Genomic DNA, 71,310 nt, shown 5'->3' with positions numbered 1-71,310 from the left:
ACCTTCTAATTTGTTAAAGTTCTGCAAATGAACATTCTTTTACATCAGCAATGGATCAGATGACCTCTTGTAGTGTGAAAGTTATCACTCAGGAGTTAAACGGCAGAGAATTCAGAGAATTACCACCCTGCCATAAAGTTTCACTTTTTACTGTAAGCCACTTTCAGCTCTGATTAACAAACTTGCACTGCCTGTCCAGCATCAAAAAGCAGATTAATGTAATGTAACTCCCAACCCCCACACTATTTCATTTTGGGCTGGAAAATGAAGTCAAAGGAGACTTGGCCACAGCTAGAGACCCGGCTCTTATCACCAAGGTAATAATAGCTATAAGCTGAATTTCTGGAATTACTTCTAACTAAAAGTTTGAGTATCTTTAATTTTACAGCATGAAAAACCTAGTCGTCACAACAAATATTTATCTATTTCATAGTATAAAGTCAGATGTGAGCACACAGCTTTTTCTCACATCATAAATTCGTAATTGTGCATGCTATCGGTCTGTGAGAAGTTGCCGACAGAAGTTGCCCTAGGAAATCGACATAATCACAAACAAATGGTGCATAGCTGTGTCACGTTTCACACATATTGTTGCTGCTTACGGCTACACCGCCCCAACCTCTGACCCCTGAGAAACAAGACACTGGTTGTTATGGTATAATTCTACAACAAAAGTATTATAGGAAAATGAAAAGCAGATACTGTCTCTTAACAAATCTTGAGCAATGAAAGCCAAGTTTCCGAGGAACACGCGAGATTTTTACAAGGAAAACCAGCGTCTCAATTTACTAAATGAATGTACAATACTGGAATTGTCACAATCATACACTGTAATTTTTATCTTGTCATATTAATGGTTTGAAATCACAGGAAGGTTTAAGATATAATCTCAACTTCCAAATACAGGACAGATTTAATGAGAGTGGTTTGAGAAAGCAGATGATGGGGGAAGCCCAGAAACTTTTTGTTTTTTTTAATTCCATCCTTTTAGCTTTTCCCTTTTATAGCTGTGTTCATAACAGTGAACAAAATCATAACATATAAAGAGAAGAATGAGGGGTAAACAAACTGACTAGTACTGAAACTGCCACTTGTTCAGCGAGCGTAAGCTGGCAAATTAGTTTTGGGGTCAGACCCCGAGTCTGTTCTATTGTCTGCCACAACACCAACTCGTCATGCTTCTGTGGAAAAAATCAAATAAAATAATAGCAGTCCAACAGGAAAGATCAGTTGATGTTTTAGTAAATCCGTGTGACGGGCATTGTTGAGGTCACAGATGGGTAGCCATGAGAGTGTTTTGTAAAGGAAGTGACTCAGAGAAATCTCTAAACGAGTGCTGCTCAAACAAGGTCTTGGTTGTCACACAAAACAGGTTTTGACTTGAGGGAGAAAACAGACACGTTAATAGGATGTTTCAGTTAATACCACTACAGCAGTTTCCTTTCACTGCAAGACATGGATAAGTCCTGCCGTGTAATTTTTATGGCATCAGGTGATACAGTAATCTTGAATAGAATGGAAAATGACAGTCACAGCAACAGCAAATGCTGTGAGCATATTTATGCATTACACTTGGATTCAACAAAGAATGAATCACTTACTAACACTTCCTATTACATCATCGCTGTTTTTGTAAACTGAGGAGCTGCCAGTTCAAGTCTGAACTGTTTTTTCAAAGTTTGTAATAATTTATGCAGCTTTTAATTCGAGCTTCTCTTTCCAGTGTCCTCTCTCAGTCACACTGAAGCATGCATACACCTCTTTCAGTTACTCGTGCACCCTGTAACCTACCACACACACACACACACACACACACACACACACACACACACACACACACACACACACACACACACACACACACACACACACACACACACACACACACACACAACTGTTCCTCTTCCCTTGCAGTGTGCAGTGGCAGGCCCGAGTCTGTAATTGCTGCCTCTGTGGCGTGGACAGACAGGCGAACTGGGGATTGGAGATGACACGCACCCATTATTAGTGGACCAAGTGCTGTTTTTGCAATTACTGAGGATTTGGCTGAACACGCTGAATCAGACTCTGGGATTCTCTATTCAGAAGCCATTTCAACTCCAACTGGCTGCACAGCTTCTGTTGGCCCCGGCCTAAACAGCACTGGGCTGGGCCTCTGTGCGGGCCTGAAAATCTGTTCTGGGGAAACACATTTTGAAGAATATGAACTTGAATTTGTTTTACATTGTGTTTATTTGGTTATCCTATCGGATCTACCCTTTGACTGGAAAGCACTTATGGGTGAACTCCTGTAGTTGTTTTGTTTATTTGCTTTAGTGTGACTTGATCTGAGTTTTCTTACATTTTTATCTATGAGATAGCACCAAAAGGGCAGGCAGGCAGAACCACACAGAATTATGAAAAATACTTCAGAATAGGAGCACTGAACCTCTATTCTACCCATCTACCAACCTCTTATTTGCACTAAAGTGTTGTTTTATATGTTGGGCAATAACTGATGTAACAGAAGAAAAACTACACAATAATAAATAAATCTTCTTCTTTATTTATTTATTTATTTTTTGCTTTGCCTTTTATTTGTCAATTAAAAATACTTTTGGCTTTTGGAAAATGACTTGGAAAATGTAGTAAATAGATGCCCAGCACCTCTGAAGGTCACTTTAATCAGTCACTCCCTACAAGAAGTGGGAAGTAACTAAGTACAAAAATACTTTGTTACTGTACTTGAGTAGAATTTCCAGGTCTCTATAACATGTGACATCTATGTTTCATACATTTCATTATTTTTCATATTGTGAAATGTGCTGCAAAACAATCTGAGGTAGACTAACTGTGTTAAAGGTTGCATGAAGAATACTCTGCAGGTGAGTGCAGGACAAACAGGTTAGTTTGCTGCACTGTGATGGATTTCGATCAGCTGTTCACAGCCTGTACATTAAGAAAACCTGAAGCTTTCAATAGAAATTATTGTGCATTATGATTATTTTACCCACACTGAGACATTACAACTAATTTTAGGGTTCCCCACCTGCTGACTCTCACTTTGACCTCTTCCCTACACATTTTCCTGTTTAGAGGCAAAGTCACACTCTACAATGTAGGCAACAGAAAAGAGAGCTGTTATTTTATTTTCCTTATTTTTCTCTGCTCATGTTCTACTGATATAAGCCAAATACCTTTATTAAAATAAAAATGTAGGCTAAAATGAAGTTTGTATTTCTATCTACAAATAATATTTTAGTATTACATTAATATAGCACTAGGTTCAGTTGCCTTTGCATATAAATAAGTGGTAGGAATGTTCTTCAAGGAGCTTCTTTTGCTTTCTTACTTTGAATACATTTCAGAGCCGGTACTTTTTGACTTTTACTTAAGTAAAGAAGTCAAATCCGGACTTTAACACTAATATCTGTGCTTCTACTCAAGTACAGAATGTCTGTACTTTTGCCACCTCTGCTCCCTACGATACAGTATAATTCATCATTACTGATTTGGTAGAGACATCAAGCTACAAAACACCTGTCCCTTGATCCACTCATGAGCAGAAAGCACAAAATACAAGCGTAAACAATCACGATGATGGATGGTGAACCAGAACGATGTGTTCTGATGCATCTGCGACAAGTTCGTAACAGGTAATGTGTCCCGCATTGCAGCAAATAACCGTTTCCTGTCAATCTGAAAGGATAGTAAAACCGGGACATGTATTTTTGTTCTCAAAACCTTTAAGCAAATGTGGTACTTGACTGCTGACAGACAGATGTTATAACACTGCAGACTTAGTAGCACAAGTGAAAGTGTTAAACTAGAAACCCTAGAGATACTTGATATAAAACTAACTATACTAGAAGATTTTCTTCAAGGCACAAATCTGCACAAGCCACAATGCAGCACAAAAGTAAGCCTATCAGCAAAGCTAGCCAAAACAATTTGGTAGAGGGGTCCTAGACAAACATATTAGTTCTGCCCAGCAGATCAGTAAGTGAGGGGGAACGACTAGAAGCCAGCCAGCCATTCAGGCATAAGGACAGCTTGAACTTGGCTAAGTCTATATGGCCTGGTTCTAGGGCTGACGTTGTGGCGGTTGTGCCAGCAGCCAGTGGCTGCTGCGTACCTGCAATCTCCCTGATGATAATGCAACATGGCAGCCCCGAGGGCAAAGCCCATACAACTTTCTCAGCCCTCTCAGAGTAATTGGTGACCCCTGAACTTGCCCTTCATATAAAAGGAGGGTAAAGGAGAGACAAGAAGAGGAGGGGGGGACAGGACAAGCGATAGTCAACGGAGACACTAGAAAAGGGGAGACAAGGTCATATGAAAGAAAGGAAGACAGAAGGCAAAAGAAAAGAAAACCCAAGAAGACATGAGCTGGGAGGAAAAGGTTAATCTCTTTTACTGTGGATAGTTTGAAAGTTCATCAGACACACAAAAGTCTGCAGCCCAGTTGTGTGTGTCCTATATTGGGGGCATAAGAGGAGACCAAACATTTCCAGTGTATTCTATAACTACATACTGTCTAATAAATAGTTACAGAAATCATGTTTTCTCATTTGTTTATTAGAGCTTTAACAGTGCTAAAGCAAGACTGCCACCAATTTTATTGGCATTTATTCGTATTTTTGGCGTATTTCACCAAGCCAGCAAAATAAAACTCTTCTTTCTGTTGTTTATATATCGCTATGTTATCATTGTTCTGTATGAGCTAAACCTTTTTGGCTATTTAGTCTCATTAAGCAATACAGAACAACAGGCATGTGTTTTCAGACTAACCAAACTGGAAACAATTGCTGGCTACCTGACTTTACAAAGCTACTTCAAGCACGGACTGCTTGATTCTTCACTGAATGTTCAAACTTTACTGTTTACTTAACTGTTGATATTTTACTTTGGGAGAATTGTAGAGATGCTACAACAAAGCTTTGTTGACAATTTTTCTTATTTAACCATGGGTGACCATGGTTAAATAAGAAAATTTTCCCAGTGATGCCTACTGGGAAAATTATTAAGAAGAACTTAAACATCTCTTCCCCCCCATCCCCATTTTCTTAAGATAAGATAACCTTTATTAGTCCCACACGTGGGAAATTTGTTTTGTCACAGCAGGAAGTGGACAGTGCAAAAGTTATGAGGCAAAAATTAGAATTCTTAACTGCTTATCTAGTGAATGCTGGTATACCTCAAAACTTATTTTTTTAAAGTGCTTGTTTTTTCATATTTACATGTTCACAAAAATCAAAAATAAAGAAAAAACATAGATAACAAAATTGATAAAAGATTAAAAGTATTTGAACAGTCTTTGTTTTAGACTTTGGTTTGAAAATATTATATTTATCTTTTTAAAACTTAAATCATGTAATCGCTTGTGATAGAAATGTTTTGGGTTTTTTGTTTTTTTAAAAAACCATCAACATAGAACAGAGACTGTGAGAAAAGACAAAAGATCCTTAACAGTCTCAGTGTCAAATGTGACAGCACTACCATCTGCCTATAGCCTAAATTGGGGGGGGGTTTGGTAAATTTGGTAATGTTCCCTTGTTTCTACAACTGTTTGTTTAACACATTACTAAAAATCGCCTGAAAATTTTTGTCTGTTACCAATTGTATCACACCAAGCTTACCACTAACCAGTTCTTTCAACCAAGTAAGTAAAGAAATGCGCTACAGGGCCTTTTTGTGTCCAGTGACTTGCAGACTGAGTCTTGTGTGTGTAGCATGGTTACTTGTGTTTCAGCTTGGCTCACTACAGACATTAATCTTCATAAAGTTCAAACTTCATCTGTATCAAAAACAATAATTAGAATCAAATTCATTTGAAATATCACTTAATTCTATGGGGTTTTTTCAACATTTGTAAAAAGATCATCCAGGAGGCATTACTTTTCATTAAAAATTATTTTTAATTGCATATGAGCAGTGCAATAATATATTTTTAACAAAGTTACGTGTAGGTACAAAAGCCTACATTTAAATAAAAAGAGCTTCAATCCAAATTAGTACTGCTGGTAAACTTATATACACATTGCATTTTGGGGTTACAAACTATGATTTAGAATAGCACAGCAACCTGTCACTTTAAAACATTATAGTGCATTTACTTGTTGCGGCTCACAGTTATGCATTTCAACACACAGCACAGTCTTAAGGAAGTGAGATATTTTTGGTCCCTCAATATGTCTATAAAGTTTACCCAAGGATCCCTATACTCCTCATCTCACCTCTTTATCTTTGGGCTATACATATTAGTATGTTCCATGGTATTCGTCACTCCAGCCCCGTCTGCGTGCATTTGTCTATGCAGTATGAATCCATTTGTCTCCACTGACGGAAAATAATTGCAAAGCAAACAAATCATCTCTGCCACATTGAGCAGGCCTCTACTCCTGGGGCATAGCAGCTAGATAGCTAAAGGAATGAAAGACTGACTGACGCAGAGGGAAAGGAAGGCGAGGACGAGAGCAGGATAGAGGAAGCTCAGAGCAAAGTGGTTTGGCATTTGCATTATATATGCAGAGTGTTAAAAAGTGTTATGTTGAAGAAACTGATGCAGTCAGATTGAAAGTGACTACATGGTGCACTGGGAAAGCCAGAGAAAGAGAGAGGGCCAGAGACCTTAGTGGAAGACTGCCAGCTGGAAACTCACTCCAGGAACATAAGGAGGAGGCATCTGGGAACACACCGCCTTGGAAAAAGAGAAAAAAAAGATAATTATAGCATGATGCAAATATGGCCTTTTCAAAAAGAAAACCTACATCTAGTATAACCGTGTTCTTGCTTTAATATCAGCAGCACGGTTCAGTGAGGACTCAGAAGAAGAGTGTTTCTAAAATCTACACAGCCCAACTCAGGTTGCTTCACTGTATTAGTATCACTAGTACTTACTATTTCTACTTTATAGGCTATAGGCCCGAACAGAAGAGCAATGGAGGGGAAGTGCACGCTTAAACAACTCTTCCCACAAAACCCACAATACTTCAACCAAACTACCCAGAGGTGAAAAGCATTTAACCTGGAAAGGGGAGAATTAAATCTGTTTTGAATTAAATATGCCTACAAATTGTTAGGAATTGCGCAACTTACCTCTGTGTGAACATAGCCTATATCACCTTAAAGTTTGCACCTGAAGGAAAGTCATGTGTCAAACTGAAAAATAGCATTGTTGCGCTGGGCTTTTCTCGCAGATACAAGTCAATAACTTGCCAACTGTCAGTTCACATTCTCCTTTCAGAAACGCAAAGAGTAATAATGTACGGAGCAGCTGGCAGCATTAACTGTGGTACTACATATATGACTACGGAGTTTGTTAGCAAAACAACTGTCGTTCAATGCTAAAAATCACAACAGAGCACCTGGATAAGGCGCAAGGATACAGGACGCACTTGCACACCAGCGCTACATGTTCTTCCGCTGGATAGCTTAAAAACATAAGAATAAAAACAACTTCACTGTGACAGCTTATCCTCTCTTCTGGGTATTCCTGAGATTCGCATGGAGCTTTAACTCAACGCAGAAAAATCAGAAAAATCAAAGTGTGGAAATTTAATTGAACTGTGAAATGTTTTTCTAACATTTAACAAATTACTAAACACTAGGATAAATAAATGTATAAACTCTTTAATGAAGAATACAAATGGACTTTACGCTAATTAGAGAATTCATTGTTGAAGTCGACGAAAATGCCATTATATGTTCTCTTGCGCCCTCTAGTGACATAATGCGAAAACCACTCCCCGAAGTTGATTCATTGAAACAAATGAGTGCCAGAAATATTCACTGTTTATTTGTTATGCTTGTGGGGGAAAAGCAAGGCTTTCTACAGTTTTGAGATGGCACAGTGTTGCTGCTAATCCAAGCTCTATGTCACATGCTGTTACTGATCCAGTGGGCTTACATTTTTTGTGTATTGTATGAAATATGGATAAATGTTACAAGAAATTTACTTGTACATGCCCATAAAAAAATAAACATAACAAATCCCAACTCATTTTTTAATGTACACAAATGTGTGCAGATGCAGTGTTGTAAAACTGTAAGCAAAATATCAAGTCCCATTTCTTCTATTGTGTTCTCTATTGTGATGAGGTTTTAGGGGATGATTGTGGCATCCATATTTCATTCATTATTCAGTAAATGCTGCTTCAAAGCAATGCTGCCCCCAAATCTCACTCACAGCCCAAAATTAAATGTGTTGCCCCTTGGAAAAAATGCTAATTCACATCCTTACAGGAAGTACTGCAATGTGTTCAGTTACTGCTGGTTAGTGTCACAGCTCCTGCTACATAAACGCCTCTGAGAACACCAGTGGGACTGGATGTAAAATGGTCCTTCACCAGTCTCCTTATGTGGTGGAGGTGGTAATCAGGATCTTTATTGTCCCAAATGTGTCTACACATTTCTCAGCAGCCAGGTTGGAGGTGAGATACCAGACTGGGAGAAGTAGTTCCACCACCATGGTTTTTCCTCCCTCTCTCTCCCACTATCACCCACATCTGGATCCCTGTATTGCTCAAACTGGTTGTAGGGGTCAAATCGATCCCATGTGTCTGATGTGGGGAAGAGGTGGTCATCAATATCGGGCTCCACGGGAACCTGGATGCAGGACATGAGTGAAAATGTTAGAGCAGAGGTGAGGAAGGAGGTAATATTTAAAAGAAGGTGGTATAGAGGGTACAGCGGGACTTTGAAGACAAACCTTCTGCAGGACAAAGTCAACACGTCCAGCCTTGCTCATGGTGTGAGGCAAATAAACTCTCTTGCTGACCTTGGAGTATCCTTTGGCTGTGGCTGTCACGATGTGAGTTCCAGGGTTAAGCAACCTCCAATAGTCTCCATCTTCAGCTGGAAGAAAGGCAATAAGTAGACGCAGAACGGTGGGAGGGAAAGTGAAGAAAGTTAAAAGAAGAAAATCAGTAAAATGTGTATTGTCTAAGGTTAATTTACACATTTACAAAAGTAAGACTCCAACACATCAAATACTGACATAGTTATGTATACCTGTGGTGACATCTTTTCTAACACCCCTGATGGAAATTGTTGCATCTTTTATTCCATTACCATTACCATCCTTAACTATTCCCTTTATTCCTCTGTGGACCTGTTTAGAGAAAAGGAATACAATGGCAAGATTTGTCAAGCGTAGTTTTTTCCTGAACAGAGTAATTATCCATGCGTTCAACATTATAATTTAGCAATTCACTTACCATCGATGATTTATAGTATAGTATAGTATAGTATAGTATAGTATAGTATAGTATAGTGTATATATATATATATATATATATATATATATATATATATATATATATATATATATGACATATAGATTATGAACATGCTACTATATCTTGTTTAACTTTGAAATATTATTATTTGAACAGATATTTCTTTTTATTCACAGTTAAGAAAAAAAAAGTGGCACTTACAGATTCAAGAAAACTGAGGAGAGCTTCTTTATTCCTCTTCCATTCTGGGTAAAGCTCAGCCTCTGAGGGGAATTTGTCGCATCCAAGCTCCACGGTTATCTCAAGACAGTTAGTGTGTAAATAATTAAAGTCTGACATACCTGCAAAAAGTAGGAGAGGTGCACACATTGTGGGAAACTTGGGGGAAAAAAATTTACGCAAAGAAGTTTGATTTATGTCTTTTGCTGTGAGAATTAAGGAGTGGAGTTAAAAGTATCTCACCACCAGCAAAACTGTACCACAGTGCCCCATTGATAATCCCCCGAGTTCGATAAAAGGAGGCACCACACCTCTCTGTGTCATTGTTTGACATAGTGGCATGAGCATCGGCATATGTGCGAGCCAGCTGCTTGAAGACCTGAGCATTAGCAGATTATTGGCCAAGGTAGACATTGATTGTTATTAGAAATCTGCTATCTATAAAATTCCACTCCCCTACCTGTTCATCTGGAGTGGGGGAGAACATCCGCTCCTCAAGAGGATGTCTAGAGTAGTCAAATGGATAGGAGATCACCAGATCCCCTCCGTGGAGGCTGGCAGACTGAACGAAAGGCAGAGACCTGACCCACTTCATCACTGCGTAAGTCTCTGGTGCCACCTACAGTAAAAAGAAAAGATTGAATCATTTTTGGAAGCCAATATGAAATAACTGCTGGAGATTATTTCTGGTAATTGTTAGTAAATTAGTACTACCTTCTTAAGTCTTGATGCATGCTCAATCATCCATGTACAGAAATCCTAAAAAGTTGCTTCTGGTCATCTGGATGTAGCATTTTCAGTGTGAGAAACTAAAACTGCTAGTTTCAGTCATTATGCAAATGTTCTGGTAATAAGTTTGGGGAAACCTGCAGTCCGCTGGGACTGAAGAAGTCATTTGGATCACTGACAAAACGTTTCTGCCACTGAAAAATCTCTACGTCCAGAGGAACAGAGTCAACTTTCTGGTACTGCCTTCTTACCTTCCCAAACCAGTATGCGTCGGGAATCGGGATGTGGTCAGTACGGTAGTGCCTGCTGCGTCGATTCCGGTACAAGACAGACGTAAGGTCCGGAAAGTTCCGGTTCAGGTCAATATTCTGGGCATTGGTTCGACCATTGGTCCAACCATTCAACAAGTGACCCTGAAACATTTAGATTCACACTAAAAGCATTAAAATGTGTAAGGCTGCTGAGACTGATGACAACATTAACTGTAACGATGTCATGTCCAGACATTAGTAGGTGCCGTGACTATATTAAGAGCAAGATATTATGATTATTAGTCAGGAATCCAAGAAGGAACATGTTAGACTATGACTGTTAATTCTATTGTTAACATGAAGACAAAATCATATATCCGTCAAGAGAAAGAGTAGCGAATAGAAGCAGAAACCATTAAGTCTTAAACATAAGATGAGATGAGATAAGCATTATTGTCATTGTAAGCACAACCATGCAATAAAATTGGAATGAGCACAACAATTTCTTTATCTCATCCAAATAATCAACAAAGTTATTTTTTTGGATTATTTAAATTGTTACATGCTGTAAACATTTATGTATATGTGTCCATATACAGAACAAATATTTCAACATTCTGTTTTAACTCTCTCTCTCTCTCTTTTAAATAAATACAAATGGAAAGTTACCACACTACATGCAGTACATAACATTTAAAATATGGTCATATTGATATAAAATGTGTGATACACTCTAAACTGTCATTTGTATTTAAATCATGCTCTCTGGATAAATCACTCAGAGCAGTAAATGTGTTTGTGGGTGCTGCTGTATTTAAATTACTGCACAGTACATGCAATGACAATGGCAGTTCTAACAGTGGACTTCATAATCTTTTTATCAATCCTGTATCAAACAGATGATACACACATTAAAGCATGGAGACAGTCAGTGTATTCTTTTTATGCAGAGGCACAACATCAAGGCTGCATGCCTATGCAACATTTCAAATAAATGTTCCACCACCAGTGTTGTTATTCCGAGTATTCATTAAGAGATGCCAGCACAGAAGTCTCGCCATGTTTGAGAATCCAGCACAATGCATGCCAGAATAAACAGAGCTCAGAGACTTCTACAACTGCTCAACGGGCTAGATAAGTGAAGCAAGGTACATGCAGATTTCCCACTGCCAGCTATGATATGTATGCACACTTAATTTCAGAAATGTTGAAACCCTGGCAAATTCAAATCAAAGTTTATGCATTTGTCTGGGAGTAGGTGGACTTGCCCTGGGCAACAAGACTATGTAGACAGACAAGCAGACAGGCTGACAGAGAAAGAGGTAGGAGGTGGAAGCCTGGAGTCATTTCGTAGAGCTTCTGTGCTTACACAGTTATGTATTAAATAGTTAAAAGTTTCCTCTTAGGTTTCAAATTTCACAGTCCACAATCCACATTGAAAAGCTCTGTGCATTAGCTGTTCTTAGCAGATTGACCCACTCTTCCACCTTCACACCTGAAGCTGAGCAGACTAAATAGACCAAGATCAATTAATAAATTGAGATCGGATAATGACAGTTTGTCTTTTTTCTGTTAACAATATTTACTTCATGGTTGATGAGCTCCGGGTCATTGTTATCCTCTACCTCTGAGGCGGCTAGCTCATAGCCATCGGGGTTCATGGAGGCTAGAATATGGATGCGAGTGGTGTTGATGATGGTCTGAATTCTTTGGTTTCCCAGGATATATTCCGAACACAGGTACTGGGCCAAATAGATGAGCAGCTGGCGGCCCAGCACTTCGTTGCCATGCATGTTGCCCACCAACTTGATCTCTGGCTCTACTACAGTTCATGGACAGAAGTGCAAATCATTAAATCTGCATTCTCTTATTTATTTTTTTAAACTTTTGCCATTTTGAGCAGAACAAGCAATAAACACAAATCAAATTATGTATTTAGGTAGTTGTTCTGATGAATTTAATAAATGTGTGTGTATGTTTAAACAACCTAGGAGGGGAGGGGGTCAAAATAACCTTTCAGGTATGTTTGTGTCAATTATCTACTTTTAAAGAAAGCACCTGGCTTGTTAGCTGACACTATATTGAGAATATATATATTTAGTGTAGAAAATCTAAAGCTAGAAACAATTTTAAGAGGGCTAATATAAAGCCAAACGAATAAAGATGAGTAAGGGATCTTGCATTTAAGACATCAAGCTAAATAATGGTAAAACCCTGCAGAGCTGATAGGAGGTGCTATTCGCTGATAAGATCACAAATAGCAATGCTGTATGTAAAATATCTGACCATTTGTTTTCCCCAAGTCTTAGAGAGGTAAAACCTTTTTTTTTTAAATAACATCATACATTTGCATTAACCTTCCTTACTCACATAGCTCATGTTGTCCTGGGTTGTTGGTGAACTCAATCACCAGTAGATCCCTGCCCTCAGTGCTCCGTCCAATGCTGTAGACGTGGGAGATATGAGAGCACTTGGCTGCTGTTCTCTTCAGGATGCTGTACATTTGTGCATTGGAGGTGTAGGTGAACTGAATGATAGTACTGGGCTCCTGAGGAGAGAGACTGGACAGTGCTTGCTCCTGTCTGGCTGGAGGAGGGACACCAAGATTTAGGGGAAGCCAAGAAGAGTGCTTCAAAAGAGCGTCAGACTTACTCAGGCAGTATACAGTGCATTAACATGACCTTTACCTTTCAGCCCTGCCAGAGGATCAAAGCAGCCTTCTTGGTCACTGGCAAAGAAGCGGTCACAATCCAGGAAATAAGGCCAGGCCATCTCAATGGCCTCAAAGGCATGTGTGCAGTCCTTCCTCAGTGCCTCACATGTGCTCCGGCAGGGTTTGACCATCTTGTCATCTCTGCAGGGTGAGGCCAGTACTGAGCAACCTACAAGACGAATCTCAGGGGAGCACTCCCCAATCAAAAGGCCATGGATGACACTTAGGAGGAGGTACTCTGCCCCTGACTCTGCCTCCAAACGAGTCCGATGACCAAGGATGTTAGGGAATATGGTTCTGGATATAATGTATACATGATTTTTAACAGCATGATTTACATCAACATGTAAAACAATAAAAAAAAAACAAAAAAAAAAAAAACAGCACCTTATGAGACCGTTGTGTAGTTACAGTTTTTGTTGGCACAGATTTCTTGGCCAAGCCCTGTTACTTACCTAGAGTATTCCATATCATTACAATAGCCCAGGTTCAGCTCTGTGCATTTAGCTGTTGGAGCAGAATAGATGTAAAGAAAGATAAGGAGTCAAAAAGAGGACACACATGGTTTGACTAAATCATTATTTTTAAGTATTCTTTACATGTTTTTTTCCCCGCCAGTGCTCAAATATAAAGACTATACTGTAAATCACATATTTACAAGTAGTTTGAAGATAATGCCTTATCTCTTTGGATACAGTTCATATGGATTACATGGTTTGAGTTTTTCACCAGCCTTCAGAGCTCTGATGTTGTATGATTATGTGCCATTAGCCCTGACTTGTTATGACTTGTTCACTGTCTCTTGGATGAGAGTCAATGGGACTCACTTTTTTTTTTTTTTTGGGGGGGGGGGGGAAGCACCATTTGCTTTTATAAGATTTTGTGGGAAAACTGCTAATTTGTCTGATATAGTACCTCATCACAGAATAGACAAGCACAAATCCTCCCATATAGGCTGAGCCTTGGTACTGCATTTTTTTTTCTTTATGTCAGAGATTACAGATCTGTCTCATCTATCTGGAGCAGATGCATGCTGCATCTTCTAGGTACAGCTCTTCTGTTTTACCTCAAAGGTCAGGCCATGCTCCACGGCTAGGTTTACCCAATCGTTATTCAATCCATGCAGTTAAAAATTTGTCCAGTAAAAAAATAATTCACATACGTTTTTCTTCATATGCACTGTTGCTGCATCTTCCTGTGAAAAAAATAAATAATACAAACTCAAAAATATATAAACATCGCTCATTGAACGCTAGATGGAGACATCGTAACAACAATCCAAAGAAGAAACTCCATTTAAAATCACCGTTTATTCAGAAACAAACAGCAGCTGGCCATGAGTCTGTCACACACATTTATTCTTAAATCTCCCTTACACGTCTCTGCAGAGTCTAATTTGGCTATTATGTAATAAAACTGAGAAATATGCAGACTAAAAAAGCGCCTATTAGCTGTCTCGAAGCAGAGAATTAAAATGAATAGGTAGGCCTTAAAATTATTTGAATTAGTATCCGGGTAACTTAACATCGGAAGTCGAAAGCAGTCTATCAGCTAAACCGTGTGGACGTTAAGTTACATGGTTTAACTCCCACGGACTCTAAGCATGCATCACAGGTTTGGGTTTGCACGGTACGCGTATTTGTTTGGACCAGATGACCTTACCTAAATACTCGTCTCCTGGATGGCAATTCTGCTGCGGGACGCACAACGAAGTTTTCGCCCAGAAAAGAAACATTACCAAAAGTCCTAGCTGCATGTTGGAGTGCTTTGCGCTGCCAGAAAATTCGGTGTGTGATGTGGCAGTGTGTGTTTGAAGCTGCCACTTTTCGTTTTCTATGCTGGATGATAATTACCACCCACAGGACGGAAACCTCCTTCCTTTGGTTTATCGGTGCATCCCTGACCTGTAAAAACTGAGGCGAACCAGGAGCGCGGCTGTGCCGATCATATTTCACTGCACAGAGTGCTGTGCGCGTATGTGTGTGTATGTGGGGTGTGGGCACGAGGAAGAAACGTGGCTTGTGGGGGTGGGAGTAAGAAAAGTTTGTGTCTCTGCCTATTATTTGACATAATAGCGCTGCAGAGGCTGTTCACACACCAGTGTATGGATAGATTTGCACCATTAGGGTATCTGCAGTGTTGGGTAAGTTACTTTAAATTAGTAACTTAGTTACATTACTAGTTACTTCCATCAAAAGTAACTCAGTTACTTCAAGTTACTCGTTACTTTCAAAGTAACTAGTTACTAGGGAAAGTAACTTTTACTCAGACTTCTCTTGTTAATGTGTTGCTAACTGGATACCCAGCAAGAGTGCCAGTCTTCTAGCTTGCTTACTTGCCACAAGTACACTGTGCCACCTACCAACAGAAAGGAAAAGATAATGTGCATATTTCCACGAGAGAAATCCCACGCCTGGACCGTCATTGACTACTGCCATGATTCTAGCCTACGTCACAGAGTCATGTGCGCCTTTTACATCCAACACAAAAACTGCAGTCGTGGTGCTTTCGATTGTACTCAGAACTCAGAAATTCTGCCTTCTGAATAGGAAGATGTAGGTAACACCAGACTGCAGCTGAGCTGCATACAGGGCTGGACTGGGACAAAAAATCAGCCCGGGCATTTTGACTAGAGACCAGCCCACCATTATAGCAAAAATCATAAAGCCTTTGAATGAAAATAAACACTGTTGTGAGAGTGATGTACACTGTCTTGATGGTATATATGCATCAATCTATCAATCGTTTGTTGTAAGACTCAGATAATTATTTATTAAAAGCTAGACATTTGAAATGAGAATAAGAAAATATTTCTTTGTGCCCCCCTCTCCCTGTTAATGCCCTACCTGGCCCCCTGGCAACACTTTGCTAGACCCGCCCCTGCACAGTTACCAGCTGTCAGCTACCTAAAAAAGGATCCTGGAGTTATTTGTCTCTCAGAAACAGTTCATAACTTCCCTTCAACTCATTCATGTCACCTAAAAGGTAAACCTGTTTCTCCATCACCTGTTCAGCTCTGATGATCCAGTAAGGACATCTCCTGGTTTCATCTTCATGTTTCCAAACCGACATCATGACCAGCAGCTTTGCAGCTGTGGCTCCAGCAAACATCAGCTGATACTAGAAATTAATATTAAATAAATTCTGACAACAGCTGATCAAGCTTAAACGTGCTGCTGTTGTTTAGCGCTACATCCGCTGGTTTCCTCTTTCTGGCGCAAAGTGGACGATAAATAAACAAGAGAGAAAAGCCGATCAGCTGATCATTGATAAGTTTCATGATTGAAGTAGAAACAGGAGAGGGAGGGTGAGAGGATGAGAGAAGAAGAGGCAGCTGTGCAGTGTAACGACAGAATAACTCCAGCTTTGTGCCTTTTTCATTGTAGCTGAAGTCCGGGACAAACTGTTCCTTTTCACCTCAATACGAAACGCGTAATAATTTCTCTGAATACGAGACGATTCCGTTTTTTACGGGACGGTTGGCAACTCTAATAATTAACCCTAATAATTAACCGTATGAACAAAATAAAGTTCCACATCAGTAACATAGCACCACCCAGCTGTATAGAAACTCCGTCATGCTAGCTAGTACGCAGTACGAAAAAGTCAGCACAACGAAAATAAACTCCACCTAAACTTGGTTCATATCTGACCCAGATGGACTGCAGGTCATAACTTCTTACCTGAAGTTCAGTTCACACTTGGACCGGCGGCCGCTTCGGGTCTCTCCTCCTCCTGCATCCCCTTTCTTTCATCCACCTGCTGGCCTCCACCACTTGCTAATGTTACTGAATCTGTGGGAGCTCCGCGATAGCCACCACACGAAGTAACGAGTAACGAGCCTATCTAAATCCCAGTAACGACTAACGCGTTCCTGGTTTTGGCATAATAACTAGTTACCGTGCTCGTTACCACAATAATAACGTAGTTACTGTAACGCGTTACTTAATAACGCGTTAGTCCCAACACTGGGTATCTGAAAATCTTCACCGACCTTCGTATTCCCGGCTTTGGTAAGAATAATAAGCCATTACCAAGCTGTAACAGGGATTTAAAGTGCTTAGCAGCAGTTTCCATGGGCTTAAGAGGTAGCAGCAAAAGATTCAAAAATAAGTATGATAGCTTCACAAGATTCTAGATCACAGGTTTCTAATTTTTTCGTTTAACCGTTCAATATTGGATACTTCTTGATTTTTATGCATGAACAGAGACACGTGGAAATATAAGTTTAAAATATGTTCAGTTCATATCAGTTAATAAAAGATCACGATCATAATATTTGACTCACTAGTCTAGACTGATGCAGTATTGCAGTATACACTCACTTTAAGTACTCAAATAGAAGACTCGATTTTCATCTGTGGCAGTGGAGTTTATTTTTGAAAGTGCTCTGATATAACAATTTCACACATCTTCTTTGTATCTATTTTTGCACTCTATTTCAGTCATTAACACAAACAAAATGTAAGCATAAAACAATAATAAATGAGCAAATGGACAAATCCAGTGTTATCACACTTTATAGATACATTTCCACAGTACTAAACATGTTGCAGTTTTCATGTGGTTGTGCATCTCCAGGCAAACTAATGAGCCCTATGGAAACAGCAATCTGTAGAGGCTGAAAAGGCTTCGGCACACATCGGACGTGAGAGGTGCCGTTCACTATGAATTGTTATGTGTCCTTCACAGCTCTCCCAGTGGAAAATAATGTTCCTTTAACAGTCACATGACACAGTTCTTTGTTAAAAAGTCCTTGAGCAAGGCATTGACTTCTTTCAATCTGCTGACCTTTTTGACTTTAAAGACTGTGACCTTTTACAAAAAAGATCAAAGCATTAAATCATTTAAAAATGACCACATCAAGCTCAAGTAATCCTGGCAAGACAGCTGTCATCTGTGGTGTCAAATGTGCTGCTTGCACTGGTCACAGACAGTAAGTAGTGATCTTTTCCTACAACTCGGCTGATAATACTAACCAGGACCTTCCTGTACTGCTGCCGCAGAAGACAGTAGACGAATGGGTCACTGGAAGCCTTGGCATAGAACAAGCATTTGGTGGCAATGCCCCAGTAACGAGGGATGCGCACAGAGGGCAACAACTCCACCAACCTGTGGGAGTAAGACAGAAAAAGTAAATTCCACTTCCCCGGATGTGTATTTATAGCATGGAAAGTTATGGAAACAACAAAAGGCATCTGTTGCCTTCATGGGGGTTCTTCCCCTGTTATATTGGTTCAGAGGCAAGTTGTTTTATATTTTTACTGTTCAAATAAAGGGTCTAATGCAATCCACTGCAACATTCATACAATGAATGAAACCTTATTAGGGCTAATTATGATGCTGTGTTACAGAAGTAATGACTCAACTTTAAGGAAGATGTATACATTCTAGATATATTCGCGACTTAATATTATAAAATATAGAAGACATTCACATTTTAAAACAAAGTTCAGTCAAATGTCACAACGGACTTGGTGCCATGCTGCCATTCCACTTAACTACACTGGAAGGCTTACCTGGTGATAACATATGGTGAAAAGCAGAGGATGAAGGAGCCAATGAAGACGCAGATCTTTTTAGTGGCGCGCTGCTTTCTCTTCTTCCGTTGCGCTAGGCACCTCTCCTTCACACTGATAAAAAAAAACCACATTAATTTCTGACATTAATAATTAATAAACTCATTAACATGTTACCTAATATTACGCAACCGTTTTTTTCAGTATGGCGTAACTGGTAGAGATTTATTTTATCCAATTAAGCTGGTTTGAAATCAGAGGCATATCAAACTTTTTTTTTTCAAAGAAAACACTCTACCTGGGGTGGATATCAACCAACAGAAGCAAAGTCTGCACTGTAATTACATCTATCCTCTTGCAGTGTGACTTAGCCACTCTCAAAACTTTCAGGTAAGCGAAGCACAAGACGAGGAGGCAGAGCGCAAAGCTGCTACCGTGGAACAGCGCTGTGAAGGTGGCGTAGATTCCCAGCTGAGACACCTGGTCCAAGTCCAGGTGAACTGTGCATGAGGCGTAAGTGTAGCTGTAGCCTCCCCAGTTCATCATCAGCTGAGTGAGAGAAAAGATGAGAGAGTGAAGCCAGGAGTAGGCCACGATCAGAAAAGCGTCCCTGTAGCGCATCTTGCTGGAGTATCTCAGAGGAAATACTACCGCTATCCACCTGTCCATGCTCAGCGCCGCCATGCTCAGCATGGCATTACTGGTGATAAAAGTCTCGGCAAAGCTGACGACGTGGCAGAACAAGTCCCCCAAGGGGTTTGCGCCACTGACCACCCCCAGAAAAGTGGCAGGCATGTTGATAATACTGAGGAGGATGTTAGATAAAGAGAGATTTATCATAAAGATTCCTGGTACATGGGCTCTTAAATCGCTGCTCTGAACGAAACATAGCAGTACCGACAAGTTGGTCAGCAGAGAAACAACAGCTATTATCACAATGGACACTTCCAGAAGGAACTCCGGTATGCTCATATCTCGTGGTTCGTGTTAGCAGCAGCTGTGGGGAGGATGTTATGGAGAGTCCGCCATGCTCTCTCCTTTTGCCCCCCACCAGCTATGACGGATAGTCATTGCCACGTGCCAGACGCGCACTTGTGAGCCAAGCAGAGAGAAAGCGCTGTCCGGTGCTGAAATGCCTCAACAAACCTTCACGTCAGTGTTGAGATAAATAACTTAAAAGTTGTTTAAGATTTCTAGGAACTCAAATACTACTGATCGCGCCGATTTCTCCACTAATGACAGTAGTTTAGTCCAAATTGAAGAGCTGAGCAAAGGATAACACGAGATTGCCGGGTGGTCTCAGCGCTTACTCGCGATCATGCGCACTATCCGGCGCCTCCTCTCTCACTGGCAATGCCGTGCGCCCTGCACGTGCGGTCGGTGACTGGCTCATGTGACGCTTGAACAATATCCATGCGGGCAAGAGTTAATGTGAGAGATGAGGATGTTGTGTTTGCATCCAGCTCTAAGTTTTTATCCCAAAAGAAAAGCTCAGCTGTGCTGTCTGTAACTATGGAAGGAGAGCAGAGCTTTTCGTGTGTGTGTGCGCGTGTGTGTGTGTGAAAAGCTTGACTCATCCTAACCACAGCTGCTTCATGCCTTACTCTAACCTTTTATTCTAGATATGAAGCACATACTCACCTTATAATCGAATGACCTGCCTCAGCAAACAACCCTTTGTCACCATGATGTAACTGTGAAAGCAGATTTGGGTCCCCATAACATGAGTAATATCGGGACCACACACACATGCACACACACACACACACACATCTCCATAGCAACAGAAGATCTCTGGTGTCTTCATCACTCTTTGAACTTCATCTTACTTAGCACTGATTTGTTTTTGATTTGTCCTCAAATACCTTCAAGAAGTCATTTGCCACCGCATGTTCATTTAAGTACACTTCTTGAAAGCATCATATGCTGTGTTACGGATCATATGGATTACAAAGGCAGGTTGAAAGGACAGAAGAGCTGGCAAATTAAGAGAAGACGGATGGAACCTGAAAAGCTGAAGGGAAACTGGATTGAGGGGGAGGAGGAACACGTGTGGGAGAAATGAAGAAAAAAAGATGCTGGTTGTTGTTTTATATACACAGTGCAGTTTCAGATTGCCTTTACGGGCAGTGTATTTCCATTTGAACTCTTTGATAGATTTTAATCATCAGTAAAAACAGAAAAATATTACCCCTTTAACGAGTTGGTGGAAATAAGCTTGACGTTACATTACTGTGCCTGATGTTAACTTTTCAGTGTTACATATTCCTACTCAGAGGCTGTAACTGGGGCTTAGTTTGTTCTCATTTTGGCAATAATGACATGTCTCCATCTTGACATAGAAAAAAGCCCTTTTCACTTCAGTGAAAACCAATAACAGTGCTTTAAGTGCAGTATTGACAGGTCTGTTGCACTGAACTGCAGTATTCTGTTTTCTGTGCTAACATTGATTTAAGGTTACATGGATAATTCCTGTCACATGTAAAATCTAATGCCTGCACAGTTAGTTCAAACACAGTTCAAACACAATGTGTTTGAAGCCTAAAAACATGCGCGGGCTTGTGAGTGTGACTGATGGACATCTTTTTCCTCATTATGCACACATTATTCAGTTTATGTTATCTTAGGGCATGCAAGTGGGCTGTATTTTATTTCCTATTTTCTTCATGTGTTTCATCCTCTGTGTCCCCAAAGGCTACATTTATATTCAATTATTAACAGGTTTCTAGAAGATCATATTTACAGTATGTGCTGCAATAGCCCCAGTGATGTACTTTTTCTTCTTTTGGTGTTTTGTCATGCTGCTTTCAGTGGTATTATTGTTATTGAGTGTGTAATCGAATGGCTAAACTGCTGTGAAGAAAAACCAGCACCTCTCAGTTGCTAAGAAGAAGGAAGAAATATCGGGAGAAATAGCAGAAGAGAAAGAAGGAGAAATTACCTTCAGAAACAACCCTCTAAGTGATCTCATATTCTCACTGGGCTTCTGTGGATGGCGAAGCTGTTATGCCAGTATCAGAATAGTGATGGGGAAGCACTTAAGAAGTCCCACTGGCAGGCATCCCACTCAACCTTGAGCCACTGCCTCTGGCTGCTATGTATATATATATATATATATATATATATATATATATATATATATATATATATATATATATATATATATATATATATATATATATACATATATATATATATATATATATATATATATATATATATATATATATATATATATATATATATATATATATATATGTATATATATATATATATATATATATATATATATATATATATAGAGAGAGAGAGAGAGAGAGAGAGAGAGAGAGAGAGAGAGAGAGAGAGAGAGAGAGAGAGATGCTGTGAGTATCTGCGCCATTACGTAACATCACAGTTCCCACAGTCAACAACATAATACAGAGCTCTCTCTTCACCTTAACTTCATCTTTATTAATTCCCCATAAAATATGACAATATTTTTAGTTTCTGTCCATGCATCCATCTGTTAATGTAGCCTTCATTATTACTACTGCACACAAGTCTTTTGTATATATGAGGTATGTATTCCTTTTAATATTTTTTATTCAAGTGTTTGAGAGTTTGTATTTATATTATTTAAGAGTTTTCGCTTTTTTGTTTGAGTACGAGTAAATTTCATTGTGATGCCGTGACAGTGGTTTAAGGACAGTCTCTTATATCTTATGTTAGGTTCCATCATTCTGATATATGGATCCTTGTAGGTGTACTTGGCCTATTTTAAAATGAAACCCATTGGTTTTTATACATGCTTATTCCACTATGTTTGGTGTAGTACTATAGGCTGCTAGTGACAGAGAGAAGAAGATTGCTCCTTTTTGACAGCTATGACCCTGATCTGTCTGCTCTATTAAAATCAGTTCTACATTAGAAAGACTAAGAGGAAGGCGCTCTGTGGTGGTGTTGGTAGCATGCCCCTGCTTTGTGATAACTTTTCAGCAATGATGCTGATGGTCATGAGAGGAGAAAAAGAGATGGGCTGCCAAGAAGACAAAGACTGTAACCAAATGTCAGGGTGACTGTTTCTGGAGTGTGAGATTCTGGGTGAATGAACAGGTCGTGACCCTTTGAGCTACAGAACAATCACAAACACTAACTCACTCAGACACTCACATGTCCAGATACACACAGGCCATCAGTTTCTCCAAGGTTCTCTGTCAGTCTTCCTGTTCCTTCCTTCTTCTACCTTCCTATTTATTTCACTCTGAGTCACATGTTAACAGTGACTCTACGATACTGTTAAAGGTGTCACTCTTTTTACACTTGTTAATGAAAGGAGGGGACAGGAGTGAAACTACTTCTAATGATGTGTATCCAGGTCAGAGCATACAGACTCAGGTGAAATCTATGATCTATGTATTCATACATAAGTGTAAAAATGATGCAGATATTTATTTATTTGTTGTTTTTAGATTTCACCCAACAGATAGATGATAGACAGATTGATACTGTATTGATTCTACAAGGAAAACTGTTGTGTTGTAGCATCATAATTAAGAGCAAAAAAATAGTACAGTCTACAATAAACAACAAGTCAGTAGCACAGTTAAATAAATGTGCAATCTGGCAACACATCAGCTAATATAGTGATGCAGCCTCAGGGGGCCAAAGGCAATTTTAAAGGCTTCTGGTGCAGCAAGCACATATTCAAGCCAAGCATCCCCATTCAATCTGAAAGCCACTGTTTACAAATAGAGATAAATGAAATAAAACTAATAACAGGCTAAATTTTCATATGACTCTGTATATCATTACAGTAAATAATAAATAAAGTTGTGAGGTGATTGCAATGCAAGTTTTCAGCTTTAATTCAGAAGGTTTTAAAAAACTATTGAATTGCAGTCCTTCTATGTATGGTTCCCCATGTTCAGTGGCTCAAAAGTAATGACAAATGACCAACATGATCATTCGTCATTGTATTGTATTGTAAAAAAAATTAAAGAGATTAAAGATCAATCTGGAGTCGATTTTGAGTGTTGAATTAGCATTTTAGAGCAGTTCACTAGAAATATCGATATGAGGTGCAAAAAGATGTCAATGCAAGTGAAAGGGGCCATCATGTCACAGTACTGGGTCTGGGACTCAGTGTTTTTTGATCAATTTATATTCTTGGATTTGTTGTTTCTCATGGTTTTTATTCTCACTATTGTTTTCTGCTTATTTATAATTCAATTCAATTCGATTTGATTTATATAGCGCCAAATCACAACAACAGTCGCCTCAAGGCATTTTATATTGTAAGGTAGACCCTACAATAACACATACAGAGAAAAACCCAACAATCAAATAACCTCCTATGAGCAAGCACTTTGGCGACAGCGAGAAGGAAAAACTCCCTGGTTGGTTCTGAGAGGGGCGGACATCTGCTGCGACCAGTTGCGACTGGTCTTTAGGTTTCTGTCTCTGTGCCTCCCGTGTGTTCCTTGTGTCACGTCTAGTCAAGTTATGTTTTCATGTCTGTGCTTCTCCTTGTTTCAGCGTCAAGTCCGTGTTTCTGTGGCTGTCTACTGTTTCCTGTTTTGCTTTGACGGTCTCATGTCCCATGTTAGTGTTTTCAGTTTTGCTTCTTATCGGTGTCGTTGTGTGTGATTGCTCCCAGCTGTGCTCTCCTCCTGTGTCTCATTCCCTGATTATCCCTCTGTGTATTTAAGCCCTTTGTCTTCCTCTGTTTGTTGCTGAATCATCTGTGTGTCATTTGCGGCATTCCTCACATCTTAGGCGTCTGCTTTCTTTTTTTACTTGTTTCTAGTTTTTCTCCCAGTTTAGTCCTTGCCTTCCTCAATTTTTGTTCATGTTTTGCGCTATCATAATTAAGTTTAAGTCTGTTGTATATTCCTTACTGCAGGGGTGAAGGGAGTGCCAAGCATCGCAAAGACCAAAGTCGCTCATATACTGCTTGATTATATTTGTGGACTGCCAATTGCACTGAGTTCCTGCTGCATTGAGCCTATCAATTTTTCCATTTAGCCCCAGGTTGAAGTCACCCCCAAGAACGATTGTGCAATCTAAGTGTTCAGAGAGTGCACTAAAAAATCAGTGGAAGAATGAGGGGTCATCAACATTTGGACCATTTATACTCACAATACATAGCTTTTCGTTAAGTATAGATAGTTTAACGATTAGGAATCCGCCCTCTGGATCTATAACTGTGTCGAGTATTGTGAAATTAATATTTTTATGTATTAAAATTGCTACTCCCCTTTGTCAAGAATTATAACAGGCTGAAAACACATTAGGAAACATCATTCAAACCTGTTACAGGCCCATGAGTCTCTTGTAATAAAACAGTCTGCCTGTAGGTTTTTAAGTTGATTAAGTATTTTTAACCTTTTTTCTCTGGAGCATAGCTCGTTCAGAATAAAAAAGTCAATAGTTTATTTATACAGAAACACCAGGTGAAGACATATACAGTGCGACGGGTCAGGAAGTCCAGGGAAGGAAAGGAAAGGAGTCCACAAAACACACTCCACTCCCACACTCTCCACACTTTGTTCCAAACTCTTCTTCGGGCACTTACGCTCCAATAAACTCCACGCCACACTGCCAGACTCGGGGACAGGACAGGAAACAGGAACAGGTCTGGGAATCTATTCATAAATAGAGCACAATCAGAAACCACTGTAGGGTTGCAGAAACAACGATTACTAAGGTTACTCAATGATCCAGCTAAGAAGCGCACTGAGCCACTGTTTTAAATAGTGGCTCGGCAATCACACAGGTCAGCGGCAGGTTGATTATGCCAGGTGCGTGGGCCAAGGGCCGGAGCCCAACATGAGCTCTGCTCAGGCAGACAGAGGAGAGGAAGGAGAGAGAGAGAGAGAAAACAATAACAATGCAAACATATGGCCCAAAACTAGGTCAGCCAGGAAGACACGGGGACCAAGACAATAACAAAAACTTTAGGAGTGGTCAAATCAACAATATGTTACTTTCTTAAAAAGAAGGAATGCACTGATAAATTCAGTAATGCCAAAAGGTCTGAAAGACCACAGAAGACAACTACAGTAGCTGATAGTGAATTCTTTCCGGGATTAAGAAAAACAGCTTCACAACATCTTGACAAGTCAAAAACACCGTCAAGGAGAAAAGCATATCGCTGTCACAGTCAAGAACATGCGCTGCAAATTTACAACACGGTGGATACGTCTGGTTACACGCAAGAAAAGACCAGATTAGTCATTGCTAGAAAACATTTAAAAGAAGAATCTACTGTGGTGGTTTAGAGAGGCAAAACAAAAGTTGTGCCGTTTTTCAAAGCCCTAATTGTATATATTTTCTCTCTACTGGCACTTTGACTCACTGCCTTTATGTCATTAGATTATTTTTGGGGTATCTTGAGTCATCCCAAGTCATGTTAGAATTCTGTATAATTTTAATGTGTGTACAAAAACTGTTTGTATGCTTATATTTACAGACTTAGTTCCTCGAAAGTGTCATTGAGGAAAGATTTTAATTGCTTTCAATCATTGCCATCTGCACAGTGTTTGCATTTCTTGCCAGGCACCAAAAAACTCTGACAGGAAAACTGACAACTTGATGGGTCTTTCGACTTGGCATCACCCTGTAGGTTTAGGTTGTGATAAAGTCAAACAGTGCTGTTTTGGCTTCCAGAAAACTAAACGTGTCAGGCCCATGGCAGAGATAAAGTCAATTTGTGTCCTCTTGTTGAGTGTACACTGAGCACATTTTCTGATTTCTCTCTGCTAACACTCTGCCAAGGGTTAGCTATGAAAACTCTATTTGAATCCCAGACCATTAGAGAGCATATGTTTCTCTTCTTTGCAGTTATGCAAGATTATAGTTCCCGTTTTCCTTGGCTGACTAGTAGTTTATTTTCACAAAGATACACTCCAGATGTTTCTTATTTGGAAAGGGGATTTCTAGATGCTGCATCCAAAAATTTACTTCATTACTGTGCATCTTGTCAACAACATCAGTGATGCTTCACAGATGATAAACACCTATAACAGAATGACCATGCTAAAAGCTAAACATTCAGTTTAGAGGATTTTATTTTCAAACAGCAGTAAAATGTTGCCTTAGGTATGTACACCAACTTTACCCACTGAACTCTGTGCCCAAACACAGCAGGCATTACTCTCATTAAGCGATTTAACCAACTATCCAGCTACAGCATGACGCAGGAACACAACGACTGATTACACACATAAAGATACCACATGGCATTAACCACCACATACATTGCCAGTATGAAAGCGCACACTCACACCCACACAGAGGATGCAAGATGTGGAAATGTAGCTGAATTATTCAAAATCCAGAGAAATGCTTGTGCAAGAGGAGACAAGGGAAAAGTCCACCGACTAGATTTACAAAGAAACAAAGAAAGACAGATAAACACACAAAAAGAGAACGAGAGGGGGAGATGCATGAGTCAGCAGTCTGCCAGAAAACAGGAGTTGAGAGACATAAAAAGAGCTCAGAGGATTTAGCTCTCACTGGAGTGCTGACAAAACGCTCACTTTACTGTGGCTGTTTTGTTTATGCGTACTTGTATTGCTTATGTTGTGGGGACCTCAGTGTGCTACACAGTCACATTTTGGAGACCAGCCTTCATACTGGGACAATTTCTTTTGATTTTAGGATGAATTTTTGGTTTCAATTAGGGTACAATGAGACAAAGTCAAGTAATAGTATGGTTGGGTTACAAATGAGCGTAACTCAGTGTTTGTGTGTGCGGCAGTCTGTTTGTGAGCAAAGTCTATTAAACATAGGCAAATATTTCCTTCTATATTTCTTTTAAAATATTTTTTCTTACAAGCATGAAGTGAAATTGTAACTTGTAGTAGCCTTAAAGAGACAATTCAACATTGTAGAAAAAAACGCATCGTAGTCACAAATATTCAGCCACACCCAGAAAGCGGGTTAGCCTAGCATAGCATGAAAATGAAGCAGAAAAAGCACAATGTGTAGCTTTTAACACATTCATGTGTGGAAATATAGATATTATAAAAGAGGCAGCTTCACAGTAATGGCAACACTGAAGTGTCTATGTTATTTTTCTTTCTTTAAAAAAATAACAGTGAATTATAAAGTGAAAACACTGTAACAATGCTATAAGTGTTGGTTTTGATAATAATTATCACCTAAACCTGAACGCTACATGGAAAAAGGCACTGAGTCACACCTCTTTGTCAGGTGTTTTCAGTCCCATTGTTACATGTTTATAAAATCAAGCAACTACCGACACAGTCTGCATTTACTGTTGGGAATACATGTACCGGTGTTATGTATTTAAAATACAAAATATAAGTAACTGTATTCTGTTACAGCTACTGGTTAAATAGGTGATAATTAGAACAAAGTTACTTTGTTGAAATAAATAGATTACACGGTAGCGTTTTCCTGTTTCATATGTTAGGCTATCCCCTCTCTATCCCCTCTCTAATTTTGGAAATTCCACACTGGTGGAAACCCAAATAAAACATGCAATGAGAGGCTCTAATGTTAGTGTCCTGTTAATGTTGGTAGTGTCAGTTACACAATGGACCCGGAGCCAGGACATCAAAACCAGCAACGCACGGGCAGGAATGCATTTCCTACTTAGAAATTCCGACACCACTTTATACTTTAATTGAAAGGAAGGTTGTGTATAGGAAATGAATTACTGCTGTACCATGTGTGAAACTAAATAAATAAATAAATGAATGAATAAATATTTAAAGAAGAAAGGGTTGGGAGAAATCTGACAGTGCAACGCAAACTCTGTTTGCCAGCAACCAATCTGCTCTCAGCGTCAAAAGACTCCACCTCCAACATCTGGAAGTAAGTTCTTTTTTAAAAAAACAACAAAAAAACAAACAAACCTAATATTAGCCTGCTGCAACTATCTTGTTTTAGTTGTTGTAGCTACCTGGTTTATTGCCACTTCACACAGTATCTTCGATGTACGATTTGTGATTTATTACTATTACTGAAGGCCACTCGGCACCGAGCTAACATTGTTAGCTGGCGTTAGCTGAGGTTAGTTCATATATGTGCAAACTGTTAGACTTGATGGATAGCATTAACAACCTGCTAGCTGCAAATAATCACGTGCAGTCCTGAAAGCAGACAGAAAGAAACATATTACTGATACAGAAATAGTTTAAAAAGTGCAGCCTTACCTTATGTTCACCCTACTGTTACTCATTTTATATTAAGATTTAAAAATCTAGTAACCATGTAAACCTTTTGGAATACAAGCATGCTGATCCACACAGGTATGCACACAGGTGTACACACGGGTGTTCACAGACGTGGACTACACCTTTCTTGGCGGCTGCCTCAAAGCACATTGTGCGCTGTCTATCTTGCGTGCTGCACAATATCGTTTATTATTTAGTATCTACTGTTATCTACTGCTAGCTAATTTTTTGTGATGGTGCTGTTTTTTTGGGTTTTTTTTATTATGTTGCTCTTTGTTGTTTGCTTTCTCTTCTGTTTTTTTTCTCCATACAGGTGATCCAGGTGTTTGTTTGTTTTGTTTTTTCTTTCTTCCCCCCCTTCTCACCGTCTCTTCTCCCCTTTGGTTTTCTTTCTCTCCCTCTCTTTCTTTCATTCTTTCTCCCTGTCCTATCCCCCAGTCATGTCTGTCCCGTTTGTAGCAACTGAAAATAAAATAAATTCATAATTATAATAAAGGTCAATCAAATGGACCAATATGGCAAGACCATGATGATCCACTTGGTAAAATAAATCCGCTTGGCATCTTTCTTGGCCTTAAGACAACAATTCTGATGGCTAAAGATCCTAAAGGGACACAAAAAAAAAAAAAATCTAGTTGGTATTTGTAGCCTTCAGTAATAGTAATAAATCACACAATAGTACATTCATGTAGTTGTAAAAAGCTTGATAATATATTAAGTAATCCAAAGTATTCAGAATACATTACTCTCATTGAGTAACTCAACAGAATGCATCACGAATTACGTTTGGGGGCATGTATTCTGTAATCTGTAGTTGAATACATTTTAAAAGTAACCTTCCCAACACAGAACATGTGTGGGTAACTGATGACAGAGGATAAAGCAAACTAAAAATAGTGGCCGCAGTCTGAAAACCAGAACAATGAGCAGGAAAGACCATAAAATGTTATAGAGCAGATAAGATGCTGCATACTTGGTTCTTTTACTGTCCATATGTAACTCCTTACTACAAGCTAACCTTTCACATACCAGTTTTGGGAGCTGTTGATAACTTGAAATGTTGACAGTGGGAGTTCAAAATACAGACAATATCAGATCCGCTATCATGAGTGTCTGATATTAAAACAATTCTTGCATAAGTTTTAAGCTTAGTGAATATTTATAAATACTGCAATATCAAACAGTAGGAATGCCAAGCACATTCACAACCAGAAATATTAAATGAGAGGTCTTCCAGAAAAGGGCACCGTGTCTCCTACACAGTTTCCAAGTGTTTTATAAGCTCTGCAGTTAGTGCCTAAGGGCTATGCATCTGAAAAATAGACACTGGTGACTAATTTTCCTTCTGAAAAACAAACTAGAAGTCAAAGAAAGAAGAGTTACAGGGAGGGCATCAGAAGCTCTGGCATATGTGCATATGTTAAATGCATGAAATAATGAAAGTAAATGTGTATTCACTCTTTCCCCTTTAGTATAATCAAAAGCAGCACATCTGTCATTTACTAAACCCACGTGGAACCACTGTTAAAATGGGTTGATAGGACGTATGTGTAGCAAGACAAAGAGAAAAACAAGTGAGAACTCATCTCCTGTCACTCTGAAAAAGCCAACTCTGAAGTGACTGTGGACTATTTCCAAAAAAAATTTCAATAAAAACAGGCCATACTTTGAGAGGAATGCTTGGAATTTAAGCTCTCATTAAATTTTAGAAAACCGACCTCTGGGAAATATAATCTGAAGTGTCCTGAAGTGCACGTCATTCCAAGAATAGCTTTGCACTTCACTGTGTGATAAACCAACTTAATATGTTTGCAGAAGAGGAAACAAGAAGTCTATTTTCAGCAAAACGCTCAACACAACAGCACATGGGTGTATTTAACTTTTTTCTAACACTAATTGTCCAGTTGTGGAGCATCACTGTGTGAAAGATGTGGTGTATTGCTGTGTTATCATCCATGCTGAGGATGTTTGTGTGCCTGTGTGGGAGGTAGGTTGAAAGACTAACAGATTCACTCTGTAAAAGTCTGGTAGCTTTGTCTTTTTGTCTTTTTAGAGTAAATTGCCCACGTTAGTAGTGATCAGTAAGCCATGAGTCATAGAGAGTAGGATTTGAGACAGATGGGTGTAGTTAGGGCCTGTACTTCTGTAACACCACAATTTAACAGGGTTTCTTTTTTTTAAGCCAGTGCAAGCTGTCTATGCCAAATGCTCCAATCTGTGGTCTTGACCCTTAAACTTCCTCTAAATATAAAAGTTTACTATAAACGCAGTCTCTTGCTAGAGGTTGCCAGTAACACAGGTCAAACCTAATACTGTCAAGTGTTTAGTGTTACGGACGTCTCCAGTTCACTTCCTCGATTGGACGAAAACCCACAGATATGCACAAATCCAAAATCAGAAGGGTTTTCTTTTCTTTTTATTATTAGATCATTAATTAAACAGTTACATTCCCTACGAACAGATAAATTCATCCCTGGATATTCCGAGTGGCACATAAAGGTCCTGTGTGTGTTTTCAAGCATTGAGGAGATGATGTTGCTCAGCTTCCATTAAGTGCTGCTGATGGGACTCAAAATGCCATCAGGTTCTGAGGTCACTGATGACTCACAGTTTGACATTATAAGGGACGTTATGATTAAAGCCTAATATGAATATCTGTTAGCCCTTAACTCACAAAGCATCATAAGCATCATCACCATTTTTCTGTGAACATGTAATTGAGCTGACGGTCCATTTTTCCCCCTGGCTGCCTCTCCTGGACGTCTAAGGTCTCTGTCTCTGGGCCTTTACCCTGGACTCTTACCATAAACTGAACACTGACAGATGGGAGCTAAAGTGTGGGTGGCTTTGAATGAAACCCTGGTGTGGAATGAGCAGAAAGAGAGTAAAAGAGGCAAGGATGAAGATCCCTGAAAAAGTCCTTGAAAATTTAAGAATTTCTCCAAGATGTGAAATATCCCGTGTTAAATGTGCAGCAGTGAGATGGCTGGAAAAAAAAAAGAGAGGTTGTTATTTATTTCACTTCAACACCAAGATATCAGATTAGATTGACAGCACCTTGGTAACATTACAGCACACGTGTCATCAGACTGTGATTCAAATGCTGATGACGGCTGAGTCATAGAAAACAGAAGACCACAGACAAAAGCACAAATATGGAAATCCATCTATCCTTTGTAAATATCAACACTTCACCGAGTTCTTTTGATTCCTCAGAGGCATCCAATGGAAGACAAAACACTGCTCAGTAGACCATTTAACACTTTATTACTTCTAGAAGGGACATGCGTCCTTCATGACACGTTGCCGCGGATCTCAAAATGGTGGTGTGGCCCTAACAGTTTTATTACAGAAGCTCATTCTAGTCTAAACAACAGTGTCTCAGTAACTTTCCACTAGAGATGGTCCCCTCTTATCTACATTTTCCCAAGCAAGCGTGAGCGAGAGTCTACAGCTTTCTACTCCCTAAGGACACATGGTCTCATGCCTTTATTTTTCAGGGCCGTGTCCACTTAATACTACACTATATAACTTTATAACACTTATTAATAAAAAAGCATAGCATTACTGAGGCACTGTAAATTATTTAATCCCAACACCTTCCATTTTCTTAAAGTGTCACAGGGCGAGAGGTAACATACTACCTAGAGATATCCAGGTTGTATATTATGAAAACCTTATATATATATAAAAAAAAATCAATAAATAAAATAGTTCCATCTGTGTAGTTCCACCTGCACGATTGTCTCTCTGACAGTCTTACATGCTGTTGAAATGTTTAACTGTCTCTTCTGCTTTAAGTGCAAAAGGATGCAATCAGAAACCAGAGCTATATATAGACTTCTATAGTGCAGCAGTCCTTTAAGATGAGCGTTTGAGCAATTGCCACGTTGGGAGGAAATTCTTTATTCTCCACCTGCCATCTAGTGGATTCTTTGGGAATCATAAATTGTGTTTATTTCAAACTAAACTATATTTGGCCTCTAGATGGCAACACACTGACTGGGTTGCATAGGGAATGCACTAATCTAAAGTACAAACAGTGTACAGAAGAGTATATGTTGTGCTTTATATGCATGCAGAGATATCTGTAAAACTCTGGCTTTACTGTAAAAACACATGGCCTTTGTTGTTGAGTGAAAGTTTATATTTAGTGTGGGCTTAGATATATTGTTTTAGTGTGGACACAGCTGTGTCCTCTGTCTGCCTTACTGAAGTAGTCTGGCGCTCAGCTATAACAATCTGTCTTGGCAAGACTAGAAAACACCACCCACACTCCAACAACTGCTCCATCAAGTCACACGCTGAGTGCAGCACAGAGAACCATATTAAAATCAGTCTGCGAGGACCGGCTGAAATGGTAGTTATTTGTTCACAGCAGGAGTCACTTATTAGCTACATTTCCTCCCTGTTTTTCCTGTTTGTGAGCCCAGCAGCCAGTCTTTCCTTTTTGTTCTTCCAGTTTGTCTTTGCTTCCTTGGCCTCTGCTTGTTCCAGCCAACAGTAACCAGACAGAGTCTATGTTTAAATAAACAGGAAGGGTTTTCTGTCTGGGCTCAGTTTATGATGTGTGGACTTACAGGGAGTTCAAGTGGGTTACAAGGTCATTTCTGAGGTCATTTCAGCATGGAGGAAGGCTTTTAGAATGATAAATAAACCAAAACAACACTATTCAAAAGTATAAGCATATATGTAGTATGTGCAAAATGTCAAGCTACTGAAAGATATTTTTCTGCCATCTTGATTTAATTTGGCTTTTGTATAAGTACTTTCAGGCTACTTCAGGGTGTGCGACTTTAAGATTCAGGTTATGTTATGACTGAAGATTTTTCATTTCCAAAACAGGAAAGAATACAACCAGCTGTTCCCTGTAACAGGATTTTACTCATAGTGCCTGTGTTCCGTATGTGGAGGTGCTGACTTAGGTTTGTTTAAATTAGGAGAAAGTCTTTCCAAGAGAGAGGATGGAGGAGGGATGAGAAGACATAAACAAAGGAATGGAAGCTGCCTTCTGGAAAGCAGCTGCTGAACAGACTAGACAGAAAAACACACAACTGCACAGATCCTTCTTCTAAGCTTTTATTCTAAAGCGCCTTAAATATACAGTGCAATGGATTCTACTGAGCTGTATTTTGAAGTCTGTGTTAAACTACAGTATTTCAAACTCTACCAAAGCATACATCATCAGGCTAGTTGGGAAAGGAACTGCTCTTTTCCGTTCTCTTGTTTTAATAAGAAATCAGTACTGGACATATTGAGTCCTGCCTCTTCACAACTAAAAGATATCAATTCTCCCAGTTTTCAATGTACCAAAAGCTGTGGGTGGATATTGAAGAGTAAGTCATCGTTCCCTCTGCGAATCTCAAGTAGGAGTGGCTGGTCGCTCTGCAACACCTCATGGATGTCTTCAGTGGTCCTGACTGGCTTTGCATTCAACTTCACTATAACGTCACCTTCCCTAATCCCTCCTCTAAGACATGGAAAAGAAAAGAAGCTTGAGTCAACCGTTTACTACAAGTGTGCCAGAAAGAGAAAAAGAAGATTCAGACTTATAATGACATCATTGTCCATAAATCTGCAATCACTTTCTGGAAGTATGAAACAGGGTGATATCATTTGAAATGTGTGTGTGTGTGTGTGTGTGTGTGTGTGTGTGTGTGTGTGTGTGTGTGTGTGTGTGTGTGTGTGTGTGTGTGTGTGTGTGTGTACTTTTTGCAGGTGTGTGTGAGCATACTTTTCTGCTGGAGTGTTAGGTATGACCTGCCGCACCAAAACTCCACTACTGATGTCGGGGAAGTCTGGGTTATGAAGTCGCAACTCTTCTACAAGACTGTGGCACACGTAGGACACAATATTAATGCTATTAACACATTTTTACACATTATCATTTCAATTATGTAAAAAAAGGAAGTGCATCACATAAAACTAATTCCCTTTTCGGACATACTCAGACATGCAAACATTTGATTTTCTATGAAACAGCTCCTGCTGACAAATCAAAGGTAAAGTTGTTTGGCTACAGACAAAGTAGACAAGCAGCAATACCAGCTCCTGAAGCCAACTTATGTTTCCCATAGAATAACACAGAATTTGTCGGTTTGTTTGTTAAATGATTTATTCACAAAACAAATGTTGCTCTTAGTATTATTTGGGTATGCCACCTTTATCTGTAGTAGGAAGTGTATTAAAGAACATTAGTGCAAAATTTATTTTCTCCTTACAGTCTAATATGTGTGTGACTTTGTAACAACTTACGCTTTGGTGATGGTGACCATCCAGATGCCTAAAAAATGTCTCTTAACTAGGGACGCGTCTGAAAGCACAACAATATAACCATAATTTAAACACAGCCTCATGCAAAGGCTAAGTTGGGCTGACGGGGAAAGATGAGCTGAGGAGACAGTTAATAACTATTTTATTAAACACATATTAAAATATAAATGTAGCCATTAAAATTATAGTCCAAATCCTGAGGATTTCATTTGTTATTAAAGATCTATTAACTTTTAGTCTACACTCTTAACTGCATGTTTTGCCATATATGTAAATAGTTATAATATTTGCACAAAAACGTCTTGTCTCTCACCTGCATCAGACTGTGGTTTGTCCATTTTTCTTTTCTGCTGTCTCTTTTCTGTCACAACAAAAACCAGTCAGAGTAGTAGGTAATGAAAATTAGAGACATATACTGGGGGGAAATAGTCATTTAAAGATATTTTAGATAATAAGATGATAAACTTCACAAAAAAAAGTCACCATCTTTCTTGTGTTTAATCTGTGACTCTGAGAGAAAGCGGCTGATGCGGTCTGCCGGTATAGCGAAGGAAATTCCTGCTGTCACTTTAAGAGTGTTGATTCCAATCACCTCACCATCCTGAAGGAAACACAAACACATGTTGAAAGACAAACACAACATGATGGCTGCCAAAAAGGACTTGATGCTGACATAAATATCAGCCAGTAAGAACTGAGAAAAATATGTCAAGATTTCCAGAAAAAAAAACTGCATCAGTTGGTATGTAGAGCCGAGCATGTGGCACAACTACAGTTGCTATGATATATTGATAAAAACACAATGCATGTGCCTTTTTAAACGTGCACTCGTTTATGGCGTTATAAATGTGTCATTACACAGAACACTTTAAAGCATGTGACGCATGATGTGTCACGATTGTGTCCCAGTGTTACTGCAGTCAATAAAAATAAACTGCACGTTTCTACTTTGAGCTTTTTTATAATTAATATTAGTAGAACTCCAGAATTGGAGTAACAGCTATAGCCGTTAATCACTGGCCACAAGAAAATATGCTTGAACAAATCTGTAAATCAATTTTGAGCCATTTTGAGTTCATAGTTCATGGGACACAAGAGGGTTTATAAAACAAGCAAAGACTGTATCATATCGCAGGTTTTTGTGCTTTGGTTCTGCATTCTGGTTTCTTAGTATTTTTGAGTCTTAGTCATGTTTTATTTTTCTAATGTTTGAAGTTTAGATTTTTTTTTCAACCATATATATTTAATATGTGTAATATACTGAATTATATTTATGAAATAGAGCCGTTTCTATTTATTAGTGCTCGTTTGCTATATTTTTCAGCCTTGCAATACACTGTATTATTTCACTAGTTTAGATAGTTACTCTTTTTGTTATTTTGGAGCAACTGTGACCACATAATTTTCTTAGGGATTAGTAAAGTGTTTTGATTCTGATTTTGTGTTTGTTGAACATCTGGATTTCCTGTTTTCATTTCTTGTTCTCGTAGAGCGTGAGTTTTATTTTTTTATGATATCTTGTGTTTTGATATTAGCAAGAGTTTCCATGTGTGTTCGTTTGTTAATTGTTAGTGTTTTACTTTGAAGGTTTGCTTTCTTTTGTGTCTTGCGTCAGTTTTGCTTCCTGTGCTCCTCTCCCTACTGTTTTCATCAATAATAATTTTTCCGTAATTATAATCCTGTCGTCCCTTTTTACTGTTGATCTTTGGAATTTCCTGTGTGTGCTCCTCCACTTCCCTTTCATGCTGTCCAGTTTATTTTCTTTGGAATTAACCTGGTTCTTTGTTCTTCTTTCTAGATTCTTTGGGTTTTCGTGACTCTTAACTTTGTGCTTCTTGGAGTACTGTTCAGCTGGTAAAGCTCACATTTTGTTTGCATTCTGTGCCTTGTTATGCACACATCTACAAAGCTATTTGTGACAGTTAATAGTTTCTTTAAATGTGCTGCAATACATACAACAAAATCAGGTATAATGTCTGTAGTGTATATCACACTTAAGCTCCCTCTGTGCTTTGGCGAATAATACGTTTGTGATATTCAGGCTCATATGACAATTTGGTGACTCATAACTGTTTATGCTGCGTTGGTGAAAACTCCGTTCTTTGTTTGAGGCCAAACTGAAAACACTCCAAAATCAAATGGATCATCTACTGTACCTTAGAGAACACCACTTACCAAGTTAACAAGAGGTCCTCCCGAATTGCCGTACTTGACACAAGTATGGAAGATATAAAATAGAAACAAGCACAACAGTAATTCTTACACATATGGGAATATTAAAAGACAATTATGTAGTTCAATAATGCAATCAATGTGTATAGATGGAGATATTTAAAAATGTTTCACGTTAATAATAGCATCAGTTTGGATGTAGTCCATGTCTGAGTCCTTTATGCCCAGCTCTTTGCCATCTCTTTGTGTAGTGCTGACGATGCCGGTGGTGACAGTGTTCTGCAGGGCGAAAGGGCTGCCAATGGCAACCACAAACTCTCCTGGCCTCAGATCAGCCGAACTGCCCAGAGACAGCACGCGAAGTTTCTTCTGCTACAACAAGCACAAAAAAAACCCACTCAAAAAATACCAGCACACAGGCGAAAACGCGAGTATGTCAGAGCAACACAGATGAAAAGAAGAAAAGACATTTAGAGGAAGAGGAATAGTTGAAAGCTTACAAAACTCTCCAGGTATTTCAGACAGGGGTGTGAGATTACACACATCAGCGCTCTGTCTGTGACTCACGGAGCTAGTGTTTATGAAAGTCTTATTAATGTCTAGCAGAAAACTGTCAGATGTTGACAAAGAAATGTGTCAGGATGTGGGCTGTGTGGTTTATGTGGGCTCATTTAAGATTTATGGATGTAAAAAAATCTAAAGATTCATGTGTTTATATTTGAAAAGGAGAAGAGGGTAGAGAAGCTTATGATGATAGCATGTCAGGGCTTGTGCCCTTACCTGTGGATTGACCTTGATTGTAGCAATGTCTGCCTTCCTGTCTATGTCTTTCACCACGGCTTCATATGCATCTCCGTCGTGGAGCTGAACACGCAGCTGTGGCCTGCCTGTCACCAAGGCAGCTGTGGTTACCACATGAGCGTTGGTCACAATCACACCTGAGTGGGACACGATGAACCCAGAGCCACTGGAGAGCCGCATGTGGCGACCTAAAAGAGGATGCCTGGAAACAGAGGGTAAATGAAAAATTATTAAAGCGAACATGATTAATAATAACAATAATAATTAAAATGTGCTTTTCTTGCATATATTTCACATTCTGGTTGCCCTATATAGAAGTAATTTTGGCAGCTTGGAGAGTTTTATGCCTTAATGTGATGTGCTTTGGACTAAATTGTATGCTTAATTTTATGCATGATTTGAATTTTATTTTAATTTTAAGCTTAAATTTGAATGTAATTTTATGCTACTTATAATAGCAGGCAAACAGCCCAATATCCCTAAAACAGCCTGTTGAGGAAACAGGTTGCACTCGTTTTTTCTTACTTGAGATCAAAGCAGACAAATCAAGCCATTATGCTATAAAACAATATAAATAAGCAATTTTTGTTATTTTTATACACATACACAATCCAAACCTTAAGAACAGCTCAATGTGGACGACAGCAGGGGCTATTTTCTCCACGACATCAGCAATGAAGTTGAACTTGTATCGAGGGCTGCTGAGACGAATCAGGGTACGACCTATACTGACAAGAAAACCCCACCAAAACATTAATACAGACAGCAATCAATCTATCTATAGCTACAGTTAGGTCCATAAATATTTGGACAGAGTCAACTTTTGAAACAACTCATACTTTCAGCTTTAATTTAGTGGGTTGAACAAAAAAGATGCATAAAAATGTGAGAAACTAAAGCATTTTTGTAACACAATCCCTTCATCCCAGGGGACTCAAAAGTAATTGGACAAATTAAATTACTGAAAATAAAATGTTAATTTCCCATACTTGGTTGAAAACCCTTTGCTAGCAATGACAGCCTGAAGTCTTGAACTCATGGACATCACCAGATGCTGGGTTTCCTCCTTTTTAATGCTCTGCCAGGCCTTCACTGCAGCAGCTTTCAGTTACTGTTGTGGACCTTTCTGTCCACAGTTTAATCGTGAACAAGTGAAATGCATGCTCAGTTGGGTTAAGATCAGGTGACTGATTTGGCAACACAAGGATATTGCACTTCTTTGCTTTAATAAACTCCTGGTTTGCTTTGGCTGTATGTTTTGGTTCATTGTTTATTTTTATTATGAAACACCGGCCAATCAATGTGACTCAGTTTAGCTGGATTTGAGCAGCTACATCTTCAATAAACATTAGTGTCCCTGTCCGCCACTGGCAGCCATGCACGCTCAAGCCATCACACTGCCTCCGCCATGTTTTACAGATGATGTGGTTTGCTTCGCCATACTTTTTTCTTGCCATCTTTCTGGTAGAGGTTGATCTTGGTTTCATCTGTTGAAAGACTGTTCTTCCAGACCTTTGCTGGCTTTTTTAGAATTTTTTTTTTTTTTTTAGCTTGTCCAACCTTTTTATTCTTGAGGTTTATGATTACAACTTCCTCCTGGAGAGTCTTGCTCACTCGGCTAGCTGTTGTGAAGGGGTTTCTCTTCACCATGAAAATGATTCTGCGATCATCCACCACTGCTGTCTTCTCTGGACATCCAGGTCTTTTTGCATTGCTGAGTTCAGCAGTGTAGGTTTTGCCACTTCTAATATTGTAGCAATTTCTCTGATGTTTTTTTTCTGTTTTCACAGCTTACAGATGGCTTGTCTCACCTGCATGGAGCGCTCCTTTGATTGCATGTTGTCTGTTCAAAGAAAAATCTTCCCAATGCAGGCAGCACACCTCAAATCAATTCCAGGACTTTTATCTGCTTAACTAATAATGACATAATGAAGGAATTGCCCACACCTTCCTTTGAATCAATTTTCCAATTACTTTTGGTCCCGTTAAAAAGAGGGTGGCATATGTTAAGGAGCCGAAACTCCTAAAACCCTCATCCAACCTGAATGTGATATCCTCAAACGAAAGCTGAGAGCCTACACATTATGTCCATTATATAACTATAATTGGAATATGTTTCAGTAAACAAAAAATAAAAAACCAACCTTGCCTCAGTGCCCCTAATCTAGATATTTTATACACACGTATGCGCACACAAATGCGCACACAAATATGCGTACACAAATATGCGTACACAAATATGAGTACACAAATATGTGTACACAAATATACACATATACACATATATGTGTATATATACCCATATATAGGGGAGACCGGGGATAGTTGTAACATTTTTGACATTTCTGTCTGTAAATTGAAGCTCTTTTAAGGTAGTGGATTCAAAATGTAATGCAAAGTATTTACATGTCTCTGCTATTAAATAGTGCAGCTATTTTCTCTGCAGCACAATTACCCATTGCATGGTATGGTCTCAAACACAAAGAGTGAAATGTTACAGTTAACCCCATAGTCTGGGTTAGTTAGCAACACAGAGCACCTGTATAAAAAAGCCCAAAGCCGACTGTACTTCCTCAGGAGGCTGAGGTCTTTTAACATCTGCAGGAAGCTCCTGAGGATGTTTTACCAGTCAGTGGTTGCTGGAGTACTTTTCTATGCTGTGGTGTGCTGGGGGAGCAGCACAGCAAAGAAGGACTCATCCAGGCTGGAGAAACTGATCAGGAGGGCTAGCTCTGTGGTCGGCATGAAGCTGGACACTCTGGTGACAGTGGCAGAGAAAAGGACATTAAAGAAACTGATGGACATTATGGACAATGCTGGGCATCCTCTGCACACGGCCATTAACAACCAGAAGAGTCTGTTCAGTGACAGGTTGCTTCTCCCAAAGACAAGAACTAACAGACTTAAAAACTCCTTTGTCCCACACGCCATCAGACTGTTTAACTCCTCTCTGGAGGGGAGAGGGAGGGGAAACAGGAGGACAAAGGAGGGGGGAACAACTAAGCTGTAGTGCCTCTTCACCTCACTGTGCAATACCTTTTGTAAATAGTCAACAGTGCAATAGACCTCAATACTTGAAATGTGCAATTCACTTGTATTTTTATTTTTTATTCCTATTTATTCTATTTATCCCCTTCGTATATTTTATTTATATTGTCTCTGTATTTATATATATGTGTGTGTGTGTGTGTGTGTGTGTGTATATATATATATATATATATATATATATATATATATATATATATATATATATAATATTCTGTAACTCTGTAACTTCTGTCGGTGCTGTGCTTTTTTTGGAAATCGAATTTCCCAGAGGAACCCACCCGAGGGATTAATAAAGTTCTATCTAATCTAATCTAATCTAATCTAATCTAATCTAGTTGTAACATATCCTGGGGTAAAATGTAACACAATGAAATAAGGGTACTGACAAAATATTAACATGTAATCTTTGTTTATTCAACACATGAATGCACTTAGAGCCATTTATATAGCTGTGTGTGTGTGTGTGACAGAATGCAGAAATCTAGCTTTTGAACATATTCCAACCCCCCAAAAAAGACAAATTATGGAATTTTCTGCAACTGAATATTTCATTAATTTTGGTTGGTCTTCCTTGAGTTTGGCCTCATTGGCACAGTGGGCATTATAAACTACAGCTCTTGCACCAATTTTGAACATAACAACGAAGCTGAAAAAATGTAGTTGTTCACCAGCATCGCAATTCCATTACTTTTTACCATGGCTTACCATGGCTTTGCAAACCACACCAAGTGTGGTTTGCAAAGTGCTTCAGAAAGATGAGGAAATCTGTTTCTTGCACCCATCCTGACTTATTTCCACTACCAGTACTTCCTACTGGTCCATCTCTGACACAGTGGTCTGCATAATGTATGTGTGGGAACACAAACAGTGGAAGAATTGTGTTGCCAATGGCATTAACCGCATATACAAAAGCGACCAGTGAACCTCTCTCTGCTGATGTCGTTGCCCCAACTTGTTTAATATAAGTTAAAGTAATAGTGCGGTAAGTTGTAACATCTGCATTATTGTTACAACTAACCCAGACTGTTGCTGTTACAACTGACCCAGACTCCTATAGCCATGAACTAGCTAACATTACAGCCAACGGCTAAAACACTAGCACTAAAGACTTACACAGAATATATCCCCATAGACATACAAATAACATAATTTAAATTTGATGAGTTTAACTGCAAAGCAGATAATGCTATTAAACATTGAAATAAAGTAGAAAAACTTACTTTTTGGTATACAAATTACTTTTTTTCATGTTAAATTGTCTGTGTTTGACAAAATGTGCTGATTTTTCACATGTGATAGCAGAACTGAATTGGGCATGCACAGGATGAGTCACATCATTTGAAACTTAGCCCTGATTGGAGAAATTGGAAGTGTTACAACTGACCCACGTTACAACTATCCCCGGTCTCCCCTACATACATATACACATATATACCAAATCCGGGGAAAAAAACTATTCTACCCTGTACATTCTAGGTTTGTGGCGACCTTAAAGCAACCCTACCTGCTCCTAAAGGCGAACAGGGTCCTTTGTGCGCTTGGCTGACCGCGGGTCTCCCCTTGAGTAGAGTTTTCCGACTGGCTGCTCTCATCTTACACACATTTCCATACGTTTTCCCGTCGCTCCCACACACTTCATGGTCCATCTTACACCGACAGACCCCTTTGGAGCCTCGCCGCTTCCCCGCAGCGAATAACTTGCACTCCAATCCATCCCCGCAGGGCAGGTCGTCTTTGCGGCCGCAGGGGTCTCCTTCACGCGGGGAACACACCAGGCAGCAGTTACATCTGTCCGGAACGTAGCCACCGGGACAGCTGGGGCTCGGGCACGAGCTCACATCGCACCGGGAGGTGCACTTGTCAGAGCGAACGGCTTCGGTGATTTCGTGCGCAAAGAAAAACGCAGCCACAAATATAAAGAGCTGCATCATGTCAATAGTGCCAGAAAGCTTAAATAAATATGATATAGATATATATATGCCCTCACAAAATCATATTAAATTACTACATTGAAAACATTGGGGTTGCTTCTTTAAGAACTAAAAAGTAATCTAAGTACAATCTCCCGTGGCTCTTCTGGCTAAAAAGGACTACAAGCCAAGCCGTCTATGTCTGCATATTTTTACAGCCTTGTGACTTTAGTCGTTCTCAAAAGTGGTGTAAACTCATCGCCTTGAAGTGCACTTCCGACGGCAGGCAACTAAAATAAAACAGATACTGCGCGCCATCTAGTGGAAACAAAAGCTCATAACAGACATAACTGCAGGGAAGCTTGTACACGTCAGAAATTTACATACACTCATCATGGGCATGAATGTCCTGGTAGTTTGGGCTTCTGATTCCTTTGAAACGGTCTTTATCTTCAAAAAACCAAGAACTGGGTGCACTTTATTTTTTTTAATTTTGCATTTTCTCCAGTTCTTGCAAAGTCACAAAGTGTAGATACAGGCTCAGATATAGACGTACATTTATTTAAATATTTTAATAAGCAGTGCTGAAGGTTCTACATTATACTTTTACTTGACAAATGAAAGTCCTGTTAAATTTTCATTAGTGTTCATGATTGATTACTTGGTTGTTTTTCCTTTGCCAGTACTCACTGGATTGAGCAATACTTCGAACAACAGGAAAGCCCAAGAAATTCAGTGACAATTTAAGAAGCGGAATTGTAGATTTACACAACTTAGGAAGGTCTTTCAGGGCCATTACGAAAAAACTGCAGATTACAAAACCATTAGCTCAAGTTACTGTATCTATGTATGAGTTAGTGAGACGTGTCACCGCATTGCCAGGATCTGGAAGAAGATCCAAACTGTCATCCTGGGATGAGAATAAACTGGTTAGGATGTTCTGGAACAGCCCAGGAAGCGTCAGGGTTAAAGCGTGAACTGGAAACTGTTGAAACTCCAACATCACTGTCCACAGTAAAGCAAGTTTTACATCCCCATGGAACGAGAGACTGCCAACCCAGAAAAAAAAGCCCCTGCTTCAAAATCGACACGTCATCACTGATATTTTCACTTTCCCACCACAGGCATGAGCCTAATGCCTTCTAGAGGAAAGTTTTATGTTCAGATGAAACAAAGATTGGGCTGTTTGGTCACTATGACAAGAGGCATGTTTGTAGGGGTAAAGGTGGGGCTTACAAACCTAAGACACTGTACCAACCCTCAAACATGATGGTGGCAGCATCATGCTCCGGGGGGAATTCTTCAAATTTTTCAGCTTCACCTCAAATCAACACTTAGAGAAATCTAACTTGGACAGAGTTGAGTGTTCCAGCAGAAAAATAACCCTGAACAGACATCAAACTAGTTTTAGAATGGATAAAACAGGTGAACATCAAGCTTCTGGGATGGCCCTCCCAAAGCTTCAACTTAAAGCCAATTGAAAATGTATGGATTATGCTTAAACACCAAGTCTATTCCAGGAAACCGACCAAATATCCAGCCAAAATTATGTCAGAAGTTTGTTGATTGCAACCAAGAGCGACTTGCTAAGGAACATTTAACCAAATATTAGTGGGTTGTGTGTATATATTTGACCCAGTATGGATCAGATAAAAATAAAAAATAAACTCAAACTTGACTTTTGAAGTCAGTAAAGGTGTATGCTGTACAATCATTCCACCGTGGATAAAGAGCCGTTTAAAAAAGCCCCAAATTACCAGGACATTCATGCCCATGAAGAGTGTATGTAAACCTTTGACCACAGCTATATATACACACAAGCAGAGTACAGAATCATACGTTTGGTTATTATAGTGTTTTAAAAGACCTGGTACTCTATTTTAGAAGACTGCCTATTTTTTTTGTGGTGACTTGAACCCATTAACCTGAGGTTATAAAGAAAACTTTCCACATGAGGGGACTGTTGTGCAAGGCTCCGTGTCACACTACTGCTAAGATGACGAGACATCCTGGTAGTATTGCAACAGCTCTTTTCACATTTTATTTCCTCTCCAGATGTGTGTCGCTTCTTAGCGAGAATGTGTGGTGACCTTATTCAGCTGTGCTTCACATCTACCACCACCTTGGTGTATATTGGTTTGAAAACCTCTGCTATACAAAGAACACACGCCACAATTTCAAGGCACACCTGTAGGAAATATTCTGTTTCTCGTTTGAATGACATCACTGGCATTCTCGATTGGTCAGATGAACCCGGGCACCTTTTTGTTTTTTTGCTTTACAAAAGGCCCCATTAGCTTGTAATCTTAAACCACTCCCTTTGTCACTTTCACACTATTAAACATTTTCCATGGCTCTGGTTTAGATCTTGTACCTTTGCAATCGGCAAAGTTTCTCTCAGAAAACCTTTAATTGCTGATAACCTTTTTAATAATTTCTCAAGCTAAAAATTCACTGATTTCAATATTTCGCGTGTGAAGATCTGTTGTTTTTGTTTTCATCCTTATTACCTGGATATCTTTGGGCTTTAGCAGGTTGGGTGGGAATTACTGTTGACATCTTTAATCTTAAAGTCAATAGGCATTAATCAGGTGCATGAGAACTGTCATCCTGCAGATAGAGCTCTGCTGAACATACCTTTGTCACTGCTGAACTCCAGCTTGGTGCACTTCATTCTTTATGCCTTCAAATTAGCCTTTTCCTATAAACTAGAACATGTACTAGTGACAACTACAAAATACTTGATTTTGCCAAATTTTATTGTTTTTTTTAATCTGTTAAATATACAACTTATCCCATATAGTTGCAGAGTTGGAATAAAAACTTCAAGATGCATACATAAGAAAACAGAATGGCATCAAGCAAGTCTCCTCAATTTAGTTTTTCCTCTTCACAGAGTACAATATAAAAAGCAAGGAGAGTTGCGACCCCCCCCATGCCAGAAGATTCAAGAGAAAGCTGCTTACCAGCAATTAAATACAAGTCAAACAACAAATACATTCATAGTAATGAGAAGTCTATTTCTTACAGAATTCTCTTGTACTGAAATGTTTAGGAGCAAAATTCTGTGTATAAACGGTAAACAGATTACATTCAAGCGAAGTGTTTATTCGCAGTCCTCCACTTCCTACAAATTCAAGTTTCAACAATTTTCTTGTCTTGAAGCTCTTCAATATTCCTTCAACAAAGACTTTGGCAGCACTGAGAATTGAAGACACTGTCTTTGTTTAACACGTGGTTTTAAAGCTGGGTAAAGTGTGTTTTGGCCCAGCTGGGTGGAACTGGTCAAACACTTCCAGCAGTGTAAGTGCACATCTATATTTCACTAAGTAATCCTATAAGGCAAAGCAAATATTTTGGACTTTATCCCAGATGAGGAATAATGTCGACCAAGAGAAACTTCTTTAAGATTCCCAAACACTACCAGGACCACTGTGCTGTTAGCTTGTGGTATTTAGGTGCTTGCTCTTTGGCCATCAACGCACTATATTATCGAGAGACCTTCAGTAGGTAGCTTGAGTGGTTTGAAAAAAAAAAGAAAAAAAAAAACAACTTTCAGCTTCCTAACAATAAACAAAGCCCACCTCTGTGAAAAAGCTGATTATCTAATCAAGTTGCCATAGTAACCACAAACAGCCCCAAGGTCTCTCTAGGAGACGGCGGTATGCTAATCTCTCCAGCTCCCACGGTTCCCTGCACTCTCCTCAAATGAGGAATTGGCCTCAAGTCAATTTCCTCACAAAATATTTCTCATCTTATTTTCCATCATCACCGTATCCTTCTTCACTTCCTTCCTGCCGAGGACAAATATGAACAGTTTCCAGTGTAAGCTTCTCTCTCACTTTCTTTACGTCAGGAGTGATGTGTGGACAAAAAGCAGATGCTTCTCCTCTGCTCCCCTCGTCATCCTTCTCTGACTACCAGGAGGAAAAGAATGGCCGCTTGCAGTGGAAGGTTTGTGTAAACGCATTCCCCAAAGTGACCACACGACCTTGGCCACCTGAGCGGCTGCGCTCCACTACCACCCGAGGCATCTGAACCAGTTGGAGGGGGCTCTTCCCGTCCTTCAACGCCTGGGTCAGGTTCAACACCTGGGAAAAGACGGTGCATTAGTTGTGCAAAAGCAACTCGAAGTTTTTAGAGAATATGCAAACAACTTATTGGAAATATGAAACAGTCTGTGCTTACATATTATGCATGTGACATGGCTTTGATAAAGGACAGTAATACATAAAAACTGCAGTTATTATTAGCTACTTTCTCCACAGCCAGGTCATTTTAATATCTGACAAAAGTTAAATAATTAACTAAAAGTTAAAATAAATAAATAAATTACAAAACAACTGCACTACAGGACAAAGTCTTGAGCCATCCCTCATTTTGTTATATTTTGCTTGGAAAATGGGAAATAAGTGCAGTGATCAGTGAAATGTGCAAACATGTGTGGAAATAGCACATGAAGCAAACACAGAAATGGTGAAATTCTGACAAGCTTGCAAATTTAGTACAAGCACCTTTATTCTTCAAAACAGGCTCTATTTTAGTAGTTTTCAGGAATAATTCTCCAGGCTTCTTAACATTGAAGCTCTAATCTGGACGTTACCTGATTTTCATCCATTTGTTTCCTGCCTCTGTCTCACACTACTTCAATAATATTGAGGTCCAGGCTCTGAGGATACCAATCCATAACTGATAGCATTCTATTATGCGTTTTCTACCCAGGTGTGCTTTCACTGCACTGGCAGTGTGTTTGAGGTCAATGTAATGCTGCAAATAAGCTACTGCCAATCAAGGCGCTTTCCAGATGGTACTGCACAGTACTTTTCTGCGTTTATAATTCCATCAATTCTGACAAGATCCCCCACACCACTGACGGAAATTCAGCACCAAACTATGACAGAGCCTCTACCACATTTAACAGATGCTGCACACATTCACTGCTGTACCTCTCTACTGATGTCCTCCATAACACTCCAACGACACTGACTAGAACTTAAAATGTTAAATTTACATTCAAAATTCACAAGACCCGTTGTTCACAACAGGTTGTTGTACAAAAGTCCAGTTCTTGTGTAACTTGGCATAACTCTGCCTTTTCACCCTCTTTCCCTTCTTTAAGAAGGGCATCTTTACAACAGTAGATGGATCAATTGACGGGTCAGATGTTTATCTCAGGTCCTTGGGTCCTGTGTTATGCCTTTGTTGGATTTATTCATTTTTCTTAAGGACATGACTTTAAGCACTTTAAACCATATTAAAGAATTCCAATAGGGAAGGAGAACAAAAATACAAAGAATTGAGAATGACTCAAATCCTGCACAGTATTGTTCACTAATATAACATGTTTTTATTATTAACTGCTTGCTGAGAGAAGAATAGAAAGACTGAAAGGTGAGACAGGACAGTGGCTGCAGATGCAAAATTAGGGTAAAATGTGTGGTGAAGACGTTACAGAGCATACAAAGTGACAGAAAGTAGGCCATGAGAGGAGAAAGGAGAACAGGGTAGGATATAAAAGGAACAGGCAGAAAAAAATAAAATAGAGGACAGAACAGTACAAAGTAAAAAAAAAATGACTAGAGGAACATTAAAGTACTCATTAAAAATAAAAAATAAATTACAAAAGCTCACCTGTCCTCTCATGACGGACATCTGTCTCTCAAACATGGTTTTGTCAAAGCCTTTATCTGTCTGAAAACAGAAAACGACTGATATTAGCTGATATCCTGCAATTAAGAATTCAAAAATCTAGAAACAGATTAAAAAGGAAAGCTTATGAGAACATCTCATACCTTGAACATCTCATAGAGGTCCTCACAGAGATCCTGAACAAAGTTCATGTCAGAGAGGCGGGACAGCACAAGGTCTCTGGTCTCCTGGGAGAAGGGTACCTTGGCCTGAGGAAGCCATGCCCAGTGGAATGGATCTGTTAGGGGGACAACACAAATGTTTCCGTCTGTATAGCCTTTCACTGTCACTGAACCTATAACTATCATTGTATTTGATAATAAGGCCACATGTAGGATTGTTTAGTGGCCTAATTTTTCTTTACAGTTTTTTTTTTTTTTTAAAATTGTAAAAAATTCTTTAATTCTTGCCAGAACACAGATGACAAGATTCTACCATAAGAAGAAAAGGACTGAAATCATCCAATAGCAATGAGATTATCAGAAAATTAAAGGAACTGTCTGTGGCAGTGTCCAAAGGTAAAAATCATACCATCACATCTACAACTTACTAATTGCAACACTTTATCAAGTTCACAGATTAGTACAATTTTACAAGCTCTTACGTTAGTTTTACATCTGGAAAAAGCCAAGCTAGTAAATTCCTCCTATTTACAACCTTGGTACTAAGATAAGCTAATTGTATTGTCTAATCTGGACAGCGGGTCTAAAAGTAGTATACATCTCAAAAAGTATGCAAATAAATCCCCTTTCAGACATGCAGTCCCCTCCAGTAATTTCATGGTATCTCAATGTTTTGTCTTCAAGTACAATGAAACTTGTGGTGCAATATAAATGCATTTGTGCATCACTCAGTACACAGCACAAGTCTAAACTGCATGCAGTCACAGTGCCTGGTTCTGATTTGTAATGAGAGTAAGACTTTTAGCTGTGACACATTTTGCAAGAGAGATCTCCTAAAGCCCACGTGAACAAAGAGCCGGGTCAACCATCAATCACTGTGGCACAGAAAGATACTTTAAACACTCAAATAAAAGTGCCTTTTCACTTTGTGTTTTTCAGAAGGTTATGTTGACAATACCCTTTCCTACAAGTGCAATGAGTCTTTTTAATGAGTCTTTACATGAAATCGCACATGTAAAGGGGCCCTCTCATTACTGTCACTGACAGAGATGGTGAGCAAAAGTGAAATAAGTGATAAACATACAGGCTCTCCATTCATCCGGGTGTTTAAAAGGGAAGGCCAGGCCGTTGTCAATTGCTGCAATCTTGATGCAGGAGTCCTGAATGTTCTCTGTCCATTCTGCATCCTGCAGCATGAGGGAGAAAAAGATTAAAGACCTCGAATTCATTAAGTGAGTAAATTATTAATGACTGATGACCAAGTTGGTTATTGATTGAGGGGTGATTACTGCCACACATAAATGACAACTTTTGTCATTTATCGGCAAATCGAAAATAATGATTGATGATAGGTAACAAAGACGTACATCAAGTTTGTTCCATGCATTTGTGAGTCTAGTTTGCACATACACAGAAGCAAAACCAACATAAGGTGTGTTCTGGTTTAAAAATATATAAGTGTTCATGTCTGTGAAGGTTCTCAGTCATCCAGGTCATCGTAGTCAAAGGAGCTTGCAAAGAAAAGCGTCTGGACTTCTTTAAGTTGCTTGAAGACGTTTCACCTCTCATCCGAGAAACTTCTTCAGTTCTAAGGTCAAATGGTGGAGAGTCCCAGATATAAACCTAGTGGGAGTGACCCCCCACAGAGGGACAAAAGGACCCCCCTGATGATCCTCTAATCGCCTGAGCCAAGGTGTGAAAATGGGTGTGGGTCCCAATCAGCCAGGGTTTCGGGTGTGTTCATTGTGAAACATGGCCCCACCTTATCATGCGAATTCCTGAGATCAGATGGCCCAGGATGTGAGTGGGCGTTAAGGCGTCTGGGAAGGGATCTCAAAACTGGATTATAGATGGCAGACAGTTGGTGTCGTAAACCACCGCCTCTGTTCAAAGATGGTCACTCACAGTGGACATAGATGGCTTCTTTCACTCCTCTTTCAAACCATCTGTCCTCTCTGTCCAAAATGTGAACATCGGCATCCTCGAAAGAGTGTCCTTTATCCTTAAGATGCAGATGGACTGCTGAGTCTTGTCCTGTGGAGGTGGCTCTTCTGTGTTGTGATAAGGTGGGGCCAGGTTTCACAATGAACTCACCCGAAACTCTGGCTGACTGGGACCCACACCCATTTTCACACCTTGGCTCAGGCGATTAGAGGATCATCAGGGGGTCCTTTTGTCCCTCTGTGGGGGGTTACTCCCACTAGGTTTATATCTGGGACTCTCCACCATTTGACCTTAGAACTGAGGAAGCTTCTCGGATGAGAGGTGAAATGTCTTCAAGCAACTTAAAGAAGTCCAGACGCTTTTCTTTTGCAAGCTCCTTTGACTATAAGTGTTCATGTGTTTCAACAGAGTTAAGCGAGGTGAATGCGTGCTTGGTGAACAGTCTGAACACACCTCTGTCATGTGGTAAATTACCTCACCTTTTGTTCTTCTCCCTCTCCTTCTCCTGGTGTCTCGTACTTGATCAACCAGTTGTCATTCCCTCGATCTAACAAGGAAAACAAACAAACAAGTTTTGATACGCAGAAATGAGAGGGAAGACAGAGCGATGTCAAAGATAGCAAACAGCTGTTGTGCGCAAGCATATACTAACTTAAAATAAATATGAAGATCAAAGGAATTTTTATCATAACCAGTGTATAACTAAATCGAAATAAAGCTGCCAACACTGTAATGAGACTACAATGACTGATCACTTCAATTTAAACCATTTATCGAAATGTTAACACGTGCACGCCTACCTGTGTTTCTGATAACATAGTCCAGCACCACCAGCCGCTCAAACTGCGACTGCAGCTGCTTCCTGATATTCTCTGGCAGTGGTTCTGCCTCAAAGCGTCGCAGCCAGTAGTCGGCTTCACGATAACCCTCCACAAACAGCTGAAATGAGCCCACCTGGTAACACACAGAGGCGCATATGGCATGAATGCAACTAACATACCCATTAAAACAAAACACTGTATAGCAATGTTCACTGCTCTGAGAACAGTATGTAGACAGTTTAAATGGAAATGATGTGGTGTGCAGTGATATTACAAGTGAAGCTGTAATGTCGAAAGGCTGAAATGTCAGCTGTGCCTGACAGTTGAAAATATGCAGTCAGTTTCCTCATATTTACTTCCTCGAAGACACTTCAGCTATGTTTTCACATCATCTTAACATCCACATATCTTTAGATCACCCACAAGACTGTCTCACGTAATAAACAGCCAGGAATGAAATACCTGTTATACATGTTTTTGATTAAAAGACAAAACTGATATACGATTACAGTTCACAATACAAGAGATAAATATATCCAGTAAGTATTACAGCTCCTGAAAAAGAACATGGCTTAAAACAGAAACAACATTTATGGTTCTGATGGCCTTTTATCTAAACACATTGTTCTTCTTCAACACAAAAATAGTGTGGCATGATTCCTTTTACCGTTCTCTACCATCAGTGGCTATTCTCAGCCCTCCACTCACTGATGCAACAACTCTTGTATGTTATAGAGAAGCAGTCAGTGTACATATGAATAGAACAAATCTGACAAAGAACCTATTAACAAATATTGAAACAAGAAGATTAGAATTTGTTTTAACCAGTATGAGTATAGGTTTTCCTGCATGTGGCTGTGTTTTTGCACAAATACAAAGAGAAAGCAAGGAAGCAAGAGGAGGAAACGACACAGGAATGAACAAGAGAAAGCTCCTCATGAATTGCTTATAGTAAACAAATGGTGACGTTAGACTGTGACGGTTTAAAAGTCTTTGGTACCTTGGGTGGGAGGCCCACTCTGTGGAAGCGTCGCCCCACTTTGGGGACTTTCTCTAGGGCGTACTTCTTCCCCCTGGACTTTGCTCTGTCTATGGCGTTGTAGTGGAATGTCTCACTGGCCAAATACACCACCTGATAAAATTTAGATAACACTGGTTTACTTTGAAACTGTGACCACTGCTGAACAGAAAGAAGAGCACAGAGACCCTAATCAAATCCAGATTAATTCAAGTGTTTACTTATACTGGGTTTTGGAGATTACATGTTATTAATTCAAAAACTCTACAGAGAAAAAAAAAAAAAAAAAAAAAAAAAGCACACACCTTGGTTTTTGGCACCACACCAAGACAGAGTTTGGTGTCAACCAGTGAAGCAGCAGCCTCTGACAGATAACCCTGGTTAGGTAACAAGCACCCTCGGCCAAAACAACATGGACAGCAAAGCTAACAACAGAGACAGACATGGGGGAAGTTTTACAGATGAGGTGTTAATATTACCCTACTTTTTTTTTTTTTTTTTTTTAATCTTACTCACTGTGTGCAGCCATTAAAGTAAAATGAATGACAATATATATCTTAATAACTTTTCAGATGTTTAAAAAAGGTGATACATGTGACAGAAAGTACCTTGTGAAAGTATTTGGTCCATTTTGGATTCAGATGACCATAAGGTTCCTCTGACTTTGGTTTAAAAACACCAATGATTTTCTGTAAATAAAAAACAAAACAGAGTGATACATTTGTTTTTTTTCTAAACTTGCAATCTGACATACAGCCCAGGTCAGAAAACAGAAAGAGTGAGAACTAATTTTACCACGCATATTAGTGTTGCTTCAAGCTCCTTACAAACACAATTAAAAAGCCAAAGACTAATAGTGTAACTATAAGCAACAAATGTAAAGCGTGAGGAATGCGTCTGACATCTTGGGCTCACCATCTTCCCAGTAATTACCTGTAGATGCCAGTGATCTGCTGTTATCAGCTGAACCATTGCTTTTTGAATAATTAAACAAGAATCATAATCCTGTGGATTTCCATATTCCTTCTTCCTAATTTACAAACTCTTATGATTAAAGCAATTAATGTTTTGAAAAAAGAAAAGATAAATGTTTGGAAATGTTGCTAAGCTACTGATTTATATTCTTCCTCCAAGTTTAGCCCATGAACCTTCCTTCGCTTGTCATGAATCTGTGTCATTTGTACCAAACGTACCCCTTTTGGGTCTTTGACAAAGTAACTCCCACTTGAGCCCTGGGAAATCCTCTCTGGAAAGACGCCACTCTCAATGGCTTGCTCTGCCCTTTGGATAATATCGGCAAACTCGGGGTCGTCAGGGAAATGGTTGAAATCTCCACTGTTGGTACCTAGAAGGGGAATAACTCAAGATTACTTTGATTTATTTTTACATTGTATACAACCAGAACTTGCTACAATTAAACAAATGTATTTTCTTAAGAACTAGAACAATAAGATTGCATTTACAATTACATGTCCATTGCAAAATATGGCATTAAGTAAACATCAAGAGGTTTCTCTGCATGGGTGTTATGTTTTGGTGTTTAGGACCATCAGATACCTTTGAAATGATCATGAATGAGTTATTTACATTATACATGCTGAAAAATCAGTGGTAAAAAATAATAATTGCAATCTCCCTCACAGAGACTACTGTAAACTGTCCGTTACCTCACCCATCTCACCTCCTGATTATTCTGTTCTAGGCAGTGGGAAACTGGAAGTGTTCCCATTGCACACTGTGCAAAGGGTGGGATAAAACAGGTGGCCAAGTCTATCACAGGAATCACCCACAAAGGAATACACAAACACACATTTAAGAGGAATTCCAAATCGCATGCCCATATTTTGACTGTGTGTACACTATCACAGAGAATTTACCAACTAAACTTAAAAAAAAATTGGTCTAAACCAGTGATTCCGCCACTTGTTAAAATCTGGCATTTTCTACTGCCTTGCAGATCAAACGTCATTCTCTTGAAATCACTGCTCTCTGGTGAATAGTGCCAATTATTATTTTGATAAAGGTCCAAACACATGACATGGCAGATCATAAGTTCTCCTCCTTGCACAGGGCAGAACGATCAGCTGACAGAGACCCATGCTCTGTATCAGTCGCACTAAAGTCACAGTGGGATGCAAGGAGAGATAAAGTCACAGACATGTGGTAGGTGCTATAAAAACAGGGACAGGACAGTCAACATGCCAAGGGTGACCGATAAGGAGTAACAAAGATAGCTTCAAAGCTAGTTTAACTGTAGGGCCCAAGAGAACCTAATTAACACGAGGAAGAAAAGAAAGAGTGATAAGCAAACGTTACATAATTAATCTGGATTGTTTAAAACAGTGAATACTTGTCAAACCTAGTCTGACCTAGTATGGCCCAATTACTCCTGAACAAATACATGAAAAGTACCCAGAATCATATGTTAAAAGTCAAACTCAATTTAACTTAACGGGGAGGTTCAGAAGCAAGCACGGTGGCACGGTGGTTAGCACTGTTGCCGCACAGCAAGAAGGTCCTGAGTTCAATTCCAACATCAGGCCGGGGTCTTTCTGTGTTTGCGTGGGTTCTCTCCGGGTACTCCGGCTTCCTCCCACCATCCAAAGACATACAGCTTGAGAGGATAGGTTAATTGGAAAATCTAAATTGCCATTAGGTGTGAATGTGCGAGTGAATGTGAGTGCGAATGGTTGTCTGTCCCTGTGTGTTGGCCCTGCGACAGACTGGCGACCTGTCCAGGGTGTACCCCGCCTCTCGCCCTATGACAGCTGGGATAGGCTCCAGCGCCCCCCGCGACCCTGAAAAGGATAAGCGAATGGATGGATGGGGAGGTTCAGAAAGTAAAGTGACTAACCAAGACCTCCTCATTACAGCACAGTACTCGCACCCTGCAGCCAATTATCTGTTAATGTTCCGGTAGCATACTATGCATTACTTTGATGCGTCAAAGGTATTTTGGTGATACAGTGGGGAGCTATCCAACATTAAGATGAAGACAATGTTGGATAATTCCTCCCACCCACTCCATGACATGCTGGTCAGTCACAGGAGCACGTTCAGTTAGAGACTGAGATTACCAAAAAGCATTACTAATAAAGTATTCTGATTAGGTAGGTGTTTATCATGTTGTGGCTGTAAGATAACTCAATAATTCAATAATAAGAAGAATTTAGACAGACTGATCTTTTCCTTGTATCTTCTCAATAAATGCTGCAAAGTTTCACTCTGCGTTTATATACCACTCTGCGGGTCATCGGATTCTTGGGGTTTTCTCCGCATTACTGTAGTCTTTACCTTGCAAAATAAAACAACTTGAGACAACTGTTGTTGTGATTTGGTGCTATATAACTAAAACTGAATTATTTGAAACAGAGGTTTAAGCTAGGCTGCACCTGTGTTTCATGCTCCATTTGGTACCTGCAAAGCAAACATCCTACTTTAAAAAGAATTTAAACTGTGCTGCAAATATTAAGCAATTTTATTGGGTAAATACTCCCATAAATTTCTGATCATGCTGTACGTGCACAATCTCTGAAGGCTAAGCTCTGAGTGGTTTTTGTGGATGTGGACCACACTGGGACAAGATGTCTGGCCATAAAGGTAACTCTGATCTCTGGAAAAGCTGTCCAAAAGTAATGACTTAAAAATAGCTCCATTTTGACTTTAGTATAAAAATCTTAACATAGTTTTAGATTGTGCTCTAAAACAGTAAATCTCTGATTTACTGTAAGGAGTTTGTAATCCAGTTCTGTGTGATGCAATATTTTATCTTCATTTAATTCCCAACAACAGGTCAAAGTGTGCTCAATCTATCATCTTGTATGATGACAGATCTACGCTTCCTGTGCGCAACCCTGGTGCTTATAGTCTGTGATAAGATCACTGTGGTGTATTGCTGCAGATGGCAGTAATGGGCCTTGTATGTCTTCCACTTCCCATTAGCTTCAACCTGTAGAAAGCCAAAGTAATAGTATATGCGCATATAGTACTTCCTTTCTCTCAATTTCCGTCTTCATCATCTTCAAACACTGTACTGGACTACAAAGTGTGTCTGCTAGCACAGGGGCATTATGCATATTTAATATCAGCCTCTCAGATGTCCTGGTCAACTAATGGGGCACACACAGCAGGAGTGTACCTCACTTATAACTTCAGAGACCTCCAATAGACATGCAGAGCACAAAGTGTGTGACATGGCACAACACTGGACTGTGAAAAGTGTTCTATAACTATATATTTAAGTTACAGCAAGCGCATAAAATTGATACAATTTGTCTTAAACGCTAAAACTGTTTCCCTCGAGTTTTGACAGTTACATGATAAAATGCTTCAACTTACTCAAGTTTATCAAAATGAACTTTACATAAAGACTATAACTATAAATAAACCCTGCGTGCTGTTTCTAGGCTCTTTGGACTGGTGACAAAGAAGGCAGCAAAAGATGGCATACGTGATGAAAAATAGAATACATTTATGGACGCATGCAAATTTTTACCAATTACTTTGTTAAAAAAAAAAAAAAGCACTATTGCTATTTGGTTAATATTTCCCATGACACGTAAAGCAGAATTTAAGAGCTACAATTCACAATTAATTTACATGATATTTTTAAATGGCACAAAGTGCAAGAGAAACGGCTCTTAGTCAGTATTCTAACAATAATCTGTAAAACAGTTTTGTAATTTTAGAGGAGAAGATTATTGTTCTACAAAGGCCACAAGTAATGGGATGCCAACACTTGCCATTTAAGGCTCAGACTCTACCTGTGGCCTAGATTTCTGGCCATAATAGGACATGGATCTGAACAATAGATCTCTGTTGGGAGAGGCTGAATAACAGAAATGAATACAAATGCTCAGAATTTGTTTTGCAGAGGGAAAAAAGGAAAAAACAAAAGGTGGGCGGTATGAGGGGGAGTGTTGTTAAATCCAGTGAGCATTTAAGTCAGATTATGCCGCTTCCATAGCGACTAGGTCACCTTTTTCTTGGTCTTTCCCTGCATCCCCCACCCCCCTTCTCATCATCCAAAACAAATCTGACAGAAACTTTAGTTGTTCCTGCTGGACAATCTAGTTCACAGCATAGCCTCAAATAATTTTATCACAACAAACATCTTACAACAGACCAGAATGTTCAAAAACCTCCTAGCTTGAGGAACAAAGATAATTTGGATGAAGGAGGCAATGATGTCAACCAGGTGGGCAAGAGTTCAATGGATGAGGCAGACTTATTTATTATCCTGGAAGTATTATAAACTGTTTGTTTGTTGTTGTTGTTGTTGTTTTAAAAACTTTTTTGTCATCATATTTGTAGCCTTGATTCTGTCTTGATTGTCAGACTAAAATATGGGTGATGACAAATTGAGCAGAAAATACAGACACGATACAGACTGCACACCAAGCCTTCAGTTCACCAAGTGCTGTGGAGAAACCGGGTACTTTTTTATGTAATGTGACACCAAGTTTGTGCTTTTTTAAAATTCTAATAATAACCAAAGTGTTGGTTCTCCAACAGCCTCAACAGACCTTAAGAGAGACCCAAACATTAAAAAGCCGCGTGAAATGCTCACTTCAGAGAGCTTACATAACATATCTATTTGACCACGTTGCATTACCTGTTATCACAACCGTAATCAGCCTGAGTAGGCAGAATTTTTCCAGAGCCATATGCATCAAATAACAAAATGTCAGAAAAGACATAACCCCTATGAGTATCTGAGTGTGGCTGTCTATTTATTAGTTTCATATACAACCATTTCAAAGGCCGTGATTTGAAACACTTACCCGGGGAGGCTAAAGCATCTTTATCCGAAGACGAGCTGTGCCTGTACCGCCTGCTTCGCTTTTCTTTTACACCTCTCGGAGACGACGAGCTTCCTGCTAAGCACGGTAACAGCAGCGCCTCTTCGCCGGAGCCCTCTGTCTCTAGTTCGGTCAACACGCTTTCACAAGAGTCCGAAATACGTATGGCACCACCGGGGTTCGCCCCAGTTGTCAGACCTATCCGGTTCCTGTCAAATAACACCTTTGGAGGGTCTATGGAGTGAAAGTTAGACTCCAGCACTGGCACCGCTCTTTCCCCCGTGTCCAGCACTGGCTCGCCGGTCTCTGTCTCTGTCAGGTCGCATTCTGACATCATTCTGACTCAGGCCCTAATACATACAGTTAAATATATATCGTATTGACTCAACTTCGTTTCGAGCTGTCAGCTTTTCATTGTAAGAACACGGCATGTATCCAAATCAAACAGCTACTGCTTTCACTCAACGATATGTCCACATAATCCATGGAGACCGTCTCCTCTGCTTCCTAGTTAGCTAGATGCGCATGCGCCACACAAAACGACGCTGCTGGCTATGAGTTGCCTTCAAGTACAGCTTGGAAAAGCCGAAGAAATTCAAAGACGTGAGCGAGCCCCCGTGTTTCAAATTCCCGGTTGACAAGTACACTCGGGAGCTTTACATCATTACTTCTGTTATTACCGTGTGACTAACGTAGTTGTCAATTTGCAAAGTCAGAAACAGAAACAAAAAAAATACAAATTAGGCTGTTGAACATGTCGGTCTATAAACACGTACCTTCCTACGCTATTTATTAGAGGTTAGCTATGTTAAGTAGACCTGCTATCAAGATATCCTTTTCTGACCTGGCATTTATTTATTTATTTGCAAAACAAATATATTCATAGTTTTGTCCTTTCTGTCTTCTTCTCCGGTGCTTGAAGAATTTCAAATTCATGAACTGAGTTAGAATTATTGGCACATGATAGGGCTACGTTAGTATTTCTTTTGTTTTATTAAAATGCATTTTCTAAGCTATTAATACAAAAATACTCTGGTGGTTACTGTAGTGGTTACTGTACAGGCTTTTCAGCTGACTCGACGCAGTCCAGCAGTTTTATTCACGGCCACTAGATGTCAACAATATTACATAAATGAAAATGGTTGCAACGCATCGCCTCACAAGCAAAAATTGTCTAGTCTTTATACATTTTTTAAAAGTTACTGTAAAATACTTAAATACTATTTTCAAGTCGTCATCAAGTGTCATTGTTTGAAGTGTGGCAAGCATAGTTACTGGTTTAGAATGCCTCTGAAGTTAATATTGGATCCACACATGGGCCTTTCCCGCTGCCACCTCATGGTAAGATAATGACATTTTTTATTTAGCTCAATTTTCCAGTTTCGACCCAAGGTGAATTAATGCAAATTGAATAACCTCTGCATTAACTTAGCAAGGCTTAATATGGTAATTTTTCATCCCTCTGTTTTACTTTCCCCTCTCTCTCTTCCTGTCTCGCCTATAAATTCAAGCTCCCTCTCTTTTCTTTCAGTTCTGTCAGTGCCCCTCAATCACCCAGTGGTCTGCATAGCACCCACTCATCCCTCTGCCCCCCTTCCACCTATAATTCTGCCCTTCCACCACCACCCGTCTCTCTAATAAGGGAGTGTAGCTGAAACACTTGCAAATGAACAGTCAGCCAGCTGGTAACACAGCAGTCATGTGATCTATCAAGGTAGGGGGTTAGAGGGTGAAGGAGACATGGAAGGTGAGAGAGGCTTGGTGTGCTTGGGATAGAATATGGATCTGGAAAAAGGAGAAGGAGATGGACAGTTTTAAAGGCACACTGAAGGCTAGACAGGTATATCTCTGCTTACTCTTTGCTAGATGTCATAATAAACCCTCTCTCCCTTTGTCCATCTCCTCTCTCGATACTATTTCTTTTTCAGCCTCTTCACCCTTTATTTCAATATCCATCTCACCTTCAAGAGCAAACACCTGAAATGTCACTGGAGTGACACATGACACTCAACAGGAAAACGCATCAACCACATCTCTGTTTTGTTTTGTTTTTTCACTGAGCGAGAGCGTGTGCATCGAAACTGTGCACTTCACCCACCACTGGGTGACAAGCTCCTGCAGCAGTGAAGGCACACTGCAGACACACTGCTTGCACGTGCACGTGTGTGTGTGTGTGTGTTTGACAGAGAGAGCCCCATGTTTGCCTCACTGTAGCACCCATTCCAGTAGATTCTGCTGGCAGAAGATCTAGTTTACCCTGCCAACAGCAACCACTCTTATCCATTCCTGCTCCTTTCCCCTGGCGGCTTGATGGGGGAGAGAGGGAGAACCCTCTAGCCCAACTAATTTTTTACATGCATCTGTATTGTTGGTGATTAGAGTTTTTATTAGTTTGTGAGGGAACACAATCATGCCGCATGCCCAGAAATCTAAAAGTGTAAGCCCCTGATTGCAAAGTCTTAAAAACGTAGACATCTACCAGAATTTGATGCTGCAACATTCAAAAAATGTATTTATTTGCACTGACTCACACTTTTCTACATCCAAATTAATTTACATTACAAAAGTGAACAGTCACATATACATAGCATTGCCTAGTTCTACCACATTTATAAATATTTTAATTCGTCAAAAGGGAACAAAGAGAGCTCACTCTGTCCTATAAGGTTTACAGTATATTCCGGTCCTTCATTATTATTTATTCACTCCTTTATCTTTTGCCTTATATAAACCGGATCTTTTAAATGTCAGCATTTGTTCATTTTTGCCTCATCCTGGCTTTTGTTGAGGGGATATACTGTGCCACACCGACGTCAGTTACCTGTTACCTGTTAAGAAAGATTTACACAGAGAAAAGGCATTCAGAAATAGCGTGTGGTTGGCCAGTTGTGCGTGTTTGTGTTTTCATATTGAGATGGCAGTATACCTCTCGGTCCAAACATCTTCAGATAGCAGTGTGTACAGTATGGCTTCTCATCATACTGAAACACAACGAGTAACACATATTTATAGCATCATCCTACTCATTCAGTAAACTGCATTCATATTACTTTCCTTGAATACTTAATTGACTCAGTTGTTGTCCTTATATACCTCAGCATGTTGTCCAGGGGTGAGCTGTCTGTTACACTTCTGACACTTCAGACACAGAGGATGGTAGTCTCTCCCTAAGGACCTCTTCTTCTCACCTGCACCAAAGGAAGAGATGGACTAGCTTAATGAGAGGCAGGATCGGATATTTTTATTAATATTTAATTAAAAAGTCAAAAGGATTTTGCATCTCATACAATTTCTGATAACACAATGTCTGGATTTCATGTGTCTGGTTCAGAAGTTACAGACTATTAGCCTCATCAGTGCAAGTAGGCCAGAGACTGTGATGTTGAACTAAAAGTAGGGCAGGTCACATCAGAGAATTTGAACTTAGCTGGTGCATGAACAGGCGAGAAAAACTAACAGCAAAAATAACAACCAAAGAGGAATCTAACTGGTGGTTTGAGTCATTTTGTGGATCTAATGGCTAGGCCTGAATGTGGAAAAGGACTTGTTTAAAAGAGAGGGGAGGTAGGGAGGAAACCCAAAGAGCAGTGCATGCTCGTTTGGCTAGACCCACATCCTGTTGTTATCATGGATACGAGTGTGTGCATTTGTGTGCATGTGTGGTTCAAATAAAGCCAAAAGCCTTAAAAAGAAAGAGTGAAATGCCTTTTTTTGTCCTCTAAAAAGAAAATAGATAACAATTTTGCATTTAAGGAACATATTGATATCATTGCACTTTGTCTAATGTAGATAATAAGACTTTGCAGAAAGAAAACAAAACACAAGGTGAACCTCAATCTTATGTTAACTCCAAAAAATGCCCTTTATTAATTTTATTACACCTGGTTTCACCTGTTCATTATTTGTGCTTTATTTCAGATTTCAAGTTTTATGACAATGCCAAACTGATCTGCCACAGAGATGGTAGACAGACAGATAAAGAGCGTGTAAAGCAAGTGCCAGACAGAAAGAGGAAGACAATTGCATCGAGTTTAAAAATTAAACAGGTCAGACTTACCAAAGTAGACAGGCTTCCCGCAAATTGGACAGTAGCCTACCATGATAGTATCTAATTATTTATCAGTATATGCGTTTATGTGTGCACCTTTTTAGTCCACAGTGTCCTATGAGCGAAATCGCGTGAATACGGGTGTGAACTGAAAAGTGACAGGAAAACCGTTAAACTGTAGACATCTCAGCATCTTGTGCAGTCAAAACCAGGATGTGGTGAGACGTCACAGGAAGAGAGTAAACTTTGAGATTTGAGCAGTAAATGGTGTCATCAGTGGAAAAACTAGAGACAGGTAGTTTGTCTCTTTCATATATATATGTGTGTGTGTGTGTGTGTGTGTGTGTATATAATTTGATCATTTTACATATTTTAAATCACATTATTTTACAGTGAACTTTTCATATCTTCATATAATGTTTTGCGCACTCATCTATAACACTGTAAAGAGAGAAAGAAAGAAGGAACAAAAAACATCTGTCACCAGCTCAAATTCCCAGCTACCTTCTCCCTTTTCGTGCTCTTTTCACCCTCTTTTCTAGATTAAAAACAAGGATTTGAGCTCCTGAACTGAAAAGGGAAACTTGACACTTGTGCCTTTCTTTTCTTCTTTCTTTCTGTCTGTCTTCTTTCTCTCTCTCTCTCTCTCCCTCTGTGTGTGTGTCAAATACTCACACACACCTCCCGCTCACTGACTCACACAGACACCATACACCCATTTACACACACACATGCACTCACCAAAAAGGCCATCCTTCTGCTCAGTGACATCACATAAAGAGGCTGCAGCCAAAGTGCGGAGGGAGAGTCAGGGTGAGGCTGGTCTAGTGGAGGGACAGATGGGGCTGGGCAGCGGAGGCAGTTATCCCCTAGGGATAGGTGATGGAAGCAGACCTCGGGAGGGACAGGGGTGAGGAGAGATGAGCGAGACAAGGTTGGAGACAGTAGCCAACTACAGCTCAGCGGGGACAAAGACGATGAACTGTGATGAACTTTGTTGAGTGCAGAACAAGGCCACTGAAGTCACTGTGGAAGACAGGCAAATGTCTGTGTGGTTCGATTGCTATCACTGTCTGGGCTTATACATGGCTGAAATAGATGTTTAGCAGCATCAAGGACCAAAGACCAGACTCTGCAAGAGCTTCTTCCCCCAAGCAGTCCACTCACTACCACCAAAGGACTGATATACACATACACCTCTACAAACACCTTACAATACTCACCAAAAGACTCAAAAACAACAAAAACTTCCGCTAATCCACTACAAACTGGACCTGGGAACAATATGCTTATTTTTACACTCAGTCTCATAGTTGCTGAACACATATCTAAATTATATTATATTTGCACATTTTCCATCTTGCACATGTCTTCGCCCTGTCTTGTCTACAATATCATGACAATAACTTCAACCTGGTATTCAATACCTACTGCACAATACACTTTGTGTTGTCTCTGGACTGTCTTTGTTTATAGTTATCATTATAGCATTGTATAGTTACTACTATAGTATTGTATAGTATTGTATAGTTAGTAATTAGTACCTTTTTATCCCTTAATTTTACCAAAATTTAGCATGTTATTTATTTGTAATTCTTAGTTTTATATCTCTTGGAGATATATCTTTTATATACTTATAAATGCACCATGAGGGGCTTGGGGTGAAACAGCATTTCGCTACGTTGTATACTGTGTATACTGTGTATACTGTGTATACTGTTGTATTGACAATAAAGCTCTTGAATCTTCAATCTTGAACTGAATCAAGGAGTATCCAGGAAACTATGGTGATGGAAGACTTATTCAGATGGTTTAGTTAATTAAGAGTACTTCAGAGCAAAATAACTCCATGTACTTTTTACTTAAGTAAAAGTTAATTAGGAATAATTAAAAGCTAAATGTTTCAGACACGGGGAGCATTATGCCATAAAACTGACTAGTTGTTTCTAATCCTTAAGGGGAATTCCACCAGCATACACATGAAAATCTATTTAAGGTCTTAGGGGGTGCTGCTACATATGAAAAAGTTTAGTGATGCTTTTTGTAGCTCTAGAGTGAGTAACTGAAATGTGACAAATTCTCTCCAGTGATATCTTTAAATTGAAAATTAAAAAGTGCAGGTGCAAAGTCAGAAATAAGGGTGTTTTGTGCAGCGCACTCCTACTCCCCGTTCAATAATACATACATGTGCAGCTGCTAAAAGGGCCAAATATCACATTCAACTTAACAGTCAACAACTGTTCACTGTTAAGTTGCATTGTAAGATATGTTTGCGGTTGTTCTTCTGCAATAATTTTGACAAAAACACATCTTTTCTACCCTACATTCACAATTTAGATGATAGAAAAATGTTGTGGATTAAAAAAGTCCTATATTTGGAATATAATGCAAGAGTAAATAGTATATAGACACATGCATTCATATGTATTTTCAATACATAGTCAATGTTTTACAGTAAGTGTTTCTTTTTCAGCCTTTAGACGTGCCGAAAACATCTGCAAATCATTACTGCAGCTGATGAACTTCTGAAAACCATGGAATATATGTATTTCATCATTTGCATATTTACCGGCATCCCTCTCCTGTGTGTCATGCTTTGCAGAGGGATGGAATACCAAGTAGGTATTTCATCTGACCAGCTTTCCCTACAGGATAACCTATCATGTCTCTCCATCAGCATTCATTGTGTGTGGACAGCGCTTGGAGAGCTACATCCTGAATTAGAGGCCTGTATCCATGCAGTGTTTTTTGATGCAAATGATGATGTGCTTTTAATAGAGAGCAGATTTTGAATATGCAGAAAGAAAGAGAGACCGTTGTCATTAAAGCAAGAAGAAGCAAAAGATTTCCACAGGTTGAAATTGCAGAAAATTGAATACTGAAGGAAAGGGGATAGAATTAGGAAGAAAACAGAAGTGGAGCATGGAGAAACAGAAGTAATGTAATTGTGAACTAAGGAAAAGAAAGGAAAGAAGTGGAAAGAAGAGAGGAGGCGTTAAAACCACATTTCCCAGTGGATCTCTTGGTGAGGCTATGCTGAGAAAACTGCCAAAACTCTTAACAGACACATTCCCGTACTGGCAAGCACATATGCATGGTTCACTTCTGCCAAGTCATATGAGATACACCAACACACTGGATGGAGAGATGTGGGAATATGGTGTGTATGAAGTGAAGGATTTACAGTAACATTCAGTGAGTGGTGGAAAGAGACAGAGCTTGGGAAGACACAGAGAGAGAGGTAGAGAAACACTGGCTTCTCTCCTCTGTGTCCTCTGGTGGGTTGGATCTTGTATAGGCCAAACCCTCCGACGCCAGCTTTGAGAATTGTATGCAGAGGGGTGGAGGGGACACAGGAAGAGGCTCAGGAAAGAAAACGGCTGCAAGGATTCCTTCTTCCCACACATAAATGCACTCTTGATCACATGTGCGTACACATGAACGTACAGTCACACATATACACAGCCAAAAAGAGCCTTTGGAAGGATTCCTTTTTCCCCACTCACTCTCACACACCCACTAGTCATCACGTTTCAGCTCTTGGCATCCTTCTTTCTCCTCAAAGCCCAGAATATGACATGGCTTTAGGGTTGCATCTCAACTGCATACACATAGTCAGCCTCACAGTACAAGACATATGGCAAAGAAAATCAAGCAGCATTTCAAACATTTGACAAATGAAGATAACCAAAGGACCACATGGTGATTTAGTTGGTGGTAACTCTTTGAGGTGCAGAGAATGCCTTTTTGTTTTTGAACTTGCCTCTTTTCATTGTTGATGTATAAATATCAGTTTTCAAGATGAATTTTCTTTGCCTCTTTGATAATCACTAGATTGTTAAAGAAAGGGAAACAGCTCACGCCTTTGTAACCAAGCCAAAACTAAGTCTCTCACCCTTTGCTGTTACAAGCCTTTCTGGTGTGCATTTGGAACAGTCAGATGGATATTTTGGTTGCTTGCACTGTGGTGTGGTAAGCCATTCCTGGGGTGTGTTTTTCACAAATATCCTCCTCTGTGACAGTCTTCATGGAGTCAAACAATCTAAAGGCTATAATCCTCTACTAAGGGTACCAGTGGATGGAAAAGTCCTTGTTTTTCACTCATAATCTGGCAAAGCCCATAAGTCCCTTCAAGCCTCTATGCAGTGATATGATTATGGAATGGCAACTATTACTACATGATTAGTAGATGTGAGTGGCTGGGTCAGTCAGTTTTCATTCTGTTGTTTTTCTTTTTTGTATATGAGTCTTTGTTGTGTGTACATCAGCGACTGACTTATATTATGGTACCATAATGTGTGCACGTTTAAAATCTCCATAATGTAGTTTTAAGGTGAGTATAAAGTGAGTTGAGGATAGGAAAGTAGTAGTTGTGGTTAAGGTTAAAGAAAGTCATTATAATGTCCTCTGAATTCATGGGCTCGTGACAACCTCTGTGTGTGTGTGTGTGTGTGTGTGTGTGTGTGTGTGTGTGTGTGTGTGTGTGTGTGTGTGTGTGTGTGTGTGTGTGTGTGTGTGTGTGTGTGTGTGTGCATGAACAGTAAATTAAACAGATGCCAGTATTGCTTAGGCTTTCAATTCTCCATAGGGCTTATAAACAATACCAGTCCCCCAAATGTCTAATGTCGCTTCCAAAATGCCATCCCCGCACATGCAACAGACTGAGTACTAACACACACACACTCACCAAAAACTGAACATGATGCACAAGACAGCAAAAACTGTTGTGATAGCAAACTTCAAGAGCTGTTTAACAAACTGGAGTGAACAGATTTTTATGATGTTCTTCTTTGTAAGCGACAAGTTGGTCAGTCAGTTGATTGATCCTCCTCGTTTTGTTTAAATAAACCTAAGATATCCCAATAAATGTTGAATGGCTTATGATTTTGTTTGTGATTACATGTACAACTACAATTTTGTTGTACACGTACAATGACAATAAAGGGCTATTCTATTCTATTTTATTATTTTTCTTTACATATCTTTGCTGGCTTTTTCTCTAGTCCCATCATAGCCTAGCTAAAATAATACAACTGGTCGATGGATTTAGACAAATTTTGGTGCAGATATTTATATCCATCTCAGGGTGAATGGTCAGATTTTTCCTCTGGTCCCATAATAATAATAATAATAATTCAGAAAATTTTCTAATGTGCACCTAAATTTGGTTCATAACTAAATACCTGACACCCCCCCCCCCCCCCCATCCCCATTTCCAGCAGACTGTGCTGTACTCTCTGCTTAGAATGTTTTCCACTACCATAAAACATTACATTTACCCAGCAAACATACCCATGTTGGCCCACAGTGAGTAGCTGTGGGTGAACTGTAGGGCTTTGTGGACAGGGCAAACCCACACTTATCCCACACAGGCCCAAACTGAGTGTGCCCACATGGGGCCCATGGCAGTTTTGCCTTTGGGACACCAGTATTGGTTATGGGCAAGCCTACTGTGGACTTCCACAATGAAGACCAGTGTGGGGCCACAGAAGTTTTTACCTTTTAGGTCCCCATAAAGGTTTTCTGTGGGTAACCTATTGTAGGCTTGCACAAAAATTCCTCACTGGCCCCTCCATGCCAATGAGGCACATACAGGCACCCACTGTGGGCCATTTAGGTCTGCCCTCAGGGGCCCACACAGGCCTGGAGTGGGCATGTTTGCTGGGTAGTGTCAGGTTAACAGAACTTTTAGCATGCCTAAACTTCTAGTCTTGTATTGTTACAACAACATGACAGTTTGATGAATCATCCAGCATTTGAAACTTTTGTAGTAGCGGTAGTAAAAAAACAAAACAAAAAACCCCACTGTGTCCAGCTTCTGAGCCAGCACTGTGAAACCAAGCTTTGTTCACGATTACAGAATTCAGTTTAAATTATAGTGGAAACTGGATGCTTTTCAAAGTTACAAAATAGGCCAGATTTCATTTAGGAAAATGTCCTCTACAATGATGCAGAAGATATTTTAGATATTTCTTTTCTATTTAATGTTGGAACCATGACAAACATGTTCGTCTTTGCTCTAAACATTTCACATAAAAATATCACCTGGCTGACAAATAAAGACTGTGGATCCAGTCAGAGCAGGTGGCCTAAGATGACTGGCTACCTATTAGCACAAAAAAGAGGAAAACTGTTAGAAATAGATAGAATAGAGTACCTATATACCCCAAAGGGAAAAGCTGCCATGAGCTCTCAGTCACTAAGTAGGGTTCTGACTGCACAGTGCTTGGTTCTCAAGGCTGGTCCCACCTATTGTTTAGATCTGCTTTAGGAAACAGTAAGGCAGGCAGAAGGAACGAACCTAATGTGTTGCTTCTTGCCTGTGCATTCTTGGCATAGCTTGTTGCCCTTTTCATTTTTTGACTGTGATTTTTTTCCCTCTTGCTTTAATAGTGAAGCCAAGGGTCCACAGCCAGCCAAGTCCCACCGCTCCAGTCTGGCTAAGCCACAGAAAGCCTGGCCTCCTCTACTCTGCTCTCTCTGTCTCCCATTCTCATCATATGTACTACAATATGTACCCCTCTCTCTTTCTATTTGTATGTCAATATACCTCCTCTCTTACGTCTCTTTCCTTCATGTTTGTCTATACTGGTCAGTCTGTCTTTTTGTCTCATTTTCTCCCCTCTTTCTTGTCTTGTTCTCTTCAAACACATGCACACAGACACACACAGACGCACACACACCACCCTCTCTCCCTGCCTGACAGTCTGTCACAGCCAGTGGACTGGTTTAGCAGGCGGGGTTCAGCTGGGCTCCACAAACACATGGCACTCAGTCTGCCTTCTTGTGTGTGCTGGAATGGTATTTCTTTCTCCGTGCTGTTTAAAGCTTTCTGTTTAATCTTCTTTTAATTTTATGGACATGTTTAAAAACAGTCAAGTATCTTTATGTTACACTGTAGACGGGCAAATGCGTACTTTTGTAGTGAAATTTATGTCTAAGGTTGGGGAGTTTCTCATACACAGGTCGTTTTAAATATCGTCGTTGTCACGTCTAACCTTCAAAAGCTGATTGCATAATGCTTAGGTAACACTGATATGATAAATGCAATGACGCGTCATCTAAAATTTAGTTGCTCTACAGAAGACATTTGGTCTTTTTTCAACATGACTGCAAGAGAGTTTGGATGTATCCAAAAGAGGCAGTGTAGACAATTTGCTCCTCTCTGCGTCTCAATTATAGATCAAGAGCCCCTTGTGTGTACAAAAAACAGAATTCGCCAACTCAAACAAAGCCTGCTTCCTCTTCTGCTCTGCTCTGTTCCTATATGATCAGCACCATTCATTCCGCCACTCAGACAGGAATCTAATTAGACCAGAATATCAACATTAAAACCTATCTGCCCCCCTCCATCCTTCTCTCGCTCTCTCTCTTTGTTTCTCTGCTCTTCCCTACAGCTGGTGAGAGTATGGTTTGTGGCTGCCCCTCCCCCAGGTTTTGAACAAGCCAATAAGAGAGCACGTCAGCAAAATACCACCCCCCCCCCCCCCCCCCCCCCACACACACACACACACACACAGACACACACACCGACACACACACCATCCCTCGGTTTCCCTTACCACCCTATCCATTTCCAATCCCATCCCCCAGAGCCCTCTCTACACCCCATCCCCCTTTCATACCACCCCTAACCCACTTACTCATCCTGCCTCCACCCTCCCACACACCCATGAGACTTCCCCACCCTCTCCACTTTCTCACCCGTTCTCACCCTCCGTAGTACCTCCATGGTCCTCGTCTTCTCCATTCCTTTCACTTTTCTTCTCACTCACCCTTATTCCTGGACACCCTTCCTTTCTTCTATACTCCCTCCCCGTCATTACACCAACTCGCCATTTTCATTATCCCCATCTCTTCTGTTTCCCTTCTTTCCCCCACCTTTCTCCCTCCCTCTCTTTCTCTTCTCTGTCTACTGTGGCCTTATCTTATGAATATCGGTAGCACACTGGGTGAAAAATTGATCCTCCCCGCCTGTCTGTGGACGCTGCCACAGCGCATTAGCCTGCGTGTGATGTGTGTGTGTGTGTGTGTGTGTGTGTGTGTGTGTGTGTGTGTGTGTGTGTGTGTGTGTGTGTGTGTGTAAGCTTGCTGCTTGTGGGAGACACAGAGGGAGGAAGGGAGGAGTGAGAGGAAGGAGGGTAGGAGGGATATTTGCATATCATCAAAGTAGGAAAAGGGAGTGTAATGAGGAGAGAATATGTGTGTGTCTGTTGGGCGTATGTGTGTATTAGGCCTGTTGTTGATGGGTTGGGCTTCAGTATGTGTGAAATGAGAGAACAAGACCAAGGGAATAGGGTATAGGAGGCAAGATAGACTCAGATGGCGTTAGATGTGTGTGTGTGTGTGTGTGTGTGTGTGTGTGTGTGTGTGTGTGTGTGTGTGTGTGTGTGTGTGTGTGTGTGTGTGAGAATGAGAGGACAATCAGAAACCACGTACAGTTTTCCTCTCACATATCATTCTTCTTGCTCCCATACCCCCCCCCCCCCCCCCCCCCCCCCAACACACACACAGTAACAGTAGTTTTCATAAATATTTCAAACAGGGCATGTTCTTGACCTTTGACACGGCACCATTGAACATTTTTCAAAAAAAGGTATAATGGTCTCAAGCTTCTGCAGCTGTTTGTTTGTTTGTTTGTTTGTTTGTTTTAACATTCAATCACATTTTTCTCCAGCTTATGAGAAAACATGCAAAACCCCTTTTTAAACGTGAAAACTTTGGCCCAGATCTGATAAACACAGGCACTTCATTTATCCTAGTGGCCTAATTTATTTTAGATTACGGCTGAATAATCTGCCCTCCCCCCGCCATTTTTCTATGTTTGT

The 71,310-nt window shown here is 39.8% G+C and overlaps 5 protein-coding genes across 7 annotated transcripts; all 5 read right to left on the bottom strand.

Annotated features, from left to right (window-relative positions):
- Positions 1–7,755: 7,755 nt before the first annotated feature.
- On the bottom strand, positions 7,756–15,192 carry cpz (carboxypeptidase Z). Of its 2 annotated transcripts, none has more exons than XM_080879780.1 (13): positions 14,793–15,192; positions 14,293–14,325; positions 13,586–13,637; positions 13,105–13,427; positions 12,788–13,003; positions 12,043–12,239; positions 10,418–10,579; positions 9,898–10,056; positions 9,681–9,816; positions 9,420–9,559; positions 8,992–9,091; positions 8,690–8,835; positions 7,756–8,586 (listed from the first exon to the last, which is right to left on the bottom strand). In XM_080879780.1, exons 1-13 carry the CDS (start codon positions 14,884–14,886, stop codon positions 8,383–8,385), a joined length of 1,962 nt encoding a protein of 653 aa, XP_080735906.1. In that variant the 5' UTR covers positions 14,887–15,192; the 3' UTR covers positions 7,756–8,382. The 2 variants fall into 2 exon arrangements, with proteins under 2 accessions (XP_080735906.1, XP_080735905.1); XM_080879779.1 differs by having other exon boundaries at positions 12,004–12,239; positions 14,793–15,187.
- A 2,806-nt stretch (positions 15,193–17,998) lies between these two features.
- gpr78a (G protein-coupled receptor 78a) lies at positions 17,999–19,621 on the bottom strand (the record flags this gene model as incomplete). The annotated part of the gene is made up of 3 exons (XM_080881093.1): positions 17,999–18,242; positions 18,650–18,763; positions 18,948–19,621. 3 exons carry the CDS (start codon positions 19,619–19,621, stop codon positions 17,999–18,001), a joined length of 1,032 nt encoding a protein of 343 aa, XP_080737219.1.
- A 14,289-nt stretch (positions 19,622–33,910) lies between these two features.
- Positions 33,911–43,227, bottom strand: htra3a (HtrA serine peptidase 3a). 2 transcript variants are annotated; one of them, XM_080880750.1, is made up of 10 exons: positions 42,635–43,227; positions 38,700–38,805; positions 38,062–38,284; positions 37,456–37,653; positions 37,285–37,317; positions 35,593–35,710; positions 35,423–35,470; positions 35,092–35,149; positions 34,571–34,666; positions 33,911–34,306 (listed from the first exon to the last, which is right to left on the bottom strand). In XM_080880750.1, the coding sequence occupies exons 1-10, from the start codon at positions 43,059–43,061 to the stop codon at positions 34,138–34,140; spliced, it is 1,476 nt and encodes a 491-aa protein (XP_080736876.1). In that variant the 5' UTR covers positions 43,062–43,227; the 3' UTR covers positions 33,911–34,137. The 2 variants fall into 2 exon arrangements, with proteins under 2 accessions (XP_080736876.1, XP_080736877.1); XM_080880751.1 differs by having other exon boundaries at positions 37,456–37,650.
- Positions 43,228–46,563: 3,336 nt separating this feature from the next.
- pi4k2b (phosphatidylinositol 4-kinase type 2 beta) lies at positions 46,564–58,938 on the bottom strand. The gene is made up of 11 exons (XM_080880920.1): positions 58,417–58,938; positions 53,827–53,978; positions 53,242–53,322; positions 52,939–53,058; positions 52,616–52,747; positions 51,595–51,748; positions 51,274–51,341; positions 49,935–50,037; positions 48,833–48,966; positions 48,672–48,731; positions 46,564–47,131 (listed from the first exon to the last, which is right to left on the bottom strand). The coding sequence occupies exons 1-11, from the start codon at positions 58,769–58,771 to the stop codon at positions 46,958–46,960; spliced, it is 1,533 nt and encodes a 510-aa protein (XP_080737046.1). The 5' UTR covers positions 58,772–58,938; the 3' UTR covers positions 46,564–46,957.
- Positions 58,939–60,933: 1,995 nt separating this feature from the next.
- On the bottom strand, positions 60,934–63,189 carry LOC308395633 (cysteine-rich protein 1). Its single transcript, XM_080880547.1, has 4 exons — positions 62,492–63,189; positions 61,528–61,622; positions 61,361–61,415; positions 60,934–61,262 (listed from the first exon to the last, which is right to left on the bottom strand). The coding sequence occupies exons 1-4, from the start codon at positions 62,532–62,534 to the stop codon at positions 61,252–61,254; spliced, it is 204 nt and encodes a 67-aa protein (XP_080736673.1). The 5' UTR covers positions 62,535–63,189; the 3' UTR covers positions 60,934–61,251.
- Positions 63,190–71,310: the final 8,121 nt, after the last annotated feature.

The sequence above is a fragment of the Rhamphochromis sp. 'chilingali' genome (assembly GCF_963969265.1).
Source record: "Rhamphochromis sp. 'chilingali' genome assembly, chromosome: 4".
Lineage (NCBI taxonomy): Eukaryota > Metazoa > Chordata > Actinopteri > Cichliformes > Cichlidae > Rhamphochromis > Rhamphochromis sp. 'chilingali'.
The sequence above is the reverse complement of the archived record's forward strand: the minus strand, read 5'-3'. Positions and strand labels throughout refer to the sequence as shown.

Excerpts from the sequence above, each read along its gene's own strand:
- cpz (XM_080879779.1), bottom strand. The coding sequence starts at position 14,886 with ATGCAGCTAGGACTTTTGGTAATGTTTCTTTTCTGGGCGAAAACTTCG. Across the intron at positions 14,326-14,792 it reads TCCAGGAGACGAGTATTTAG|GAAGATGCAGCAACAGTGCA; the intron begins GTAAGGTCATCT and ends TTTTTTTCACAG. Across the intron at positions 10,580-12,003 it reads CGGAGCTCATCAACCATGAA|GGTCACTTGTTGAATGGTTG; the intron begins GTAAATATTGTT and ends TAAATGTTTCAG.
- htra3a (XM_080880750.1), bottom strand. The coding sequence starts at position 43,061 with ATGATGCAGCTCTTTATATTTGTGGCTGCGTTTTTCTTTGCGCACGAA. Across the intron at positions 35,471-35,592 it reads GATTAAACACAAGAAAGATG|AAAAGAGACAGCAGAAAAGA; the intron begins GTGACTTTTTTT and ends TTGTTGTGACAG. Across the intron at positions 35,150-35,422 it reads CAAACCACAGTCTGATGCAG|ACGCGTCCCTAGTTAAGAGA; the intron begins GTGAGAGACAAG and ends TTGTGCTTTCAG.
- pi4k2b (XM_080880920.1), bottom strand. The coding sequence starts at position 58,771 with ATGATGTCAGAATGCGACCTGACAGAGACAGAGACCGGCGAGCCAGTG. Across the intron at positions 53,323-53,826 it reads TTGTCAAAGACCCAAAAGGG|AAAATCATTGGTGTTTTTAA; the intron begins GTACGTTTGGTA and ends TTTTATTTACAG. Across the intron at positions 48,732-48,832 it reads ACCTCTATGAGATGTTCAAG|ACAGATAAAGGCTTTGACAA; the intron begins GTATGAGATGTT and ends TTCTGTTTTCAG.
- LOC308395633 (XM_080880547.1), bottom strand. The coding sequence starts at position 62,534 with ATGGTAGGCTACTGTCCAATTTGCGGGAAGCCTGTCTACTTTG. Across the intron at positions 61,623-62,491 it reads CGGGAAGCCTGTCTACTTTG|GTGAGAAGAAGAGGTCCTTA; the intron begins GTAAGTCTGACC and ends CCTTTGGTGCAG. Across the intron at positions 61,416-61,527 it reads CCCCTGGACAACATGCTGAG|TATGATGAGAAGCCATACTG; the intron begins GTATATAAGGAC and ends GTTGTGTTTCAG.